The sequence below is a fragment of the Phaethon aethereus genome (genome assembly GCF_964289735.1).
Source record: "Phaethon aethereus genome assembly, chromosome: 21".
Taxonomy (NCBI): Eukaryota; Metazoa; Chordata; class Aves; order Phaethontiformes; family Phaethontidae; genus Phaethon; species Phaethon aethereus.
The window spans coordinates 1,404,098-1,472,566 of NC_138597.1; the positions used below are offsets into that span (position 1 = coordinate 1,404,098).

General features: G+C 55.5%; 4 protein-coding genes across 4 annotated transcripts in view; 3 read left to right on the top strand and 1 right to left on the bottom strand.

Moving 5' to 3' along the window:
* The window catches only part of USP48 (ubiquitin specific peptidase 48), a gene marked incomplete at its 5' end in the record, with an annotated part of 27,686 nt that extends 24,770 nt beyond the window's left edge, over positions 1-2,916 (top strand). The window contains 4 exon segments of the mRNA XM_082009208.1: positions 381-536; positions 762-887; positions 1,292-1,340; positions 1,592-2,916. Coding sequence (XP_081865334.1) covers positions 381-536; positions 762-887; positions 1,292-1,340; positions 1,592-1,671 — 411 coding nt within the window. The 3' untranslated portion in view covers positions 1,672-2,916.
* Positions 2,917-5,553: 2,637 nt separating this feature from the next.
* RAP1GAP (RAP1 GTPase activating protein) lies at positions 5,554-11,427 on the top strand (the record flags this gene model as incomplete). Its single annotated transcript, XM_082009209.1, has 18 exons — positions 5,554-5,592; positions 5,673-5,711; positions 5,810-5,995; positions 6,630-6,724; positions 6,804-6,882; positions 6,967-7,020; positions 7,101-7,184; positions 7,272-7,372; positions 7,456-7,585; positions 8,134-8,289; positions 8,373-8,444; positions 8,518-8,604; positions 9,131-9,268; positions 9,707-9,957; positions 10,037-10,111; positions 10,961-11,045; positions 11,126-11,207; positions 11,300-11,427. 18 exons carry the CDS (start codon positions 5,554-5,556, stop codon positions 11,425-11,427), a joined length of 1,881 nt encoding a protein of 626 aa, XP_081865335.1.
* Positions 11,428-13,945: 2,518 nt separating this feature from the next.
* Positions 13,946-21,254, bottom strand: ALPL (alkaline phosphatase, biomineralization associated). Its single transcript, XM_082009301.1, has 11 exons — positions 20,665-21,254; positions 20,463-20,582; positions 19,341-19,456; positions 18,538-18,712; positions 18,263-18,438; positions 16,363-16,506; positions 16,180-16,249; positions 15,320-15,454; positions 14,928-15,119; positions 14,702-14,821; positions 13,946-14,588 (listed from the first exon to the last, which is right to left on the bottom strand). Exons 1-11 carry the CDS (start codon positions 20,720-20,722, stop codon positions 14,338-14,340), a joined length of 1,557 nt encoding a protein of 518 aa, XP_081865427.1. The 5' UTR covers positions 20,723-21,254; the 3' UTR covers positions 13,946-14,337.
* Positions 21,255-27,692: 6,438 nt separating this feature from the next.
* ECE1 (endothelin converting enzyme 1) lies at positions 27,693-36,865 on the top strand (the record flags this gene model as incomplete). Its single annotated transcript, XM_082009377.1, has 17 exons — positions 27,693-27,779; positions 28,749-28,890; positions 29,278-29,490; positions 30,838-30,962; positions 31,266-31,478; positions 31,567-31,758; positions 32,300-32,442; positions 32,524-32,638; positions 32,868-32,978; positions 33,237-33,335; positions 33,454-33,531; positions 33,934-34,037; positions 34,246-34,356; positions 34,485-34,552; positions 34,633-34,823; positions 34,915-35,010; positions 35,281-36,865. 17 exons carry the CDS (start codon positions 27,693-27,695, stop codon positions 35,455-35,457), a joined length of 2,265 nt encoding a protein of 754 aa, XP_081865503.1. The 3' UTR covers positions 35,458-36,865.
* Between the last annotated feature and the right edge of the window lie 31,604 nt (positions 36,866-68,469).

Below are 68,469 nucleotides of genomic sequence, written 5' to 3' on the forward strand. Positions count from 1 at the left end.
TTGAGTCAGCATGATGGGATAGCCCTCCTCTTCTGTTTACCGCTAGCAGGCGAAAACAGCAGCATCCTAAATTGTCATTTTTTTGTGTGTTAATGGTCGTACCACACCATTGCTTTGTTTTTGGAGAGAGCAAATATTGGTGGGTAATCCACCCCGTGCTAGCGCTAGAAGCAGGAACCGAGGTTTCAAGGCAAGTCCTTTGGTCCTCTCGATACTTGCATGCGGCGGTTCGCTTTCAAAGGGGCTCTTCAGCGCTGCGTGCCTTCCCTCGCATGACCGACTCGCCCGAAACGCAGGCCGGGGTAAGGGGAGGTTGTGCCACGAATCCCAAACTTGGGCTCCTCATTTGTTTGGGTTTTTTTTTTGCCTCTTGTTTCCAGACCAACGGTGGCGCGAAGCGCCAGAAAATCTCGCACCAGAGCTACGTCACTTACCAAAAGCAAGGCATCAGGCGAAGCACCCGGCACCGGAAGGTCAGGGGGGAGAAAGCGCTGCTTGTTTCTGCTAATCAGACTCTGAAAGAGCTGAAAATACAGGTAAGGTGTTTTTCCTCTGAGGAATGAGTCATCTCGAGTAAGAAAACGCAAAATTCGGAGCGCGCGGCTGGGAGGGGATGGAGGGAAAGATCGTAAAATCCCCCATGGCGTCGAAAGGCGCGTGTCGCTCTTCTAGACGCGGTGGTTTTGGGTAGCTCAGAGGTATGGTTTTTTTTTTTTTTTCCCCTCCGCACAAAGTCAGCGTGTCTCATTGTGTTGGCACAGATCATGCATGCATTTTCAGTTGCTCCCTTCGACCAGAATTTGTCCATCGACGGGAAGATACTGAGCGATGACACCGCAACGCTCGGCAGCCTGGGAGTCATCCCCGAGTCCGTCATTTTATTAAAGGTAACGGTGAGAGAGCGTGGCCGCTAAAATAAAGTCAAACGAAGCGGAGAGTCGAACGGATTTTTGTACAACCAGAGAGAAACGCGTTGCGGTGCAGGTGAAAACGGCTGCGCGCTAGACATGGCCGCTCGGTAGCCTAATTTAACGAAATCCTCCTGGAGCTCCTTCTGGGATTAGGAAAACCCTCTATTTTTCTAAAGAGCATTTATTAGCCGGCCTTTGCTGCTGAGCTGTGCACGTGCCAGCCCAAAATCTACCTTAATTAGGGAGCGAGCCCTCCCCTCCTGTTCCCAAATGACCTGTTCCCCGCTCCCTGCCAGAGCAGCGCCCTGCACCGATTGGGGCTGTGAACTTCCAAACGAAGTTCCTTCCTCGTTAATCCCCTGCTCCGCTTTATTTTCCAGGCTGACGAACCGATTGCGGATTACGCGGCGATGGACGACGTTATGCAAGGTGAGGGGCAGGGGGGACGCCCGGAGAGTTTTGGGATTTGGGGAAAGCACCTCACCACCGTGATTTTGGGAGGATATCGGCGGCCAAGGACTGTGGTGGATTTGGGTTGGGAAGGTTGAAAATAAAAGACGTTGGCGCGGTCAACGGGAGGTTCCGCTAAAGGAAAATAAGGATAAAAGGACAGAAGATCCCTTTGGAGAAGGCTGTCAGGAGATTTCTAACGCCGTGCCTTTTTTTCTTTCCATCCCCAGTTTGTATGCCTGAAGAAGGATTTAAAGGTGAGTCTGGGGGCTTGGGGTTTTCCCTCTGCCTTTACCTAAGCCCACGCTAACTTCATCCCCATCCCGTAAACACCGTCATCTTTCGGGCTTGTGTGGTTTTTTTTATTTTCCTCCTCAGGGACTGGTTTACTTGGCCACTGATGGTTTTCCAAGCGTTGGCAACAGAGGAGTGACCAGAAGGGAAGAGGATTTTGACATGGTAGGGCATTAAAAGAAAACAAAAAAGGAAGAAAAAAAAAGAAAAAGAAAAAAAAAAAGAAAAAAAGGAAAAAAAAAAAAAAAAAGGAAAAGATACAGGACTGAACTCTTTGACTCTTCCAGAAGGCATTCTGAAACGACTGCCTCCCCCCCGAAAAAAATGCCTTATGTCAAAGCAGATTGCACTGAAGGACATCCTGCCTTCGAGAGAACGTTCCCGGTTTTATATTTAATAAAGCAAACAGGAAGGTTGGAAAGTTTAGCAGCAGTGAGAGCGTATCGTGTTTACAGGCGAGGGCGACGGAGGCGTTCCCGCGTGTTCCGACTCGACGCCGCGCCGCGCTCCTCTGTCCGACAGCGGTTTGTCATCCGGTAGATCAAAACCACCTCGATCTGCTCTCGAGTAACTCTTCGGCGTAACCTGCTCACAGATAATCCCGTCTTTGATCCGCTATTACTCTTTCAGTACAGCATGGAAGTAAAGAAATTGTTACTTGTGAGGAATGTCTAGCTCTTTCAGAAAAAAAAAAAAAACCCCACACAAATCACAAAACTTCGTCTATTTAACCCAAAATGTAAGCTGTGCTCTGCCTCCAAACGCCTTCCGTCGCGGAGGGGCCGGGGAGCCGCCGCCCTCGCCGGCTTTTCAGCCGCTCGCCTTCACTTCCAAACGTTTGATGATCTTTAAAACAACCACCTGGTCTTTGTGAACTGTGGCTTCTGTTGGGTTGTTTGGTTTGTTTTGTGTTTTTTTTTTTTAATTTTAAGAAAAGTGGGGTATTTTAATGACTTTTGATAACATCTTTTCCTCCGGTCCGCGACTGCCAGGAGCTCTTTCGCCCGAGACGGCGAAGGGCACGTGGGTGGGTGGCGTGTTTCCCATGGGAAGAGGTTTGGTTATTCTTTTTTTTTCCCCCCCTCTCCTCGTTTTTCAGGAATGCACTAATAATTATTATTATTTTTTTTTTACGTCAGCTCCTAGAAGGGATCTCTCCCCGTTGCCTATTAGTAGCAGGAAATAGCGTACCACTTCCAGACTTTTTTTTTTTTAAAGGGCACTGTCGAGGTATCTCCGTAATAAAGTTCGACGTTTCCTCTTCCTTCGCCGCCTTTTTCACTTGTTTCCGCGGCAAAACATGAGGCGGGGGGTCGCGTTCCTGCCGCAGCAGCTTTATTTTTTTAAAGGATTGCGGGAATTCGGGGCTGGGGGGGGAGCATATCCCATCCTGCAGCGTTGATGTGGAATATTGCCTTTTATCCAGAGAATTCCAGCATCCTCTCTGTCCCCTCCTTCCCTGCTGGGTTTTGGGGTGAAAAAGCCAGCGTTTGGGGGGGCCGTGGAGCTCTTCAACTTGTCCCAAACCCCCTTTTTTGACCCATGTCTTCCCAAGGTAAAGATGGCGGCAGGGATTCGGAGCGCCGAAGCCGCGCCGTCCTTCGGGAAGGGGCAGGTTTTCTCCCTGGAAATTCCTTTTTGTTGTTTTTTTTTCCCAATTTGCTGTGAAATTATTTTGCCTTTTATTTTTTCAAGTTACAAATAAAAAAAAAAAAATCTCTTCCCTGAGCCTCTAACGTAAAACTCGCGTCTCGCCGCAGCGGCGAGGAGCCAGCCGCGCGCTTCCCGGGAGCGAGCTACGGCCGCCGCGGCGCGCGGCGCAGCAAAGGCCCGGTGCCCGGTTTTGGCTGTTTTTCGCAAAAATTAGCGGCTTAAAACTGTGGGTTGAGCTGTGGAAGCGCCGGGAAAGCGCCCGCGTGCCGCCGCGCGTTTTTTAACGGCGCGCCTGCAGGATGGGGGTCAGGGATGGGAACGAGCGGGGACAGTGGGGCGTCCCCCCACCCGCGGGTGGGCGAGGGGCCGCGGCAGGGCCCGTGGGGGTCCCCAGGCGGGCGCCGGGGCTGAGCTCTTCCTCGAGGGTCCCAAAATGGCCCCTGGGGGGGAAATGGGTGCTGGGGGGGGGTGTCACTCGTGTCCTACGTCCTGGGGGGAATGTCACTTGTGTCCCAGGTGCTGGGGGGGGGGGTGTCACTCGTGTCCTGAGCACTGGGAGGGTGTGGGGAGGGGGTGTCACTCGTGTCCCGGGCACTGGGAGGGTGTGGGGAGGGGGTGTCACTCGTGTCCCGGGCGCCGGGGGGTGCGGGTCACTCGTGTCCCGGGGGGTGAGGGTGCTGGGGGTGCCCCGCGGGGGGGCTGCGGGTGGATGTAGACGGTTCCCCGGGGGCCGGGATTTGGGGCGGGGGGGGGGGGGGGGGAGGAGGGTGTCCCGGCCTGGGGGCGGGGCCGCTGCCGGGGCCGTTCCCGGTGCCGGTTCCCGGGGCCGGTCCCGGCCCCGCCCCGCCGCACGTGACGCGGCGCGGTGGCGGCGCGCGGCGGGTCCCGGCTCCGCTCCGCGCCCTCCCGGCCCCGCCGCCTCCGGTAAGTGCCGCGCCCCGGGGGGGCCGCCCCCCCCCGCCCCCCCGCGGCCCGGGGCCCTCCCCGACCTTCAGCCGGTACCGGCCGCGCGGGGGATGCTGCGGGCCCGGCCCCCCGCGCGCCCCATAACCTGCCCCCCCCCCCAAATCCTGCCCCCCCCTCCGGGCCCAGCCCAGACCGCGCCCTCTGCCCCCCACGCGCGCGTGTCTGCCCCCCAACCTTCCCCCCAGCCTGGCCCCACATTTGGGTCACCCCCCCCGGTGCTACCCCCCGCCCCCCCGTTGGTGCTGGTGGCGGGGGGGGGGGGGGAGCGATGGAGGAGACCACCCCCCGCCTCCAGCCTCCCAGCCCACGGGTGGACGCGGACGGGTCACGTTTGCACGAAGGTCCGTGTTTGCACGAGGACGGGTGACGTCGCGTTTGCAGCAGGGCCCCATTTCCACGCAGTCGTGTTTGCACCAGGGTCCCGCGTGCACCGGGGTCCCGCGTGCACCAGGGTCGCGTTTGGACACCCTCGTGTTTGCACCGGGGGGTGTTTGCACCGGGGGGGGGTGTTTGCACCGGGGGGGGGTGTTTGCACCGGGGGGGTGTTTGCACCGGGGGGTGTTTGCTCAGGGCCGGGTCACTTTCGCACGAGGGCCCCTCGTGCAGCGGGGCGCGCCTGCACGCCCTCGTTCCGCGCAGAGGGACGGGCCGCGTTTGCACGACGGCCGGTGCTTGCACGAGGGTGGCGCCCGCCGGGTGTGATTGCGGGGGGGCGGGGCGAGGGGGGGGACACGACCCGTTTGCACGAGGCCGCCTTGGCCGCGGGGCCGGTGCTCGGCGCTGCCGGTGCCCGGCGCTGTCCGTGGTGCTGCCCCGCGCGGCGCCGCCTCCCGCCCGCAGAGGGCGCCCTTCGTGTGTGTGGGGGGGGGGGGAGGGGGATGCGGTGTTAAGGGGGTGCGATGAGTTGGGGGGGCCTCAGCAGCCGGGCACCCCCCCATGTAGTGACTCGGCCCCCGCCGCTCCTGGCCCGCCGGCTCCCGGCAGGCAGCAAGGTGGCGCTTGGCTTGCTGCCATCAGTAGGCTTCAGGGGTAACGCTGCTGCCCGAGCGGCCGGGCCTCACAGCGAGGAGCTGTGGGGGAGCTCTCCTCTCCCCCAGGAAGCACCATGGACCCCCCTGGACCCCCCCGGGCCACCTAGACGTGTCCCCAGCTGGCACCCACCACCCCCTCGGCCACCCCACCCCGAGGTAAGCCACCACGGGTGCTCCCCACCCAAGGGTGCCCGTCCCCAGGTGGGGTGACGGGCACCCACAGCCCCCATCTCCCACAGGGCAGCAGGATGGCCCAGCAGCGCCACGCCATCCCCCCACCGCTTAAGGTAGGCATTGCTGGGGTGGAGGCGCCCAACCGGCACCCATGGGTGCCAGCATGGCCTTCACCCACCCCGTTGCCTTGCAGACGGAGGAGGACTACATCCCCTACCCCAGCGTGCACGAGGTAGAGCACCCACTCCGGAGATGGGTGCGAGGGCAGGCGAGCGGCTGGGTGGGCGCGTGGGTGGGCGGCCAGAGCACCCACCTCGGCTGTGGGTGCAGGTGCTGGGCCGGGAGGGGCCGTTCCCCCTCATCCTCCTGCCGCAGTTTGGGGGTTACTGGATCGAGGGCACCAACCACCAGCTGAGCGGGGCACCCGAGTCCCCCCCCACCCCGGCACCCGGCACCCGGGCAAGGTTTGAGGGCAACCACACGGCCAAGATCTACCGCAAGCACTTCCTGGGCAAGGTGAGGGCCCGTGGGTGCTCCAGGCGTGGGTGCTTTGGGGGAGGTGGGTGCCCCATGAGTACGGGTGTGCATGGGCACAGAGACCCCATAAACATGGGTGCCCATTGTGTATGGGTGCTCATGGTCATGGGTACCTATGGGCATGGGGGACCCATGGGGATGGGTGCTCATGGACGTGGGTGCCCCATAGTGGTGATATCTGTGAGCATGGGTGCTCATGGAGCTGGGTGCCCCATGGGCCTGGGTGCTTGGGGTTATGGGTGCTCGGGGACCTGGATGCCCCACGGCATGCGTGCTCATGGACATGAGTGTGGGTACCTGTGGGCATGGGAGATCCATGGGCATGGGTGCTTATGGAGCTGGGTGCCCCAGGGCATGGGTGCTCATGGACATGGGTGTGGGAACCTATGGGCATGGGAGACCTATGGGTGCTCCATAGGTGGTGGTATCTGTGAGGATGGGTGCTCATGGGGATGGGTGCCCCATAGGGATAGGTGCTCAGGGACCTGGATGCCCCATGGCATGGGTGCTCATCAATATTGGTGCTCACGGGCACGGGTGCCCCACGGCGTGGGTGCCTGCCAGCGTGAGCACCCGTGGGCACAGTCATGGGTGCTTGGCTCCCTCCCCACAGGAGCACTTCAACTACTACTCCCTGGACCCGGCGCTGGGCCATCTCGTCTTCTCCCTCAAGTATGACGAGCAGGAGCACCTCCACCTGCTGCTGCGGTGAGCAGGGTGCTGCGGGGCACCCATAGGTGCTGGCTGGGGATAGGGGCCCTACCCTGACCCCCGCCTCACTCTGCAGCACCCGCGCCCGCACCCTGCACGACGTGGTGCCCATCTCCTGCCTGGCCGAGTTCCCCAACGTGGTACAGATGGCCAAGGTGGGTGCAATGCCTCTGGCAGCACCCATGGGTGCCCTCCCCACTCCACGCCACCCGTCGCGTCACCCGTCATCCTTCCCGCAGCTGGTGTGCGAGGACGTCAACGTGGATCGCTTCTACCCCGTGCTCTACCCCAAGGTGAAACAGGGTGTATGTGGGGGGGAGCACCCATGGGTGGGGGGCACCCACCCAACCTCCACCCCCTCCCGACCCCGCAGGCGTCCCGCCTCATTCTCGCCTTCGACGAGCACGTGCTCAGCAACCACTTCAAATTTGGGGTCATCTATCAAAAACTGGGGCAGGTATGGGGTGGGGTGGGGTGGGTGGGGGTCGGGGCAGGGGGTGGGTGTCCCGGGTGGGTGCTGGCACCCATCCCCACCCCACCGCAGACCTCCGAGGAGGAGCTTTTCGGCACCACGGAGGAGAGCCCGGCGTTCGCCGAATTCCTCGACGTCCTGGGTCAACGGGTGCAGCTGCGGGACTTCAAGGGGTGCGTGCGTGCGGGGGGCGCCGGCTGGGCGGGGGGCACCCACGGAGCCCAGGTTCAGGGTGCCCGTCCCTGCTCGCACCCAGGTTTCGGGGGGGGCTGGACGTGACCCACGGGCAGACGGGCAGCGAGTCGGTGTACTGCCACTTCCGCGACAAGGAGATCATGTTCCACGTCTCCACCAAGCTGCCCTACACCGAGGGGGACGCTCAGCAGGTGGGGCACCCATGGGTGCTGGGTATGGGGGGGGGCCAAGGGTTGGGAGAGGAACACGTGGGTTCTTTGAAGGGATTGGGGGTGTAGGGGCTCCTGGGGCACCCCCGTGGGGCCCAAGGGCTAGTGGGGTACCTATGGGTGCTGGAGAGCATCTATGGGGTGCAAGGGTTTCTGCAGCACCCATGGGTGCTGGGGGGTGTCTGTGGGGTGCTGGGGGCTGGCAGACCACCCCTGGGTGCTGGCGCGGGGTGTTTATGGGATGTAAAAGCACCAGCGGATCCCCTAGGTGCTGGGGGACATCTATAGGGTGCCAACCTCCACAGGCACCCCTGGGATGCAAGGGGCTGGCAGAGCACCCGTGGGTGCTGGGCAGCATCTGTAGGGCACAAGGGCTAGCAGGGCACCCCATGGCTTGCAAAAGCTCCAGGGGCACCCACGGGTGCTGGGGGGTGTCTATGGGGGACAGGGTCTGCCATTCCCTTTGCTCCCCTCGGCGTGACCGTCCCCCCGTGTCCCCCCGTGTCCCCCCGTGTCCCCCGTCCCCACAGCTCCAGCGCAAGCGTCACATCGGCAACGACATCGTGGCCGTCGTCTTCCAGGACGAGAACACCCCCTTCGTCCCCGACATGATCGCCTCCAACTTCCTCCACGCCTTCGTGGTGGTGCAGCTGGAGCGGGGCGGCCCCCAGGGACCCCTCTACAAGGTACCCCCCCACCCCCGGCCTCAGCTTCCCCATCCCGGGGGGTGCTGGGTGCCCCCCTCATGCCCCCCCCCCCCCGCCGGCAGGTCTCCGTCACCGCCCGTGACGATGTGCCCTTCTTCGGCCCGCCGCTGCCCGACCCCGCCGTCTTCAGGAAGGTGAGCACCCATGGGTGCTGCTGGGGGATTCCCCGGGGGGGCACCCACCCAGGGCTGCCCCTCGCCCCCGCAGGGCCCCGAGTTCCAGGAGTTCCTGCTGACGAAGCTCATCAACGCCGAGTACGCCTGCTACAAGGCCGAGAAGTTCGCCAAGCTGGAGGTGGGCGCTGGGTGCCGCGCGCGGGGCGGTGGGTGTGCCGTGGGGCACGTGGGTGCTGTGCCTGCAGTGGGACTGCGGGTGCCGTGGGGCCCCCGGGTGCTGGGCACAGTGTGGGGGCTGTAGCTGTGGGTGCTGGGCTCGCCGTGGGGCTGCGGGTGCCGTGGAGCCCGTCGTGGGTGCTGGGCACAGCATGGGTGCTGTGGGGTGGTGCACGCTGTGGGGCCCGCGCCTGCGGTGGGTGCCGTGCCTGCAGCGGTGCCGCGGGTGCCGCGCGTGCCGTGGGGCTGTGCGCGTGGGAGCTGCGCGCGGCGGGGTGGGGGGGACGGGACGCGACCTGCCGCAGCGTCACGCGGGTGGGTGCTTGCGCACCCCGCGGGTGCTGCACCTGCAGGGCGTGCTGGGGGCGTGGGCGCCGTGCGTGCCGCGGGGCCCGTCGTGGGTGCCGGGGCACAACACGGGTGCCGTGCCGTGGGGCGGGTCGCGCGTGGGGCGGCGCGGAGCCGCCGGCAGCCGTGCGGGTGCGCAGGAGCGGACGCGGGCGGCGCTGCTGGAGACGCTGCACGCGGAGCTGCAGGCGCGCAGCCAGGCCGTGCTGGGGCTGGGCCCCGACGAGGAGCGCCCCGACAACGGCGCCGCCGCCCCGGGCTTCTTCGAGTCCTTCAAGGTGGGGCACGGGGGCGCCGGGGGGGGGGTCGTGGCCCGTCCCCCGCCCCTCACAGACACACCGGGGGCGGCTGAGGGGCCGCGGCCCCGCGCTGGGGGCCGCGGGGCTGGCTCCCCGCCGCGCCCCCCCCCCCGCCCCCCGCCAGCGCCGGACCCCCCGACGGCGCCCCGGGGGCCGCCCGCGGGATGCCCCGCCCGCGGACACGCCCCCCTCCCCGCCCTGGTCACGCCCCCCCGGTCAGCCGGCCTGCTGAGGCCGCGCCCACCGCCGGGAGGCCACGCCCCCGGCGCGCGCAAGCCGCGCCCCTAAAGCGCGCTAGCCCCGCCCTTCCCCCCTAGCCCCACACCCTCGCGAGCGTAAGCCCCGCCCATAAGCCCCGCCCCCCGTCGGGCCCCGCCCCTCCCGGTGCCCCGGGCGGGTGACGCGCTGCCCCCCCAGTCGCTGCTGGTGCCCGGGAGCCGGCGCGGACGCCGCGGCAGCGCCATCGGGCTGGGCTCGCTGGAGGAGGTGGGTACCCCGGCGCGGCCCCGGCGCCCCGCCCCGCCGCTCCCGCCCGCCGCGCTTAACGGCGTCCCGCAGGCGCTGCTGGTGCCCGGGAAGAGCCCGTCGCGGCGGCGGCCCGGCCCGCTCGGCTCCCGCCGCTCCAGCGCCATCGGGATCGAGAGCATCCAGGAGGCGCCGGCCGGCAGGTGAGCGCCGGGGACGCGGGGCCGGCGGCGCCCGGTGTCCCCTCCCGGTGCCAGCTCAGCGCCCGCCGCCTCCCCCCAGGGACGGCCCCGTCGCCGCCCCCGAGGGCGCCGGCTCCGCGCAGAGCTCCCCCGAGAGCCGCCGGCACCGCGACAGGTCCCGCATCCCGCACCGGCACGGGAGCGCTGGGGTGGGGGGACGGGGGCGGAGGGGCACCGGGAGGGGGTGACATCGGGGGGACACTGCGGCGGGAGGGCACTGGGATGGGGTGACATGGGGATGGGGTTACATGGGGATGGGGTGACATTGGGGTGACACGGGGACTGGAGGGCACTGGGATGGGACAGCACACGGATGGGGTGGCACCAAGATGAGCTGGCACTGGGATGGGGTGGCAATGGGGCCAGGGTGCCATCGGGGTGACATGGGGACTGGAGGGCACTGGGATAAGGCAGCACGTGAATGAGGTGGCACTGGGACAGGGTGACACTGGGATGGGGCAGCAAAGGGACAAGGTGGCACCAGGAGGGGTGGCACAGGGCAACATGGGGACAGGGTCACCCAGGCACCTGGTGGCACAGGGACAAGGTCACAGTGGGGACAAGGTCACAGTGGGGACAAAGTCACAGTGGGGTGGGGTGGCACCGGGAGCGGGTGACATGGGGATGGGGTGACACCAGGGCTGGAGGGTGCTGGGATGGGGCAGCACAAGGACTGTCTGGCACTGAGACAAGGTGGCACCGGGATGGGGCAGTACCGGGATGGGGCGACACCGGGATAAGGTGACATGGGGACAGGGTGACATCGGGGTGACACGGGGACTGGAGGGCACTGGGATGGGGCAGCACACGGGCGGGGGGAGAGGCTCGGGGTTAGGGTGGCGCGGGGACGGGGTGAACGGGGGACACGGGGACGGGGGAGCGCGGGGACAGCGGGCGTCGTGGCGGGCGATGGCAGCAGCCACCCGGCGCGGTGCCAGCCCGCCCGCGGCCTGTCCCCCGGCAGGGCCGAGAAGCCGGAGCCACCGGATTTCTCCCGCTCGTCCTCCAGCGCCAGCAGCTTCGGCAGCGCCGCCGAGGAGCCGGGCAGGGTACCGGGGTGCCGGGGGGGTGCTGGGTGCTGGGCTGGGGGGCAGCACCCCGCTGACCCCCCCCCGCCCCGCACCCTTAGGAGAGCCGCTCGCCCTCGGGGACCCACTGCGACGCCTTTGCCGACACCCCCTGGCCGGACGACCCCGCCGGTACCCCCCCAGGTAGCCCCTCACCGGGGTATCAGGCCGCCGCGGGGCTGGGGGACCCCCCGGGGTGCTCATGCTCACACCCCACACCCCCCATTTTCCCCCAGGCCTCCCCGATCCCCTCTGCCCCGAGATCAAAATCCAGCTGCAGCGGCCCCCCCCCAGCGCGGTGAGGCTGTGCCCCCCCCCCAGCGCACCCCCCTGCGGGGCGCCCGCGGCGGGGGGCACCCGCTGACGTCCCTCCGCGCAGGGTCCGTAGTCACCCCCGTCCGCCGCCCCCGAGCCAGGAGCCGAAGCCATCATCCCCAGGGCAGGATTTGGGGGAGAACCCCCCCAAAAATGGGGGTGTCCATCCCCACCCTCCAGACAATCTCCGTCACCCCAAATACCCCTTGGGGGGGGTGACGGGCCACGCGGGGGCCCCCCCCCGTGACCCCAATGCCACATGGGGGGCCCCCCCCAAATGAAGAGCGGGTCCAACCCGAGCATCACCCCCGCAAAAAAAAAAGGGAGGGGAGGCTCAAATCCAGAGCAAACCCAAAGCGGGGCTCCCCGTGCCCCCCCCTTCATTTTAAGGGAAAAAAGCTCCGGAACGGGCCGGATGCTGGAATTGGGGGGGGGGGTGTTTATTTTTTTCCAAGCCCCCCCCAAATCGTGTTCGTGTTTCCCACGAGTCCTGTACAAAATAAAGGTTTATTTATCGCTACAGCTGCGGGATGCCGGGAGGGGGTCCCCGATATCGGAGAGGGGGGGTCCCTCAAAACCCCAAGCATCGGCAGGGGCAGCTGCTCCGCGTGGTCTTAAAAACACCCCAAAATCCCTCTGTTTTGGGGTCATTTACCCAAATTTGGGGGCTTTCACAGCAGCCGGGCTGAGCAAAGCCTTGCTTTGATTTACCCCGGGTTTGGGGTGCTGCGGGGCCAGCCATGCCCCCACCCCCCCCAAAAAAACCCCAACACCCCCCCAGCCCCCCGCATACAAACCCTCTTTTTCGGCTCCGGTGGCCAACTCGGCGTCGGGAGCGGCGTTTGGCCGGCGGCCCCGGTGGCCACCGGCTTCGTGCCAAATCCCCGGCCAAGAAAAAGCGGTTCCCCCCCCCCCGAACCCCCCAAAACCACCAAGCACCCCGGGACCGGTTAAACATAGCTCGGTGCCGCCCGGTTTCTGGGAAGCGCCGGGGCTTGGGGCGCGGTCGGCGACGCGAAGTGGGGGTGTCGCAGGCCTCCCTCCCCAAATCCGGCGCCGCTCGGGTCGCCGCCGTCGCCCGCTCCAAAGTTCGCCGGTTAATAACGAAACCGGAGCGGCGAAGTCTTTATAAAGCTGGTAAATAAATAAAAAAGGGGCGGGAGGGGGATTGGAGGGGCCCGGGGGGCGGTTTGGGGGTGCTCCGGGGGGCGGGGGGGGGGGGTGCGTGTGTGCAATTGCACCACGCAGCCGCGCTTGCACGCGCGCGCGGTGACGCCTGCACGCTCAGAGCACCCTTTGCATACTCAGAGCACCCTTTGCACGCTCAGAGCACCCTTTGTACACCCAGAGCACCCTTTGCACGCTCAGAGCACCCTTTGCACGTGCACAGGGACGCCTGCACGCTCGGAGCACCCTTTGCACACTCAGAGCACCCTTTGCACGCTCAGAGCACCCTTTGCACAAGCACAGTGACAGTTGCACGCTCAGAGCACCCCTTGCATGCTCAGAGCACCCTTTGTACACCCAAGGCACCCTTTGCACACTCAGAGCACCCTTTGCACGTGCACAGGGACGCCTGCACGCTCGGAGCACCCTTTGCACACTCAGAGCATCATTTGCACACCCAAGGCACCCTTTGCACATGCACAGTGACACTTGCATGCTCAGAGCACCCTTTGCACACCCAAGACACCCTTTGCACGCTCAGGACACCCTTTGCATGCTCAGAGCACCCTTTGCACACCCAAGACACCCTTTGCAAGCTCGGAGCACCCTTTGCACACCCAAGACACCCTTTGCATGCTCAGGACACCCTTTGCACGCTCAGGACACCCTTTGCACGTGCACAGGGACGCCTGCACGCTCAGAGCACCCTTTGCACACCCAAGACACCCTTTGCACACTCGGAGCACCCTCTGCACACCCGGAGCACCCTTTGCACACCCAAGACACCCTTTGCACACTCGGAGCACCCTTTGCACACCCAAGACACCCTTTGCAAGCTCAGAGCACCCTCTGCACACTCGGAGCACCCTTTGCACACCCAAGACACCCTTTGCACACCCAGAGCACCCTTTGCACACCCAAGACACCCTTTGCACACCCAAGACACCCTCTGCACACTCGGAGCACCCTTTGCACACCCAAGACACCCTCTGCACACCCAAGACACCCTTTGCAAGCTCAGAGCACCCTCTGCACACTCAGAGCACCCTTTGCGTGTGCACGGTGACACTGGCACACTCGGAGCACCCTTTGCACGCACCCAGGGCCCCCCCTCCTCCCAGGCCTCAAGCCCCCCCCCAGCACCCTGCAAGCTGCAACCCGCCCCTCCTTAATTGCCCCCCTGCCTAATTGCCCCCCTCCCTAACGAAGGCGCGTGCCCCAGCGGGTGCCACCCTTAAGCCCCCGGCCTGAGAGCACCCCCGACCCCTCCCCGGCAGCAACCGGCCTTAAACCGAAGGATTTTACAGTAAAACGAAATCACCCGGGGACAGATTAACCCGGTGAGTTAATTATTTGGGTGGGTTTTTTTTTTCCCTCTCCCTCCTCATCTTCATGTGGGTTCCGGCTGCCCACACGTGTGACGAGTTGGGCACCGGGGTCAGTCCTCAGCCGAGGGCCCGGCAGGCCTTTTGGGACCCAGCCCCATCGCGTCTCGCTCCGGGAGGGGGTTTTACCCGCCGAGGCTCCGGCTCCCATCCCAAATCCCGCGGTGGGTTCGGGATGGGGCGGGCAACGACGCTAATTACAGGGGAAGGAACCGTGTATTTACAGAGGCAGCTCCCAGCGCGAAACCGCCGGCGGCTGCTTTTGCTCCGCTGAGTCTTTCTTTTTTCTCCCCTTTCTGGGCTCTCCGCGTTTTAAAAAAAAAAAAAAAAAAAAAATTAAAATAAAATAAAAAAAAGGGGGGGAGGAATTAAAAATAAATCCCCCTCCAGGGTTTGCAAGCGGCGCCTTAGCAGAGGAGGAAGAGGAGGGCGAGGAAGGGCAGGAGGACGCTGGCGGCGGGGCGGCCGGCGGCGTTGCAGTGGGCTCGGTTGGAGCCGATGCAAGCGGCGTAAGCCATGGCGTGGGGGATGTAATTTTGCTCGTGGACCCCGTGGAGGAGATGGGCCATGGGGCCGCGGGCGAAGACGGCCACGTCCTCGCCGCCGTGGGTCTCCTGCCGCAGCGGCACGGCCGATTGCGCCTGGTAGTTGGCGTGCGCTGGGGCGGAACGAACAAGAAAAAAGCCGAAAATAAGAATAATTTTTGCTTAAAAGCGCTAATTTTAGCCATGTAACAATTTCGGGGAGGGGCCGCCCCCAAAATGCGCTCACCGAAATCCACGGCGGAGACGTTTTCTCGCTCCCCCGCCACGATTTTGTAGCCGGGGCCGTTGCCGTAGAGGATGGAGGTGAAGGGCTTGCGGTCCACGTCGCTCTGCATCGGGGCCAGACCTGGCGGCGGCGGCACCGGCACCGTCAGCGGGACCGGGACGTCCCCGAGGCGTCCCCGAGGCGTCCCCGAGGCGTCCCCGAGGGCCGCGGCCTGGCAGGCGCTCACCGAAAATGGGGTTCCCGCGGGGGGTGTAGCCGCCGAAGGTGAAGACGTGCGAGTGGTCGGCGGTGACGACGCTGAGGGTGTCCTGGGGCGAGGTGAGGCGAGCCGCCAGCCCGACGGCGCGGTCCAGCTCCACCGCCTCGTGCAGCGCCTGCTTCGCCTTCCCCTCGTGGTGCCCGTGGTCGATGCGGCCGCCTGGGGTCCCCGGCACCGCTCGGCATCGCCCGCCGCCCCCCCGGCCCCCCCATCGCCCCCCCCGCTCTTGCCCCTTTGCGCCCCCACCACCCTCCTTAACCCCCTTTTTTGCGTCCCCCGTCGCCCTCCTCCCCCCCATCACCCCCTCCCCACCCTCCCCGCTCCTCCTTCGCACCCCTTCCCCCCCGCCCCCCCCCCACCTTCAACCAGGAGGAAAAAACCCCGGGGGTTTTTCTGGAGCATCCTGATGGCCACGGCCACCATCTCGCTGAGGGACGGGTCCGTCTCGTTGTTCCGATCCAGCTCGTACACCATGTCGCCCGGCTCGAAGAGGCCTTGGGGACAGGGACGCTGCTGGGGATGGCCTTTCCCCACCAAAAAACACCCCCAAAAAATCCTAATAAAAGGGGCCAAATCCGGCCCCACCACTTCTGCTGGCGCAAACGTTTCCACCGGCCACCGGATCCGGGGCGATTAGATAGGAGCCGCGGGATGCTCCCAGCCCTTCCTTCCTCCGGCCCGGCCGAATCTCCTGCGCCTCGGCCGGAGAGCTGCGGCACGGGCCAAAAAAACCCCACCCCCCTGTATCCCCAGGGAGTGAAAATTGCATCCTTGGGGGGGTACCAGCATCCCTGGGGGGTACCAGCATCCCCAGGGTGGGCAGCAGCATCCCCGGGGTGGGGTACCAGCACCCCCACAGGGGTACCAGCATCCTTGGGGGGTACCAGCATCCCCAGGGTGGGCAGCAGCATCCCCGGGGTGGGGTACCAGCACCCCCACAGGGGTACCAGCATCCCTGGGGGGTACCAGCATCCCCAGGGTGGGCAGCAGCATCTTTGGGGTGGGGTATCAGGATCCCTTGGGGGGAACCAGCATCCCCAGGGCGGGCAGCAGCATCCCCACGGGGGTACCAGCATCCTTGGGGTGGGGTACCAGCATCCCTCAGGGGGGTACCAGCATCCCCAGGGGGTAACTGATGATTCCAGCTGCCCCGAGACAGGCCAGGGGTCCCCCAAAGCACCCGGTTGAAGCCGGGGCACCCTTGGGTGCCAGGACTCACCCAGGAGGAAGTCGACGCGGCTGAGGTTGAGCGCCAGCAGGTCCCGCCGGTGCCACACATACTTGGCGACCTGGGGACAGGCAGGTTGTCACCTCCCCACCGCCTCCTCCAACCCCAGGGCTGCTTTATGCCTCCCCCCCCCTTCCCCTCCCCAAAATATTCCCAAAAACCCGCCCCCGTCACCTTGCCGGGGGGCTTGGCTTCGTGCCACGCCTGGACGAGGTCCCTGCGGTCCAGGCGGGTACCCCGGTGCTTGTCCTCGTGGGGATACTCCACGTCGCTGGCGTTTTTGGGGAACATATATTTCCGCCCGCCACCCAAGATCACCTGCGAAGGGGGGGAAAAAAAAAAAAGTATTTTAAAAATAATTGTGACTGATTTTTAATTTTTTTCCTCTCAATTTGGGTTTAATGGGGGGAAAACCCTGACGAGGCGGAGCGGGATGTCCAGGGAAAACCCTGGCGTCGCACAAACGCCCGAGGAATTTCACCCCGCTCGAAATAACCCTGAATCTCTTCCTATTAATTAAAACCCAAGACAAAAATAACCGTTTCCAGTAGCAAATTTGGCTTTTTAATTCCCCCCCACCCCTCCATCTGTGGGAGGGATGATCCACATCGGGGTCCCCGCGTGAACCCGGCGGGATGGAGCCCCGTCCCGCGGCTCCCGCTGTTTGCTTTGGAGCCCGATTTATTTGGCCTCCGTTATTTATAACCGAGCAGTGATTTTTTTTTTTTTTTACCCCCCCCCCCCGCCCCTTTCTCCGCGCAGAAGGTGAATTATAAAGCTGCAAAACACCACGGCCAAAATTATTAAGCCAAAAAAAAAAAAAAGGGGCTCCAAAAAAAAAAAAGAAAAAAAGTCTTTTCCCCGCTATATAATTATTTCCAGCCTGGGACGGAGTTAAAATTATATTAAAGGGAAAAAAAACAGAAGAAGAGGCTATTAAAGAGCTAAATCACAGGCTGAAATGTTTTGCTTTGGGGCTATTTTGAAGGACAGAAGAGTATTTATTTACAGGGCTGAATTTCTGCGTAAATCCGCAGCAAGGGGCAGAATCGGGGGGAAAATGGAGGGTTTTGGGTCTGGGAAGGATGAGAAAGGAGGGGGCTGCCGTGGACGCGGCTGCGGGGGGGGCGAAGCGGGATTTGGGGTCCGGTCCTGTACGTGCTCGTGGCCCCGGTCCTGCGTCCGACGGGGACTCTGGTCCCGCATCCACCCAACAGTCCTGGTGCCCACCCACGGGTGGTCCTGGCCCCATATCTGCTGGGGGTCCTGGTTCTGCACCCATGGGTGGTCCTGGCCCCGTATCTGCTGGGTGGTCCTGGTTCTGCACCCATGGGTGGTCCTGGCCCCACATCTGCTGGGGGTTCTCTCTCTGCACCCACGGGTGGTCCTGGCCCCATATCTGCTGGGTGGTCCTGGCTCTGCATCCATGGGTGGTCCTGGCCCCACATCTGCTGGGGGTTCTCTCTCTGCACCCACGGGTGGTCCTGGCCCCATATCTACTGAGGGTCCTGGCTCTGCACCCATGGGTGGTCCTGGCCCCATATCTGCTGGGTGGTCCTGGTTCTGCACCCATGGGTGGTCCTGGCCCTGTATCTGCTGGGGTTCTCTCTCTGCACCCACGGGTGGTCCTGGCCCCATATCTGCTGGGTGGTCCTGGCTCTGCATCCATGGGTGGTCCTGGCCCCACATCTGCTGGGGGTTCTCTCTCTGCACCCACGGGTGGTCCTGGCCCCATATCTACTGAGGGTCCTGGCTCTGCACCCATGGGTGGTCCTGGCCCCACATCTGCTGGGGGTTCTCTCTCTGCATCCATGGGTGGTCCTGGCCTCGTATCTGCTGGGGTTCTCTCTCTGCACCCACGGGCGGTCCTGGCCCCATATCTGCTGGGGGTCCTGGTTCTGCACCCATGGGTGGTCCTGGCCCCATCTCATCTCCCCACAGTCCTGGTCCCAGCCCCACTGGTGGCCGCAGCCCAACACCTCCCGGGGGGCCCACCCCTTCACCCACGGGTGGTCCTGGCGCCCTCGACCCATGGCCCTGTCCTCACACCCGGCGGCCCCGTGCCCAGCCCCACCTCGATGTCGGGGATGTTCTCCACCAGCTGCCGGGCGATGTCCTTGCAGCCGCCCTCCAGCGCGTCCGGGGGCATCTCGCCGTCCGAGTACCAGTCGCGGTTGGCGGAGTGGGCGTAGGCGGCGCTGGGCGTCGCGTGGGTCACCCGCGTGGTGGTGACGATGCCCACCGCCTTGCCTGCGCCACGGATTCGGGGGGCGGCGGTGGGAGCGCCCCCCAAAAAAGCCACCGTATTACTCCCCCCCGCCCCGCCGCCGCCGCGCGCCGGCCCCTCACCTTCATCCTTGGCCCAGCGGAGGATGGAGGTCACCTCCCGGCCCTTGGTGGTGTTGCAGCGGTCGCGGGTGACGCCGGCGCTGACGCCCACCGTCCCCTCGTTGGCTTTGACGCCGCAGAGGTAAGCGGTGGCCGTGCCCGCGCTGTCGGGCACCTGCGCGTTGGTGTTGTAGGTCTGGGGGCGGGGGAACAAATCGCCACGATCACCATCGTCACCATCATCATCCTCACCCTGGAGCTCCCCTCCCCATGCCGCTTGGGGAGCATCCCGCCTGGGTGCCCCCTCTTTGGGCCCTTGCCCCCCCCTCCCATTTTGCCCCCCCCCCCCCGCGTGGTTGCTCATCACCCGCTCGCTGCGCTTTGACGCTTTTAGCCTTTTTTCAGCCCGTTTTCAGGCAGGGAAGAGAGAGAAGCCGCCGCCGCCAGCATCCCCGGCGGGCGAAGGGAGGCGGCGGGGAGCGGCCGGGACGCCCAATTTCATAATTAAAAAATTAAAAAAGCCAAACCAAAAAAAGCGCCTTTTGTGCAGCAAAGAGACCCCAGGAGAAGCCGGGGGGGGGGGGGTCCCGCGGCTTCCCACGGCCGGGCGGCCTCATCCTGCCCCCCCCCGCCCCGTTCCCACGGGCCGGGGCCCTGGCACGGCGGGGCGGGCACGGGCGCCAGCTCCCTTCGCCCTCCCCTGACCTAATTCCGACTCCCGGTCGACGCCGGCCGACCGTGACCTTGCGGTCGGGTGTCGGGTCCCCCGCGGGGGGTCCTCGGGGAGCTCAGGATCGGGCCCCGCCGCCTGCCCGGGCGCTCACCTTGGCCAAGGCCACGTAGGGGAACTTGTCCATCTCCAGCAGGCTCTCCTCGCCCTTGCGGTTCTGCAGCTGCCCCTTGAGGATGCGGGCGGCCGTGACGGTGGAGACGCCCATGCCTGCCCCGGGGCACCCGTCAGCTGAGGACGGGCCAGCTCGCCGCACGGGTGGCGCCCCCGCGTCCGGCTCGGCGCACGCCCGCGCCCACGTCACCGCGAACTGAGCTCGTCGCGGCACCCGCCTCATCGCGGCGCCCGGTTTTTTGCAAACCCGGTTTATCGCGGCACCCGATTTATTGCAGCACCCACTTTACCAGTTTATCCCAGCACCCAGTTTGTTGCAAACCCAGTTTATCCCGGCACCCAGCTTATCCCGGCATCCAATGCATTGCGAACCCAGCACATCCCAGCACCCACTTATTGCAAACCCGGTTTATCACAGCACCCAACTTATTGCAGCACCCAATTTCTTGCAAACCCAGTTTATCCCAGCATCCAATTCATTGCAAACCCACTTTATTGCAAACCCAGTTTATCCCAGCACCCAGTTTATCCCGGCACCCAAATCATTGCAAACCCAGTTCATGGCAGCACCCACTTGATTGCAAACCCGGTTTGTCCCAGCACCCAATTTATTGCAAACCCAGTTTATCCCAGCACCCAGTTTATCCCAGCACCCGATTTATTGCAAACCCAGTTTATCCCAGCACCTGGTTTATTCCCGGCACCCAGTTTATCCCAGCACCTGGTTTATTCCCGGCACCCAGTTTATCCCAGCACCCAAATCATTGCAAACCCAGTTCATGGCAGCACCCACTTGACTGCAAACCCAGTTTATCCCAGCACCCGATTTATTTATTGTAAACCCAGTTTATCCCAGCACCCAGTTTATACCAGCACCCGATTTATTGCAAACCCAGTTTATCCCAGCACCCAGTTTATCCCAGCACCCAACTTACTTCGAACCCACTCGATCGCAAGCCCGGTTTACGGCAGCACCCAGTTTCCCGCGAGCGCAGTTTCTGGCAGCCCCCGATTTATCGCGGCCCCCCATTTCCCACGGCACCCGCTCGGCCGCCGGCGGCAGCCCCGCGCCCCCGCGCCGGGGTGGGTGCCCCCGTCTCACCGTCGCCCAGGAAGAGGATGAGGTTCTTGGCCACGTTCTGGTTGAGGCGCTGGAGCCGCAGGGCGGCCCGCAGGGTCTCCTGCGCCTGCCCCCGCCAGTACTCGGGGTCCTTCTCCCTCTCTGCGGGGGGGAACAGGGCTCCGTAGCACCCATCGGCACCCGCTTTCGGGGTGCCGCCCCCCCCTCCCCTCCCCTCACCTACCGGGGACCAGCGATGCCGAGCAGAGCTGGGCGAGGAGGATGAGGAGGAGAGCCTTCATCCTGCGGCGCTGAGCGGGCGCTGGGTAGGAGAGAGCTGCGGGGAGGGGGTGGGCACCCGCTCCGTGCCTCAGTTTCCCCACCGAGACCTTCGCCCCGGGGCTCGGCCAAGCGCGGACGGGAGGGAAACGTCCCCTCCCCGCGTGGTCACCGCTGTGACCCCTGGGGACGCGCCAGCCCCCCCCCCCGCAGGGCGCCGGGGGACAGGGCCACGGCCCCCACGCGTGCGTGGCTCAGCGGGCTGCCCGTCACGTGGCGGGGTCCCCGTCGCGTGTCCCTGTCCCCGTCGCACCCCCGTGTCCCATCACACGCCCCTGTCCCTGTGGCACACGCGTGGGCCATCACATGCGTGTCCCCACCATGTGCCCAGGTCCCCGTCGCATGTCTGAATCCCCACTGTGTGCCCGTGTCCCCACTGCGTGCCCGTGTCCCCATCGCACGCCCATGTCCTCATTGTGTGCCCGTGTCCCCATCGCGTGCCCGTGTCCCCACTGCGTGCCCGTGTCCCCATCACATGTCCATGTCCCCATCGCACACCCGTGTCCCCATCGCGTGCCCGTGTCCCCACTGCGTGTCCGTGTCCCCATCACGTGCTCAGGTCCCCGTCGCGTGTCTGCATCCCCACTGCGTGCCCGTGTCCCCACTGTGTGCCCGTGTCCCCATCGCACACCTGTGTCCCTATCGCACACCCGTGTCCCCACTGCGTGCCCATGTCCCCATCACACACCCATGTCCCCACTGCGTGTCCATGTCCCCATCATGTGCCTGTGTCCCCACTGCGTGCCCACGTCCCCATCGCACACCCGTGTCCCCATCGCACACCCGCGTTCCCACTGCGTGTCCGTGTCCCCATCGCACACCCGTGTCCCCACTGCATGTCCGTGTCCCCATCACACACCCGTGTCCCCATCGCACACCCGTGTCCCCATCGCACACCCGTGTCCCCGCTGCGTGTCCGTGTCCCCCATCGCACACCCGTGTCCCCATCGCACACCCGTGTCCCCACTGCATGTCCGCGTCCCCATCACACACCCGTGTCCCCACTGTGTGTCCGTGTCCCCCATTGCACATCCGTGTCCCCATCGCACACCCATGTCCCCGCTGCGTGTCCGTGTCCCCATCACACACCCGTGTCCCCATTGCACACCCGTGTCCCCACTGCGTGCCCGTGTCCCCATCACACACCCATGTCCCCACTGCGTGTCCATGTCCCCATCATGTGCCTGTGTCCCCACTGCGTGCCCACGTCCCCATCGCACACCCGTGTCCCCATCGCACACCCGCGTTCCCACTGCGTGTCCGTGTCCCCATCGCACACCCGTGTCCCCACTGCATGTCCGTGTCCCCATCACACACCCGTGTCCCCATCGCACACCCGTGTCCCCATCGCACACCCGTGTCCCCGCTGCGTGTCCGTGTCCCCCATCGCACACCCGTGTCCCCATCGCACACCCGTGTCCCCACTGCATGTCCGCGTCCCCATCACACACCCGTGTCCCCACTGTGTGTCCGTGTCCCCCATTGCACATCCGTGTCCCCATCGCACACCCATGTCCCCGCTGCGTGTCCGTGTCCCCATCACACACCCGTGTCCCCATTGCACACCCGTGTCCCCACTGCGTGTCCGTGTCCCCACCACACACCCATATCCTCATTGCACACCCATGTCCCCATCACATGCCTGTGGCGTGTTGCACACCCGTGTCCCTGTTGCACGCCCGTGTCCCCACCACGCACCCGTGTCCCCATCGCACCCCCACATCCCCATCGCACCCCCACATCCCTTTGCACACCCATGTCCCCATCGCACCCGTGTCCCCACCATGCACCCGTGTCCCCATCGCACCCCCACGTCCCCCTTGCACCCCCATGTTCCTGTTGCACCCCCGTGTCCCCACCACACCCCCACGTCCCCCTTGCACCCCCGTGTCCCCATCGCACCCCCACGTCCCTTTGCACACCCGCGTTCCCACCGCACCCCCATCCCCACCCGGCACCCCCCCCTCCCCAGGGACCTCCCCCGGGGCACCCCCCTCCCCCCACGCCCACCCCCCCACGTACCCGCACGAACTTGGGTGCCGACACCCACGTCCCTCCCGGGCGGCGGGCGGAGGCCGGCCCGGGGGGACAGCGGGCCCTTAAATCCCCCGCACCCGGCCTTCGCCTCCTCCTCCTCCTCCCCTTCCTCCACCCTCTCCCCGCGGCCAGCACGAGGCGGGGGGGTGAGAAAAGGCAACAAACTGGGCTTACTGGTGCCCTCTGCCGGGTTTTACTGGGAGGACTGGGGTGCACCCAAGCGCGGGTTGGGGGTGCTGACCACCCCCACCCCTCCCCACGCGGCGAGGAGGGAAGGTGGGGTGCACCCCCGGGGAGGGGAGGTAGGTGTGAGTTTTGCCGGATTTTGCATTCTTTTCCCCCAAAACGTGCCAGCGACGCGAGCGTGGGGTTCGGGGGGTCACGGGGAAGGGGGAGGGGGGGTGTCCCTGCCTCAGTTTCCCCGCCGTGGGGGACCGTGGGGGCTCCGCGGCCCGTGGAGCCGTGGGTGCCTTTCCCAGAAGGGGGCGGTCTCAGCCCAAAAATCCGCACGCGGGAAACTTCGGGGGGGGGGCCGGCAAGGGCGCCCCGACGCCTCGGGGATGGGCACAGCCCCCGCAACCCCCCCCGGGCTCCCCCCGCCCCTCGCCTCCCCCGCCTAGCGCCTTCCCAGCCCAGCAAAGGGATTTGGAGCTTCCACGCGTGAGACGAGCGCGTCAGTGCTCAGCCCGCCGGCGTGGCGCGGGCGTCCGGGGTGGCGGCACCGTGTCCCCCCCACCCCTGTCACCCCACGTGCGTCGCAGCCGTGGGTGCCTGCCGGCGATGAAAAGCTAATGAAAATGTTCGTTAGCCGGATGCACGGGGAGCCGTGACCCGGGGAGCTCCTCGCCGCGAGGCCGCGTGCGCAAACCCGGCCAGGCTGGAACCCCAAAACCCTACGGGGGGCTGTTAAACGCGGGGGGGGGGCACGGCTGCGGCCCGAGGAGCACGTTTGCACGCTCACAAGCTTGCACAGTTGCCCCCTTTGCAAAACTGCAGGCTTGCACGACCGGGTGCGTGCACGCTTGCACGATCGCGTGTTTGTATGCGTGCACACAACCGCAGGCTTGCAAGCTTGCACGCGCTTGTGCGCTCGCACGCTCGCGCAGTCACCTGTGCACGTGCTTGCAAAATGGCACGTGCGCCCTCTCGCACAAGCGCGTGCTCGGCTGTCTGTGAAACCGCTTGCTCGCACAAGCGTGTGCTTGCACGGGTGCACGCTTGCGTGTTTGCCCGACCGCCTGCTTGCACGCATGCACAACCACGTGCTTGCAGAATTGGGCGCTTGCAACATGGTCCGCTTGCACGCTTGCAAACTGCACGCTTGCACGCTTGCACAATCGCCCGCTCGCAGGATCGCACGCTTGCACGCTCCCGGGGGGAAACGCCCCAGCCCTTTGCGGGCGAGCGAGCTGCCGTGATTTATCGGGGGTGGGGGGGTGCTTTGGGCAGCTGGGGGGGACGTGGGGACCCCCAAAACGGGGGCTGGGGCCCCCCGAAAGAGTTAAAGGAGGCGAGCGAAGAAGCCCGTCCCTCCCGTCGGCCCCATTGGTTTTCCCATCCCAGGTACATCCTTTGCTCGTCACCCTTCGTCACCCTCGGTAGGCCGCGGCGGCGTAACGAGCTGCGCCGGGGCTCAGGCGGGCGCTCGCCCCAACGGGGGCCGAGGCCGGCGGGAGCGGGGTGGCAGCCATGGTGAGTGGGGGCCCCACCCGACACCCCAAATCCGGAGGTGGTGGGCTTTGGGTCACTTGGCCGAACAGGGATGCGGGGCGATGCGTCGCCCGTGGGATGCTCGTTGCACCCCCGGGGGGGTCCCCCACGGCACCCCAAGGGACCCCCATGGGACCCCCCATCGCACCCCCAAGGGCCCCCCATGCACCCCCAAGGGATCCCCCATTGCTCCCCCACGGGACCCCCATGCAGCCCCAAGGGATCCCTCTGCACCCCCCAAGAGACCCCCATTGCACCCCACAGCACCCCCGGGTGCCCTCCCCGCCCCATCGACACCCCCAGCCGGGTTTCCTTTGTGGCTGGCGGGTCCCCCGGGTATGTGTGTGGGGACACCCCAAGATGGGTGCCCCCCCCTCAATCCCCCTGTCCCCCAGCACCCAGCCCTTGACCCAAACCCCCAGGGATTTGCACTGGGTTACCCTCTGCAAGGAGAGGGGTGCAGGGGTGCCCCCCGCCCAGCAGCACCCAATTTTGGGGGGGGCTGTTTGCAAACAACCCCAAACTGGGCTGGTGTGTGTCCCCCCCCCTTATATTTTTTTTGTAAACTTTAACCCTTTTTTGCTCCTTTTTAAGCTTTTTTATAAATCTGCCAGGGCTCCCTGCAAAACTGGGTGCTCACCCAAACCCCCTTCCCGGCACCCCTAATTAACACCAGAGCCCCTAATTAACACCAGGGGTTGCTAATTACTCCCTGGGCATCCTAATTGAAACGCTGAGCCCTGCTGGGTGCTGGACTCCAGGCTGTGGAGGTGCAGGGGGCACCCATGGGTGCTGGGGCGGGGGGGAGGGGGGGGACAAGGAGCACGCCGCTCAGGTAGGTGTAGGTTTGGGGGTGCGGGGGTGATTTGGGGGGGGGCTCGGGATGAAATTGGGGGGATGATGGGTCAGGGGGAGGCAAGAGAAACGCCATCGCCCGCGATAGCGGCGCTGGTTGCTCCGAAATGGCGCCCGGGCGGGAATTGAAAGCAGCCGGTGACGGCTCGGGGCGCCCCGATACCGGGGTGAGGGGCTCCCCACGGGGGTGGTGGGTGAGCGGGGCGGTGGGTGCCCTCCCCCCGGAACCCTCCTCGGGGCGTGCGGGCTCGAAGCACGTGGGGTTTCTTGTTTCTAAGGCGAAGGGGTGATTTGGGGGAAAAACAGGCGATTTAAGGCCCTGCTACGACTTTTATAAGTTATAAAGAAGTGAAAGTCCCTTGACTGGGGGGGGTTAAAGTGTGGGTGCCTCCCCTGCACCCTTGGGTGCCCTCACCCCGTTGGAGCTGGGGGAATGAGTTTTTCTTGTGATTTAAGCAAACAACGGGGGGAGGGGGGGCAGGGGGAGAAACAAAAACCACCCTGTTTTGACCCAAAAAAGGGGTGTTCCGGCTTCGCAAGCTGGGGAGCAGCGAGGGGTGGGGAGCACCTATGGGTGCTGCTGTGCCCTGATGCTCCCAATTTGGGGGAAGGGGGGGAAGTATAGATGTTAAAAATACCTCCTGGACCCAATTTTGCCCAAATTAACAATGCTGGGGGTCCGTCCCGGTGTCCCTTGGGGTTTTTTTGGGGGGAGGGGGGGGGAATTCAAGCTCAACTTGGATTCTCTGATGTCTAATACGGCGTTGAGCCAGCACGTCCCCAGCGAAAGGAGGAAAAAAGTGAGGTTTGGGGTTTTTTTTTGTCTTTTTCCCTTTTTCCTGCTGTTTTCAGCCTGGGGCAGGCAGGCAGGGTGGGGGATTGCTGAAAAAAACCTCATTTCCTCAGGAAATGGAGTGAAAACCTTGGCTGAAAGCTGGGACTCCAGGAATTTGGTGCTTTGGAGCCGTGGGGGCTTCATGGACCAGCTCCCCCCGCTATGTGAGCAGGGATTTGTGCCCGGGCTTGTGCCATGTGCAAAGTGCAAAAAAAAGAGGAAAAAGTGAAAAGGGATGGAAAAAAGAAATATAATATAAACCCAGATTTGAGCAGCGATAAAATTTTGCAGTTAAAGCTTTTTTGCCATGCGGTTTGCAGGCGCCAGGAGGGCACCCGGGGGAGAATTTGGGGCTGGAAACGGAGCTTTTGGTACAACCGAGGAGGGAAAGTGCCTTTTTCTTTTAACCTTTTTTCCTCCCCAGGTGGGTTTTGTGGCTAATTAAACCCGGGCTGCGATTCAGGATGTGGAGGGAGGATGGGATTCGTTATTCATCGTGCAAGGGGAGGTTTGGGAAGGGCCGTTATGGGCTTGAGAACTGGCGCTTTCATTGCACGTGCCTTCCTGCCAGGGGAAACTGAGGCACAGCTGTGCCGGGTTCGGATGAACTTGGTGTCCCTTCAGGGACGATGGCAGCGGGATGGGGACATTTGGATGGGAGCAAATCCCTGCCCTGTGTTGCATCGGGGGCAAAGGGATGTGACCGGTGCTGCTCGGCCCATCGGTGGCAGGGGTGAGGGCGGATTTTGGGGTGCTCACCTCCTTGGTGGAGGGTTGTTTTTCCCTGGTGGGAGACAATCTGGCTGGGTGGTAGGGCCGTGCCAGGGGGGAAGGAAACGGCGGCGGCAGCAGCACGATAAGGGCCGGCTGCCAACCCGTGAGGTTTCCCCTTGTTTTTCTGCTGGGGGGGTGAGATAAGAGCTGGGCACCGGCACACGATAACACCCGGGGGTCCGGGGAGCCAGGAGAGAGCCCGTCGGCTGCCTAAATTCACGGTACCGTCGCCTTTGGGTGCTTGGAGGGACCCCACGGGGTGTTTCGGGGTGCACACGGTTCGCAGATGGGGCGTGGAGCGCGAGCGAGCCGGTAGTTTCGGGCTGAAAAGCTATTTTCTCTGCTACCAGCCTTTCTTAGGTCCCCGGCACACCGGGGGGGCCCCGGCACAGCGGGGGGTCCCTCACCCCGCTTGAGGCCGGGAGCCGGCGGAGGAGGATCCGGCTCTATTCCAGGCTGAAGGGGAGGTTGCACAACCCGGCCCCGGGGGAAAGCAAGGCGGGTTCGGGCTTCGCTCAGCTTTTGGCTCCGGCTTCGTTGCTTTCCATAACCTTCCTCCGGCGTTTGTTTAGCGCTTTACTGCCCCGGAGCCATTCGGGATTTAGCTCCCCGGAGGAGGAGGCGGCTTTAGAGGGTGCGTATTCCTTCCTCGCCCTCCTTCCTCCTCCTCTTCCTCAACCCTGAGCCACTGAGCACCTCCGTTTGCTGATCTCGCCGTGCAGATGTCGACCTACAAGCGGGCGACGCTGGATGACGAAGACCCCCTGGACTCCATCGGCGAAGGCGATGGGTACCCCAACGGCTTCCAGGTAGGGCTTCACGTGTGTTTTGGGGGAAAACAGGGGGGTTTTAGGTCCTGGCAAGCAGCAGGGTGGGGTTGCAAGAGAGTTTTCCACGCGGGGCCAGCCTTCCCATGGGGCAAAGTCCGGCGTGGGCAGAGCTGCGTTGGCTCCCAGAGCCGCTGCCCTTTGCTCCTCTCCCGGCACCGGGAGCCGGCGACAGGGGAGCCTGCGGGGCCGCATCCTGGCTCGGTGCTTTGCAACACCCCAGCACCCAGTTTTTCCACGGACTGAACCCCTTCCTGGTGTGGCCGGGTTGAGCAATTATCGTGGCGGTGGGAGCTTTGTCCCCACACAAAAGGGGATTAGGTTAATTCCTCCCTGAGCAGCCGGAAAGCGGCTTAAGGGCCACGGGTGGCAAGAAAAAAAACCAAACAAACCCGCCACGGCTGCCAGCGTCCAGCCTCGCCGGGAAAGATTTGGGGTCGGAGCGATGCTCTTGGTGCTGGTCCCACTCCCAGCCCCATCGGTCTCTGCCCAGAATGGTGTTTTCCTCCCCAAAAATCAGGGCTCCGCTGCATTTTTGCTTTCCCCGGTAGGGCCACCTCCGCTTGCCATTGCATCGGGATGTTTCCTGGGGATGTTTTTTGGCTGAGCAGGAGTATCCTGTTACAGTACTTCCCGCCGCGGCCCCCACCCTGTGCCACACCGCGGTGGGCACGGGGACCACCTGGGGGGCTGTGGCTATGCTTGAGGAGGGGTTTGGGGTGGCATGGGGTAGCAGGTGAGCCTGCCGAAACGCTCGTCCCGCTCCCTTTCCTGCCATTGTGCCGCCCTTCCTGGCTGGTTTCTGGAAGGCAGCTGCCGCCTTTCCCAGCCTGAACCACGCCGGATCCTTCGCCGGGGACCAAATTTGCGCCGTGAGCTGTAGGAAGCAAAATGGGGGACGTGTCGGTGGGTTTTTCCGCCGGTGGGGAAACTGCGCTGCTTTTCCCACAGGTGAACTTCCGCGGCTCGAGGAGCAGCCCGGGGTGCTGGGCTGAGCGGACGCGCGCCGAGAAGCAGCTCGTGGTGCTGGTGGGGGTGCTGGCCGCCGTGCTGGCGGCGTGTCTGCTGGGCCTCATCTTCCAGTACAGAGCCCGTAAGTCCTCGCACAGCGCGGGGATCCCCGCTCCCTTGAGCGGGGCAGGTTGCTGGGGGGTTCCCTGGGACGGGATGCTCCCCTGCATCCCTTGCCGTGGGGCAGGATGCTCAGGCACGGGATAGGAAGCTCGGGCAGTGGGCAGGATGCTCGGGCGTGGGATGGGATGCTTGCCTGCGTCCCTCACCCTGGGAGGGGATGCTCGGGCATGGGACGGGACGCTGGTCCGTATCGCTTGCCCTGCAGCAGGATGTTAAGGTACGGGGTGGGATGCTCAGGCACCAGATGGGATATTGGCCCACATCCTTCGTTGTGGGGCAGGACGCTCCCCGGTGCGGCTCACCGTGCCGTGGTGGAAGAGCTGAACCCGTCACTTCCCACCCCCAGGGCCGCCCGCCGTGTGTCTGTCGGAAGCCTGCATCTCCGTCACCAGCTCCATCCTCAGCTCGCTGGACCGGGCGGTAAATCCCTGCGAGGACTTTTTTGGCTACGCCTGCGGGGGCTGGATCAAGGCCAATCCCCTCCCCGACGGCCACTCGCGCTGGGGCACCTTCAACAACCTCTGGGAGCACAACCAGGCCATCATGAAGCATCTGCTGGGTGAGTACAGCGGGGCGGCGGGACCCCGCGGTGCCGAGGAGCCCCGTTATATCCGGGGGATGCCGAAAACATGCCCATGGGGATGTAAGGGTGGATTTAAATCCCAGCGTCGAATCAGTGACGTGCGCACTGTGAGGACATTGGGAAGCAGATCTGGGCTGTGTTTGCTCTCCTGGATACCCCTGGGATTTTTGACTGTGGTGTTGCAGCTCTTTGGTGCCGAGTAGGGGAAGGGTCCTGGCCTTGGCTCTCCAAACCCCGTGGCTGCATTCCCAGGAGGTCTGAAATTCAGGATTTGCACCCCAGGCTGCACCCAGAGGCTGCAGCACGCCAGTATCAACCCAAGGACATGGGTTTTTTCCTCCCGCTACAGCTTCCAGCCTTTGCAAGCAGCTTTTTGGGGGGCTGGAAGCCAATCCGGCCCTTTTGGGGGGCCAAAACTTCCCCAGCGGAGGGAGGGTCCTGGGCTCAGCCTCTGCGTGCGAACACCAAAGCGTGGTGGCTTATCCGAGCAACCGGCGGGGATGGTTTGTTCAAGCTTTGAGCAAACAACTGGCTCCTTATCAGCACTTTCCACTGCGCCGGGGCTGATTATCTGAAAAGAGAAGGTTTGGGAAGAGTGTTGTCTTTTGGGAGAAGGGGGGCGGCGCGGGAATGGCTTCGTCCCTGGCTCTTCCCAAAGAAATCTGGTGCTGGTTTTACTGGGAGAAGGGACCAGGCCTCCAGCCAAGCAGTCGCGCTTGGCATTTCCTTGAATTCCTTGGAGCCAAGGGACCTTTAGTTAATAAAACCACACAGCTGGGAAGCCAAAGGTGCAAGCTGTGTCATGAGGAAAATAATAATAATAAAAAACCCTCTGGGGAAGCAGAATTTGAGAGGGGGGGGCGGAAATAAAAGGATGGTTTTGGAGGCAGAGGAGAAAAATGGGTTTATTGTTCCTTCTTGCAGGAATAAATAATAGAGGGCTAGGGAGCACCAGCACGGGGGCAAGGGCAGCACAGGAGGCTGGATGATGCTGGGAACAGCAGGGCTGCTAGAAAAATGCTTTTTGTTTTTCCTTTCTTTATCTTTCTGCTCCAAAGAGCTGGAGCAGTCGCTGCGGGTGGGAGAGGAGATGGGGGCAGGAGACCAGGAAGGGCTGGGGACCGTGGGATGCTCTTGGGGGCACGGACACGACTGGCGGGGCAATCCTCCGGCGCCTTTTTGGAGCCTGGCTTTGCCCAAAACGGGGCTGAATATTTCTCCGGTGGAAGGGTGGGAGCTACGGTGTGCATTGGCAGCCCCCGCAGGGGGACGGCTGCCCGTCCCCGGGGACACCCTGCGAGCCCCCCTGGGTACCTCCCACAGAAAACACGACGGCCAACGTGTCAAGCGAGGCGGAGCGCAAGGCGCAGCGTTATTACCAAGCGTGCATGAACGAGAGCAAGATCGAGGAGCTGCGTGCCGCCCCGCTCGTGGAGCTCATCCAAAAGGTTTGTCCCCTTCCTTGAGGAAAAAAGGTCTTCTCTCTGCAAAATGGGGGGAAAAAAGCTCATTTATGGGCAGCTCCAGCACCTTCCAGACCCTAATCCCGGTGCTTCCTGGGGCAGAGCATCCCCCAGGGCAGGCGGGCAGAGAGAGGCCAGCATTTATAGGATTTATAGGTGGGTCTTGCATCTCCTGGGCTTTGTAGCCCTATTGCAAGATGTTTCCCCCCAGGATGGGTATTGGGGGGATACTTAAGCAATTCCAGGTGGTTATTCCTTACCCGAAAGCCGGTTGCTGTCTGTCCCCAGCTGGGCGGCTGGAACATCACGGGTCCATGGGCTGGTGACAACTTCAACGCGACGTTGCGGGAGGTGACGGCGCATTACCGCACCTCGCCCTTCTTCTCCGTCTACGTCAGCGCCGACTCCAAAAACTCTAACAGCAACGTCATCCAGGTGGATCAGTCGGGGTTAGGCCTGCCGTCGCGGGATTACTACCTGAACAAGACAGAGAATGAGAAGGTGAAGGTGTCTGGGGAAGTTTGGCTTTGCTGGGGAGGTGACGCGGGTGGCACCCACCATGCTCATCTCCCCCCATCCTACCATGTAGGTGCTCGCCGGGTACCTGAACTACATGGTGCAGCTGGGGATGTTCCTGGGCGGCACCGATGAGGAGTTGACGCGGCAGCAGATGCAGCAGATCTTGGACTTCGAGACGGCGTTGGCCAACATCACCATCCCACAGGAGAAGCACCGGGATGAGGAGGTCATCTACCATAAAATGACGGCTGGAGACCTAAAGGTAGAGATGGAGTTGGCAAGCCTGCCCACTCCGATGTGGTTTGGGAAAAGCGGGGCGGATGGGTGGAGGTGACGCAGCTCCTCCGAGGAAGCCCAATGCCAGCTGACACCGCCTGGGATGCTCTTGTGCAATAGCTTGGCCTGTGTCCTCCTTGGGGAAATCCCACCCTGACCTGCTCCTCCCAGCCTCCGGACCACCCCCGGGGCCGGCAGCCGTCCTGCCGCGGCACTAACGCCCTCCTGGCACTGCTGCCTGCAGTCCAGCTGCCGATGTCAGCCCAGTCACCTCCCCTTGTCCCCAAAGGGGCCCTAATGGTTTGTGTCAACATTTTTGACACCCGCCCCACTTTCTTTTCCTCTGCGGGAGGAAATTGTTTACTCCCCTCCGACCTTTGGAGGATGCTGCTGTTATGGGAACTGGCCTCTGCAAAATCAGCTGAATCCCTCAAACAGGAGGTGATGCGGCACCTTCCAGCTTGGGAGGCGGCTGCCACCTCCCTCCGATGGTTTTTGGATCCATAGCAGCAGCATGGCTCTTGCAGGAGCTGGCGCCGGCTGTGGACTGGATGCCCTTCCTTGCCACCGTCTTCTACCCCGTGGAGCTCAACGAGTCGGAGCCCGTCGTGGTCTACGCCAAGGAGTACCTGGAGCAGGTCTCCGACCTCATCCTGGCCACGGACAAATGGTGAGAGCCCCCAGCCCGCGCAGAGGGGTGCCTGGGGTGGGCAGGCACGTCCTGCTGCCCGCTCACCGCCTCTCACCGCAGCCTCCTCAACAACTACATGATCTGGAACCTGGTGCGGAAAACCAGTCCCTTCCTCGACCAGCGCTTCCAGGATGCCGAGGAAAAATTCATGGAAGTGATGTATGGGACTAAGAAGGTGAGGGGGGAGCCCCTGATGCCCCCAAATCACTAATAAAATGGTGACAGCTTTTTAAGCCAAGTCCCCATCATGTTGCATCCAAAAAAGAGAGATGTGGGGCAGGTTTTGGGGTCACAGCACCAGGGCAGGAGATGGATGTGGACCCCCATGTCCCAGCAGGGGAATGGGGTGGGAAGGTGGGGGCTCTGGCATGCCACTGGTGATGACCACCTCTTGTCCCATGCAGACCTGCCTCCCGCGTTGGAAATTTTGCATCAGCGACACGGACAACAACCTGGGCTTCGCCCTGGGGGCCATGTTCGTCAAGGCCACCTTCGCCGAGGACAGCAAGCAGGTGGTACGTCCCCGAGCGACCAGCGTGCGAGTCCCAGTGCTGGGAATGCCACCGCGATGGTGGAACCGTTGGGACAGCCGATGTTTCTCTGTCCACTTTATTTTGTTCACCATGCATCTCCATTCACCGTGGTTTTCACCGGTCCACGTGCCATCTCGGCATCCTGGCCTCTTCCTCCCCACCGGCACAAAGGGTCCTTGAACTCTCCAGGGTGGGAAGCCGGCTCTCCGGGCTGACGCTGCACCGCATTGTTTTGTCTAGGCAGAGGAAATGATCGCGGAGATTAAAACGGCCTTCGAGGAAAGCCTGGAGACCCTGCAGTGGATGGACGAAGAGACGAGGAAATCAGCCAAGGAGAAGGTGAGGCACTGGCAGCAGCGCTGGGGAGGAGAGCGTGATGGTGGAGGGTGGTGGAGCTGGGCGAGCCCATCCTTCCACCTCTGGGACCAAAAGCACTTTGGTCCTTGTCATCCCCCAGGCAGATGCCATCTACAACATGATTGGCTACCCCAAGTTCATCATGGACCCCAAGGAGCTGGATAAAGTCTTTAATGATGTGAGTTGGTCAGATACATCTCTTGGGTCTCCTATTCCCCCCTCTGCTAGCATGTGCAGGGCATGTGCCAATTGCCATGGCCTCGGGGCAGCCTTGAGCCCTAGGTTTCCTCCAGAAGGGTCTCACCGGTGTCCTTGGCCCTTCTCTGGCGACTTCCCAGAGACCTGCGGGACAGTTCTGGGGTGGCTGGGGCTCTTGGGATCCCTGCCCGGGATGAGGAGGAGCTGGTTTCCGTAACAGTGATTCATTGCCCTCCCGAGACTCAACAGACGTTGGAGAGAAGGAGAAACAAGAGCGGCTGTAACTCAGCTGCCTGCCAGCTCCGGAGGCTCAAACGTGACCACGGAGGAGGCGTGGGGCTGGGCCATCACCGCACGCCGCTCACGCCTTGCTCTTTTGCAGTACGAGGCCGTCTCTGACCTCTACTTCGAAAACGTCATGCAGTTTTACAACTTCTCAGCCCGGGTCACTGCTGACCAGCTCCGGAAACCGCCAAACCGGGACCAGTAAGTCCTCCGCTCCACTTCCCCGTTGCGCTCAGCGGGAATACCACAGTATCTGGAGCGCTGCAGTTTGGTGTCCACCAGACCATGCTGGTTTTGAGGAGTTAGAATTTGGGCCGACGAGCTTTGCACCATGATGAGCAGATGGTGTCAGAGCAAACATTGGCGATGGGTTTGTGCTGCCACGTTGGTCGTGTCCGTGTCCCCGCAGGTGGAGCATGACGCCTCCGACGGTCAATGCATACTACTCTCCCACCAAGAACGAGATTGTCTTCCCCGCTGGCATCCTCCAGGCCCCTTTTTACACCCGTGCGTCTCCCAAGTAAGAGCCTAGGCAAAATGGGGAAGGCAGGATTCCCAAATTTTCTCCTGTCCCAAAATTTGAGGCCACATTTCATGGCTGCAGGGAGCAGTGGCTGCTCTCTAAATCTCAGCATCACCCTCCTGCAGGTCGCTGAATTTTGGTGGGATCGGCGTGGTGGTAGGCCATGAATTGACACATGCCTTTGATGACCAAGGTACAGCCAAGAGCCAGGGAGGTGGGCTGCCGGTGGGGTGGCCGTTGAGGTGACGAAGGACCCGTCTGTGTTTTTGTCAGGCCGGGAATACGACAAGGACGGCAACCTGCGTCCCTGGTGGAAGAACTCCTCGGTGGAGGCCTTTAAGCGTCAGACAGCATGCATGGTGGAGCAGTATGGCAACTACACCGTCAACGGTGAGGCCGTCAATGGCAAGCACACCCTTGGGGAGAACATCGCCGACAACGGGGGCCTCAAGGCTGCCTACCGGGTAAGGCCATGGGGCTGGGGACATGTGGTGGCTGGCACGGCATGGTGGGATCGGTGTTGTCCCTGAGCCTGCGGTGGTCCCTGGTCTCCAGGCATATCAAAACTGGCTGAAAAAGAACGGGGATGAGGAAACCCTTCCGACCCTCGGCCTCACCAACCACCAGCTCTTCTTTGTTGGCTTTGCCCAGGTAGGTCACTTGGATGGATGCACAGGTTTTTGCGGGGTGGAGGTATGCCCAGATGGTGTTGGGAGGGTGTGACGGCAAAACCGAGGTCTCCAGAGATGCTACGTAGCAGGTGGAGAAGCAGGTTGGGGCGGTACCAGTTAAAAAACAAGACAAAGCTGGAGCTCAAGCTGTGTTGGTGCCCATCAAGCAAGCGGGAAGGTCCGATTTGGCGCCGAGCGGGCCCTACAGTTGCGCACGCCGGCACTCGTGCCTCTTGCCGTCTACTTGCAGGTGTGGTGTTCGGTTCGCACGCCGGAGAGCTCGCACGAAGGACTCATCACTGACCCCCACAGCCCCTCGCGTTTCCGCGTCATTGGCACCGTCTCCAACTCCCGGGAGTTTGCGGAGCATTTCAGCTGCCCCGTTGGCTCCCCCATGAATCCCCCCAAGAAGTGCGAAGTCTGGTGATGAGTGACCGCCTGAGGGAACCAGCTGCCGGTTGCTTCGTCCTCCGCCGATGGCTGAACTTCCCTGGTCCTTTTGAGGCTCAAACCACTTCTCTGTGCAACGAACTGCCCAGCTCTCAGCCGGGGCGGCGCCCCGCGTCCCCGGTATCATCCGAGGTTCGATCCACTGTGAAAACTCTTCATCCCCTCGCTCGTTTGTGAAATGACTTCATTTTGGGGGTCTTTTCTTTTTCACCACGACCGGGCCACGTGCCGAGGCACGTGCGTCCATGGGCACTACCCCGTATTTACACACGCAGCGCTCCAGCCTGACCCGCCGCCCCGGCAAAAGCTTCTTCGGAGGCGATAAAGGGAACGCTGCGGTGCCAGCAGGCTTGGCTGCATGTCTAAATACACCCGACGTACCTTCCTCTCTCCAAAGATGCGCACATGAGGATGGAAAATATTTTAAGATATATTTTTTGGGGGAGAAATATATATATTTTTTTTCATGCATTGTGGAATACACTGGAAATTTTCAGGGAAAATGCATTTTAAAGCCTTTTTTTTTTTTTAGTCAAAGATTAGTATATTTATTAATTTTTTTTACTCAGTGCAGCTGTAGGTGCAGCACCCTGTAGTGACAGTCCCTTGGCCAGGGAAGCTGGATGGGGCTGCCTGGGCTGCGGATGCAACCAGCTGGCCCCAGATCCCGGGTTTCTCCGGGAAGGACAGTCCTCGGAGGATGCTGATGGGGAAATTGGGGACAGCGGGCCTGGGGATGGGGCTGGAGGATGCTGCGGGTTGCAGAAAGGCTCTGCCAGGATGCTGCGGCTCCTGGGATTAGCTTTAATGTCCGAGTGCAAAGGGAAAAGTTGATGTGCCAAAGACGTAACCAAGGTGGTGACGGTGTGGATGAAGCACCCCGTTCTCCCTTCCTGTCCCCTCTGAAGCGAGGTCAGACACAATTTCCCGTCCCAAAGCTTCCCTGGACAAGCGCAGGCAGTTCCTGCCGCTGCTTCGCTCGCCGCCGTGCCCGGCCTCTATGCCCGGGAAACTGCAAGCCCCGAAATCACCGTGTGGCCCCAAACCTCTATCCCTCCGCAGCCGGTTTGGCACTGGTGTGAGATCTGGACGGGATGGGGGCGAGAGGCTTTTTTAAGGGTGTTTTTTAATACTCCTTTTGCAGTTCTGAGAGGAAACCACTGATGGTAGCTCAGGTGCTGTGTGTTGTCTCATAGGGCACCTTCTTGCTCTAGACAGAAAGCAAAGATGTAGAGGGATTTTTAATATTTATATGTAAAAGGAGGGACAGGGGGGGATTTTTTTGTAACTATTTTTTCACCCTATGCGTGGGGCTTATCGTAACTGAAATAAATACTTTTTACTGGGTCTGGAGCTGCTCACGACTTGTTTTTTCCAATAGCGGGGAAGTTTTGCATCTCTTTGTCTGCATTTTTCTCCCCGTCCATACCCATAAGACCATCCTGTGCTGACGAAACTGAGCCGAGGAGGCTTCTTCCAGCCTGTGCTTGGCATCTGCCGCCTCTCTCGGAGGCTAAAGCCAGGCTTTTGTGCCCAAAAACCTCACTCTCGCTGCGGGTGGTTGTTTGCTTTCCACCTCCATGGCACGGCCCCACACATCTCCCCGGCAGGGAGGTCTTTCCCGGATGCTTTTCCTTCCTCCTGGGTGAGTTTTTGGCTGGCTGGGCTGTGCTCGGATCCAGCGGGATGGGCCCTGCACAGGTTGCTCTCCAAGTGGCCTTATTTATAGCTCTGCGATGCCGGCTGGGTGCTGCCAGCTCAGTAACGCAGGCCAACGTTCGCTCCCGAGCGGATGCTCCGCGGCTTCGTCAGGCTTGCCCAAAAACTGCAAGGCAGGACCCGGGTTGCAAGCTCCCCGTCGAGCCTCACCCCAGCACCTGGGAGGGCTGATGGCCATAAAACAAGCGATGTGCTGGGGGTGCTCCTTTGCTATTTTAGCTATTTAGTATTGAGTTTTTGGAAATAAAGAGCATTTTCACTGCTGGGATGGGCCGGACTGAGCCAGCGGCGTGCCAGAGAAGTGAGTGCTGCATAAATAAAACGGTAAAATTGCCCTCTTGCTGTTTTTATTGTGTTTGCTCTCCCAGATTGAAGCGAAAGGGAGCAAGAGCGCTCGCCTTTGCTCGCACGACTTGGTGCAAGGCCCTCGGTTTCCTGCAGAGCTGGGAGACCGGCCACGGCCGATGTTTTCCCCGGGATCTGGCTGGAAATGGTGGCCCAAACCCGCAGAGGGCGGTGGAGCCGAGAAAATCGCTGCCTGTGCTCTTCGTTCCTGGGCTGGCAGCAGTGAGCGACGCTACTGGCGTGGTATTTTGGCCTGGATGTGGCCCTGCGTGTTTAAAATGCGGTGAAACGTCTGCGTTCTCGGGAAAAGAGAGGAGCAGCGTGGGTGTAAGGCAAAGAGGAATTAAGTGGGGAGAGCAAAGCTGGGGTGAGAGGGTGTTTTCCCAGCTGCGAGAAGCAGGGAGGGGAGCGCAGCCTGTCGCAGAGAGGAGCGGGATGCTGGTAGAGGCGGTTTAACCATCCAAAAGGGAAATATTTTGGATCTCCAGGGCTTACCTGCAGCGAGAGGTTGGGCAGGCGGCATCTTGGCCACCGCAGAGGCGACAGCCCCAGCGCAGGAAGGATTTCAAGGGCGAGCATCAGCTTGTGTCGGGGCAGGGGGACGCCAACGGTCAAGGCTTCCTGTGCTGGGCTTGGAGCCGGCGATGGATGTTTGCCCGTCTGGAAGCTGCCTGCTGCAGGCAGAGCAGGCAGGAGGTGACTCATCCTGCTCGTGTGCCAGTGCCTGGCATGGGCTTGCCTGATCCTGGGTGGTATTTGCTTTCTTTTGCGCTCAGCCATGCGCCCAAGGGTGAAGGTGTTTGCTGAGGGCTAAGCCTGGGCAGGAGGAGGAACGGGGGAAGCTCCAAGCAGGGCTGGGTTTGGGGTTTTTTTGCCTGGAGGGTGTTGGAAGGAGATCAGTGGGGGGAAAAGCAGGAGAAGCCCAAAGAGGGAGGCGCTGCCGTGCTGTGCTGGGTTGAAAGCGGGTGCCTGGAGCATGCTGGAGCCTCCAAAATGAGCTGGAAATGGTGGCTGTTCACAGGTTTGGTGGGGCTGAGACAGCCTCTGAGGTGCGAGAGGCTGAGCCCAACCCTCTGAACTGCTCTTCTTCCCAGCTTGGCCCCTCCAAGCAGGATCTGACCCCCAACACATCACGACAGAGCTGGGGTCACCTACTGGGACCATCAGATTTTAGGGCAGTGAACAGGCCAAAAGCTTCCTCAAATGATTCCTGCAGGAAGACAGCCCTTTTCCAGTGATACCCCCAGTCCTTTGCTCTCTTTTCCTAAGTTCACCAACAGCTCTGGTGCTCCTACTCCACTCTTCGCTGCGTGGCTGTGAGCACTTCTGCTGTGCCAGGTATGTGAGAGACTGGTGGGACTAGAACAAGGGTTGGTGATGCTCTGAAACAAAAGCTCAGCACCGTAAACTCAAGCTGTCCGCGATGATACAGCAGCTCCCAGGTGCTAATAAAGCTAGCAGGAAAAATAGGAGGAAAAATTAAATGGAGAGGAAGCAGAGGCCGTAGGATGGGCGTGAATCCAGCTGGCACTCGCTCAGGCTTGCCAAATCTGCCGGGTTTGTTGGCCAGATTGCCCTGTGTGGGGTAGTATGGAAGAGAGACCTGCCTGCTTTTTCTTCTTAGGAAAAAAAAAATGGTAAAAAGATGGCTGGGCAGAAGCATAGATTCTAGAGGAGCTTTCAGGCAGAGCCGGGAGCCTGGCTCCTTTGCATGGCTAGCACACCTCAGCAGACAATATGGTGAAAATACTGGGTTTTCTTCCTTTCTAAATGGGTAAAAAGAAGTGATATATCTAAAGATACTCGAGCCAGGAGGCTCTTTCGCAGCTGTGTTTACAGGCAGCTATTTTGGTAGAACAGAGGGAGCCATAGATGTCAGTTTGCTTTTGGTACGAATTTCCTTCCACATGAAGGGGTGTACCAGGAGAAGTGCCACGCTTGGGGGGCGGTCGATGGAATGGCACTGACCCCCCCCAGACCACACAGCTTTACTTGCACCCTCAAAATGATTACAGCAAAGTCTTTAGGAGCTGTGGTGGAGGATCTGTCTTCCCAGTAGGCTGCAGAGAGGAGAGATGTGCTGTGAGTGCAGCAGCTTTCCAGGACGTCTGGAGATCTGTCAGTCTTTGGGCAAACCCCCTACCATGATAAAAGTTCTTCCTTTGTTCTCCCACTTTTGGGGAGTGGGGGAGTACTTGGCCTTTCTCGGAGGTCATTCTCATTTCTCGCTTCAGTCTTTAGTTTTCCTGGTGGGGAATCGGCAGTCGATCTGGCAGGTGGTAGGCTGCAGAAGAAAACTGGCTTGGAAAAAAGATACCCCAAGCCCCCTCTAAATATTTGTTCCTGGCTGTAGGTGGAAATAGTCCTCATTCAGGACTTCCTTACATGCTGGCAAAGGCTTAGGTGAGCTTTTTTCCTCCAAAAATCTCATAGTTTTCCATTTCACCCCATTTCCCACAGGCAGTTTAAGGTAGGTGTGAGCTCACCTCATCCCAGGCATTTCCCTTACCCCAGTGAGGAACAAAAAGCACAGAAAGGGAAATTAAATAGCATGCTAGTCATCTTCCCTCCGCCACCGGCTCTACTAATAACTTCTGGCACCGTGCGGTGTGCTCGTTTGGTGTGGCTGTACCCTGTAGATAGCACCTTAGTAAGTAAGAAACTATTCCAGTCACAGAGCTACTCTTACTGAGGCCAGTGTGGCAGCTTAAGCAGCACAACAGCTCACAGGAACTTCTCTTCTGAGATCACACCTCAGAGGACAGCGAGCTTTGGGGTACACTGTAGTCCTTGTGTGTCCTCACAGTTGGGTGTCGCGTCCTAAACCTGATCTGCACAAACCGAATTGTTTAATAATTCACAGTCTAGCTCAAAAGGGAAAATGTACTCAAGACCCTTCTACTATTTCTTTGGCCACTGGGTGCTGTGCCGAGCCCAGATTCTCCCCCTTCAGATTTATATTTTAAAACTCATGGTCACTTTTCTCGATACAAATGGGGCTGTTGTGGAGACGTGGGTAGATGTGACTTGCTGGGTAGGTTGTCTTTAGTGCACAAGACCCCATCTATCTTGTGTCAGCCTCCAGTTGCCGCACCAGCTACTTGCAAACTGCCTGAATACACCACCGAGCGAGCTGTTTGCTTGAATAAAAGAAGCTTTTCACATTTAAAAGTTTATTTGTGATTGCTTTAAAGTATTAACTTCCTCCTAAGCTTGCAGCTACCCAGAGGAAGCAGCAGACGGGCCGCAAATGAACTATGGAAAACTTTCCTAAAGTAGCTCACGTACCCCAGGTTGGGTGAAACTGGGTGGCAATACCTGCCGGTGCAGCAAAGGCGCTAGGAGCGTTTCCCTGGGACGTGCGGCGTGGCAGGAACGTCGGTAGGTGCCAGCCGGCTGGAATGAGCCCTCAGGAGCCAGCAGCGGCGCAGGACAAGTCAGGACAATCCAGTGGCTGCTTGAATCTGCTCCGAGGTCCTTTTTATCTACCCAAGACAGCACAAACCGCCTTCGCCCCTGCCAAGCTCAGCCCGGCGGTGGTCGCAGGTCGCAGGGTGCTGCAGCCTGGCTGTGAAATGCTGAAGATGGCGGCGGCGCAGTGACCATTGAGGGCCAAAGGCAGTGGCGCAGGGGCGCGAGGAAGACACCTGCTGCCCCCGGGGCAACCCCAGAGGGCCCTTCCCATGCCAGTAGCCATTGCCAGTAGCCATTGCCAGAGGTGGCCTCCCTCAGGGGCTGCCTGGCCTCCCTCATCCACCATGTCACCCTCAGGGCTGCCGGCCCCCGCACCGCCTCACGAGGGGCTGCAGGGCTGCCCCTGCCAGCCGCCCCAGGAGCCTGGGATGTGGCTGGGGGCTGTAGGGCTGGCAACGGGGCTGGGAGGAGTGAGGTTTAGGGTCGGGGGAAAACCTTTAGGCTCGCAGTGGCGCGGAGGCTGCGAGGGCCGGGGGACCCCTCGCAGCCGAGGGCCGCTCCGTCACAGCCGAGCGTTGCCGAAGTCTCTCCGGGCCAAGCCGAAAGCGCCCGAAGCTGCGCCCTCGCCGCTGCCGAGAGGCGCCGAAGAGCCCCGAGCGCCTCCCGCCTGGGCGGGAGTCTTTCCTCCGAGCCTGTCCGAAGCTTCCCGAACTCCCTCACGCCCTCGGTCACCGGAAAGAGCCGAAGTTTCCCGAGCGCGGGGGTCACGGGAGGTGCCGGGCTGAGCGGGGAAGGAGGGGGAAACACGGGGAGGAGGACGCGTGCGCCCGCGAAGGTCTCCGGAAGAAGCCGAGGTTTCCCGAACGCTGCTCGCTAGCGAGCGGCTCCGGAAAGAGCCGAAGGTTGCCGAGCGCCGGTGGGCCGAGCGGCTCCGGAGCGGCCCGAAGGCGCCCGAGCGTCCGTCCTGCCGGACTGCTGGAGGCGGCCGCAGCGCCATGTTTGATGCTCCGCTACTTCAGTGAGGAAAATCCGCCGGCATCGTCCGAGAGCCGCCACCGCGAAGGGCTCCGCTGCCCCCGGGGAGGGGGACCGAGACCCCCCGCCGCCGGCGGCTCATGAGCAGCGCGGCCTGAGCCGCCTCCCCCCCTCCCCTCCCCGCCGGCCCCTCTCCCGTCCCCTCCCCGCGCCGAGCCCTCCGGGAGGCGCGTTGTCACGGAGACCGGCGCCGGTGCCGGCCCGCCGCGCTGCCCCGGCCGCCGCACCGGCCCCCGGCCCGCTCACCGGCTCCCCCCCGGCCCCGGCCCTGCTCCCCGCCGGGGGGTGGTGGCTCCGCTTGGCGATGAGTTTACCGCAGAAGGCGGCTTTGAAACCCGGCGCGGCGGCGGCGGCGGCAGCGGCGGGGACCGGCCCCGGGAGCGGGGCGGCGGCGGCGGCAGCGGCGGCAGCGGGGCCGCCTCCACCCCCGGCTCCCCCTCACCCGGCGGCGGCTCCGGCGCCTCACCCCAACATCAGGGCCTTGCCGCCCCAGCCGCCCCAGCAGTATCCTTTGCCCCGGGGGGGGGGGCGAGCCCCCTTCCCCACAGCGAGCGGGGCCCGGGGGGGGGTGCGGGGCCGCGGGGGCCCCCTCAGCCCCGGGGGGGGCGTGGGGGTGTGTGTGGGGAGTGGGCGTCCCGCGTGGGGTGGCGGTTGGGGGCTCCCCGTTCCTTTCTCTGTGTGTGTGTGTGTGTGTGTGTGTGCCCCCCCCGTGCAAAGTGGGGGCTGCACCTGCTGGGGCGGTGTGGGGGAAGGGGGTACCTCGCCCCCTCCCCTCTCTGCCAGTGGGTCGCTTTGGGGGTTCACCTCCTTCGCCTGGGGAAGGCAGAGGGTTCCCCAGCCTCCTTCTCCCCCCCCCCCAGCAGCGGTGACCCCCAAGGGTAAACTTTTAATTAGAAATCGCTCCTTAGTTTTGCCTCCGGTCCTGCCCAGGTAAGTGCTTTGGTTTTGTTGTTTTTTCCAGGCGAATTTAAACCCAGGTTTTTCCAGCCGGGGGCCGATTTTCATGTGATTTATTTATTTTTATTGTTTTGGTTTGTTTTGTGTTTTTGGTTTTTGGTTTTTTTTCCTTCGTATTTGGTTGGTGGAAATAAATCTCAGGTGGAATGTCGCGCCGAGCAGTTTTTTCTCTGCGAGGCCACGCGTGATGGGGAGGAGAAGGCTCCCACTCAAAAATCCCACCGCCAAAACGGTCGCTGCTACAAAGAGAGGCCGGCGGTTGCTGCGAATGTTTTTTAAAGGTCTTCGGTTCTCTGCTGCGACTAGGCCCCAAGTCAGGAGGTAAATACTGCAGGGATCAGCAGGAAAGTGGGGTGGCCAGCCCGCCTGCCTGGGTGAGGTTTTGTTTCCAGTGTCCGACAGCATCGCCTGGCAAACTGGCTTCTCCCCCCGACACCCCACTGAAGTTTTTTGGGGGAGCGTGAAGTGAAAAACATACTTGGTGAAATATTACCTTGCTGTGTTATCCGGGCATGGTGCGGCGTGCTGTACAGGGGACAGGCAGGAGTGTGTTTTTGCTATTTATTGGTGTCAGTGACATAGGTTCTAATGTGGAAGTGCAGGGTGGTTTTTCTTTTTTTGCTGGGGGCTGTTTCAGCTGTGTGATGATGCCTGTGCTCTTCAAGAAATGTGTTCCCTGTGTATAAGCGTTTTACTGCTCTCACTTTCATTTTTGAGGTGGGAAAACTGAGCCCTTTTATAATCAGTTTAGGTCCATTGTTTTCTTGAGCTTCCGGCAAGAATGATTCTTGCTGTGACCACAAATACGTTGCTTAAATCATGAGACTGTTGACGTTACAGATTTGTTTGGGTCAAGTGAAAAAAACCTCTGAAGATTTCAGAGTGTGCTGTGGAGAGCCGTACTCTCCGCTGGGTGTTTTTGGCTAGCTTGCGCTATTCTGTAATTCCAGCGTGTGCTCTATTTAGGAAAAAAAGTGCGAAGGTGCTGTCATTACAAAGTCAGCGCGGCGATGCTAAGTAAAACTGTTGCTCAGGCGAAATTTTGTCTCCGTTTTGAGTGATGTGCCAAGTGTTACGGTGGGAACGCTGGCCGGCGTGCGCATACGGAATCCATGCTCTGCTGGTCTTTTCCAGCAAGGTGCTGGTTTGTTTGGAAAGAGGTTTTTTTTTTTTTATGGGAAACATGATGCTTGACAGTTGAAGGGATGAAGTTTGCCTGGGTCTGGGATCAGAAGTGCACTGGACTTTCCAAAGCGCTTTATTTTCAAGTAATCATTAAAAGCACCGTGGAGGGACTTGAGTGACTTCTCCAGCGTCGTTGAGGGCGAGCTTGGTGGTGGTTTGCAAGAGCGGCTGTGCCGTCGTAGCAAAGACAGGAGGACGCCGTTGCTTTTGGTGAGTGTTGTCACGAAATGCCTTGCACGTGCGAGGGGTGAAGCTTGGGCTTACCTCTGAGTGCAGCCTCAAAAATAAAAAGCCTTGGAAGGAATGGGCAAGACCCGAAAGGAGCCGGAGGTGGTGTGGCAGCGTGTCCCATCGTGGCAACCCGACTGGACGCCCAGAGCAAGAGGTGTAGAGGAACAGAGAAACATGAGGTAGATGTGACAAGTTGATGTTTTAAAGGTGGGGAGGTTAAAATGATAGAGTCTGATTTTTATTAATAGCCATGCCTGTTTTGAAAATATGTGTTTGACTGATACCGCTCCTTAACTTTTAAACTCATAATCTGTCCTTGTAATATATGTGAACACCGTGTTCATGGTACCTTTTGGGTGATCTGTATTCAGGTGTCCTAGCTATTTTTTTTCCTCCACTGAAACTTGTGCATGCTTCCAGGTAGTAAACAAAAACTGTTACCTTTTCTAAGCGCTGCTGCGAAAATGAAGCTTGGGGAGCATAGTTCATCTGTGATTTACTGGAGTGCAGGGGGTCATCTGAGTTCAGCCTTATTTTTAGCTCTGTTTGGTTTCTTTTTTTTTTTTTTTCTGTTTTGATACAACTATTGAGACAGCGTTACCCTACGCAAGATAAAGTGTAGTTGCTGGTTTCTTCTGGCAACTTGGAGTGAGCAGAGCAAGGTCTTTCTCACGGCAGTGCAAGGGTTTATTTGTTCATGTGAAGGATTATTTTATGTAAATAGGTAGACTGAAGCTCTGACTTGTGCTTTTTAAACTAGAACAGCTTCTGCGTGGTGAACTTTGTCTTTGGAAATACGTGTAGTTTTAGTACTTACTACGTCATGAAATTAAATGGTTACCTGTATAATTGAAAAAAGAAGAATTGGGCAAGAGAATGGTGAAGTAAGCAGCTCTTTTTCCTGTACGTGTGTGCGGTAGAAAGACATTAGCAAGAGAAAAGAAAAATACAGGGGGAAGAAGGAATTAAAAAAATTATTTCTTGAAGGAAAGCAAAGCAGGAGAGCGATAGACATGAACAGAAATGTTTTGATGGGAGTTTCATTCTGTTACGTACTGAATGGGAAGTTACTGGAGCTGCTGTAATACAAGGCAGAGCTTTGAGAAATTTCCTTAACGCAGTGGCTTCAAGAAGTTAAATTTTCTGTGTAATAGTAAGTTGGGATAATTTTGTGGCTCTGGTAGTGCTGAGTATTCAATCAAACCCTTTTTCAGACAGAAATTGTGCTCAAAAGTTGTCAGAATGGACAAATCCTGCAGTTCGATTCTGACCCGTATTTGGGGGGGCCGGACAATGGAGGGTGTAACTGTGTTGCTGTGAAATGACACACAGAGGGATATTGCCAAAAATAAACCCTGACCTGCCCACCTTTGCTTTGGCTTTCAGACTGCTTCTCAGGAATAAGCTCCAGGTGAAGTCTGTTGTTCTGTAGTGAGACTTTTTCCATAAAAATGTCAAATAATGAAGGTACGCTCCAGGCTGCAAGCATACTGTAGACCTTTGTGCTTTTAACTTGATGGTACTTCTGATGCATGTTAAAGTACGCTGTGTTTCTTACTATCCCTCACGCTCCCACTTAAGAGTATTTTTCATGTGTGTTATAATAAGCCGCTTTTTAAAAAGTCCCCATGCTGTGAATAAATTTTGTGGATCAATATAATTAGGTCACCGGTTTCTTCACAGCCCCAGCCCAGACATGGGCGAACATTGCACTATAAAGGACAAACAGATTGATTTATGTTGAACTCGGGTAATGTTGCATGTCTGCTGGCTCTTCAGGGTTAATTTAACGCCATACCTTGGAGCCAAATTAGAGCCATCCTGGGCTCTGGGCTAGTGTCAGTAGGTTTTTGTTTTCTTTTCCAAACTTCCTTGCATTTGGAGGGAGTTCAGCTTCCTGGTTTTTGATGGTCTTTGTGCAGGCACCAGTAAACTTGACCTTAATATATCACAGTAGTTGTTTCAGTGTGGGATTGGGTATCTCTGGGCCACGGGTGTTTTTCAGGTTATTGCAGCAGGGCAATTGTGGCAGGTTCAGGATGGGTTTTAACAGACGGACATTTAAAATCTTCCTTCCCCCCACTTTAATTCCGTTTCTGAGAAGTGGAGAGGAAGGGTCAGCTTTTGGGGAGATTTCTGTGTGAAGTACATCATTGCTGTGCCTGGAAATGTGGGATTTGCTAATGTTATCTCAGTAATCGAGTGTCTGCTTTAGTTTTTCCGGGTTACTTTAGCGAACTGCTGTAGTCCCTTTCAGAAAGCGGTGTGCTGGTTCCTGCTCTCTTGGGTGGCATCTTCTGGATGCAAGCGGCTTCCTAAAAGCCCAGGAGGACAGCAAGAAATACAAGAACGCTTTCAGGAATGTAAGAGACTGAGTGTGAAGTTGGGGTGAGGTTCTGGCAGTGCTTTACCCAGTGTTCGGGCGCGGGCCAGCTTGTGCCGTTGGAGTAGGCCTGCATTGGTAATCTTCTAGTTAAATTAAGACCGTTGAGGAGGATTTGGGTGTGTGGGGTTTTCTGTCTTCTCTTAGTGAGCAAAGAGTTGAGCTCGAGGGGGAAAGTGCCCAAGAATTTCTCAGAGGAGAACATCTTCAGCGTGTGCTGAAGGATCAGGGTCTCCGGGCTGCTGTGATACCCTCTGGGAGTTTGGAGCCAACACCGTCTTCCCTCGCTGCTTACTTCCATTACGAGAGGCTTTTTTCCAGAGTGTGTGATGCAGTCTCTCTGTGCTCCCTGGGGTTTATCTATTGATGACTTTGAAGGTGAGGACCCAGGGATTAGGAAGCTGTTTGGGCATCGAAGTCAGCTTGAAGAGCGTGATCGTGGCTTTTGTGCAAAGCGCCGTGCCTCCCTGTGCCTCGGGCGGATCAGCTCTGGCTTCTGGGCGGCTTTGACGTTGAACTGGAGCTAAAGTGGGAGCGCGGTTGGGAGTCCTCTTCCAGATGCCGGTGGCAGCCGCGCGCGAGGAAGGGTGTTCGGAGCGTTACGGTCATGAAAGGGAAGGAGTGGTGAGAGGTGGGAAGGAGGGGAGGAACTGGACTGAGATCAGAGGTGTTCCTTGCTCTCCCTTTTGAGTTCAGGAGTGAATTTTCTGAAGTCATGGCCGGATGAAGGGAAAGAAGGGGCAGTGGTGTTGCCTGAGAAGCGTTTCCATGTTAGAAGTGTCTGGACCCGTGGAGATCAGACATCTTGAGAGAGCATGAGGCAGGAGAGAAGCTTTGAAAACACAGAGACTTTCCGTGCTGCTCCATAGTAGTGACTCTTCTGCAGGGGAGGAATGGGCACAGATTTGTGAGCATATTGCCAAAAAATTAAGTGCTTTTAGACCTCTCTGCCATCTTCCCTGATGATCTTCCCCAGTTCTGGCCCATCTCAGTGTTCTTTCAAGCAGAAATAGCTTTAATTTATTTAATGACAAAAGCTAATCATGTTATAGCTCAGATATGTCACTTTACCAGCTTTGTAAGATTTTTGTGGTGAAATGCTTTGGAGAAAACCTTTCTTCCAAAAATGTGATTTCAGAGAGCTTATTTTCGTCATGTATCTGAGGACACGATTGTGTATGTTCTCTGGCAGAAGTCTGTGGGAGAAGGTTACTTTTGCCATTTAAATATATATATGTGTTTAATGTGCAGTCCTGATTTTGGAACACAGTTTGTGTTTTTATGGTATGTAGGAAGTCAGTGAGAGAGTAATATTAGATTTAGAACAAATAACTTCCTTTTATACGTTGGGAAGTAGAAGGATTTTCGTCTGTGTGTATGGGTTTTGTCTGTCATCTTACAGCTGAAAGGCTCTTTCATGTTGTTAGCAAATGTTGGGATGTGTTGAGCTGGTGTATTTGCTCCATTTTTGTTTTGTAGTGAGAGTTAGCAGTGGAGATCTCTCTTTAGAAGTTGTAGGTAACCTATATTCTTTTTCTCCCTAATCCAGCAATTTCAGGGCTAGTCAACTGTCAAGTTTAGTTGTGTGTAAATCTACTAATGTGATTAGAGTTGCTGGAATTTTTACTCTGGGGAATTATAGATGGGTAGTATCACTATTTTACAGGCATTTCTTAGTAGGAAACTTTATCTGTGACTTGAATATGTCTGTTAGCAATTGCAAAGGCTTTTCTGGAATGGATGGGGAAGAGAAAACGGGTGTTTGTTACAGGGCATGAAGACGGGGGTGGAGGAGTCGTGTGCCCCATTGTCTGGAGGAACTGGGGGAACTAATTTTTCTTTTTTTTTTTTTAAGGGAGCATAGTTGATATGACTTCTCCAAGTGCTATGCTTTACACTTGGTAATTCCAAGAACTTCTCCTGTGTACGGCTTTCCTTTCCAAATTGTGTGCTTGGTTTTGCCTCCTGAATAGGAAATGATGATGTGGAACAGCTGGAAGAAGAAAATAGAATGGGTTCTTAAAAAAGAAAAGGATCAAGGGGAGGAGAGCAAAATAAGCTTTTAGGCTAGCAAAATTTTCTAGTACATGTTAATCTTGCGTTTTATTATATATGTTTGGAAAATGTCCCAGAACATGCTCTCTCTTTTCGTAGTAGGTGATGGCATGCTGTTGCTGATGGGACTTGAGTCAAATTGCTGCTGGGCATGTAACTAGGTTAATGGGACAGTATTTTTTTTTTTTTTTTCTGCTTTCCTGAAAGGTAAATTGCATGCTCCCTGTTCTGGTTGTACTTTAAGAATTGTTTTTGCTTTGTTTGCTGTGTAGTTAACGGAGGTGGAGAGAGAAGGACAAGTTTCCCCACACCGAGATTGTATCAGATTGAAATCAATTCTGCTAACAAAAATAATACGTTTCTGCTGTTGGTTGTGTAACACCTTTGTGTATCCTTTATCTGGATGAGAGTTAAACTATGGCCAGAGCTTTAAATATGCCTGAAAAAAGGCAAAGTGGCTTCTAAAATGTGCATCTTGAAAGAAAAACATACCCAGTCCTTGATCGATACCAGTAGTGTTCTCTAAAACCAACAGTGAAGTGCTGAAATGGGTTAGGACTTGTTGAGATGCACGGAGCAGCTGCTCCTTTCCAAGTGGTTGAACTCAGCAGGAATGAGACTCTTGTGCTCTGGAGTAAGAGTATCTGCACGGGAATAACTCTGTAAAAGTTGCAAACACGAAGATCATCCCCGCTCTTACCAGGGGAGTGGACTTCACATGATACGTCCTCAGGGTGGTAGGAAAAGAAATCTTGCTGCCAATCTTTGACTTTGCTCTTGATGCTGTGAAAACACCGTGCAAGGAAGAGTTAATGCAGTTAAAGATCTTAAGTAACACAGATTTTCCCGAGTTTGGAAAGTCTTTGGGAGGTAGAAACTAATGAACATTGCACCAATTCTCTCTTTCTGCGGCTGCCAGATGGTGGTTGTGTATTTGTTTGTGTTTTGGTTTGATTTACATGTGAGAGTGACTGTGTGCAAGTTACTGAATTACTAAGAGTAGTCTGATTTAAATGTCTGCCTTGCTGATGGCTTTTGAAAATCCGTTTGAACTAATGCTATGACTATGGTTAATGGTGGTCTGAAAAAGAGATTTCTGTCTCTTATGCGTTACTAAGAAGTCATGGAAGTTACTGTGCCTTGAAACCAGCATTTTTCCGGGCTTATTTTGTTCTTTCGCCGAAAAGCAAAAATGACAGAAGTCTTTGGTCTTTTCAAACTAAGCAGGAGACTTCCTATAAGCATCAAAGGGAAAGATTTTTTTTAGTGATATGACTTACATCTTTGGTTTTTAGTCAGCCACAGACTTTGAAAGGCTCCTAACATCATGAAGAAAGGACCTGTGAATAAAAAAAAAAAAAAAAAAGTGTTTCCACTAAGCAGTGAGACGTAGCCCTTCTGTCCTTGGACTACCATGAAATCTTCTGCAGAACCGTCAAGTCTGATCTGAAATTCAGAACGAAATCTGGTCTGAAAACTTTCTCGAAGTCTTGATTTCTTGTTTGTGGTGATGTACAGGGTGCTTTAGGCTTCATGCCAGATTTTTGCAGCATGCAGCTGATGAATTGGACAGACTCAATATCTGGTTTATATTTGAAAGGGAACTCTGCAGGGTACTATAGCTGAAGGTAGATAATCTATACGTCTTATTTGGGGGAGGAAGTCAAGAACTGAAATCACAAAGCATTTAAAGCATGTTTGTTGTGACTTAATGTGAAATTTGTGGAGCATCTCAAACTCTGCAGTATGATGGGAAAGGGATTTCAGCAGCGGGTGATCCCTGCCCGGTTTTAGCTGATGAAGTTTGTGTAGAAGGCTCTTTTGGAGGTACTGTGTGTTGAACTGGTGAGGCATCTTCTGAGTTTGTGGCACCCTTTCTTACCAGTGCTTACACAGATATAGATACCAGTTACTGGATGGTCTCTCTTCAAATACTTTACTCATCTGGGCTTTGTGTTTTGTATTCTAGATTTGCGAAATGCTATCAACCTGTCTGTGCAACTTGGGTTTTGTGTTTTCCTTCAGTGTTGTGCTTTAAAGTGGATTTCAGAGTGCTTTTATGTCTGTCTCTTCAAAAGAAAAAAGATCTAGTTTTTATTGATACGCAAACATCACAAAGCGTAATTTTCGATGGGCTTAAGCTGTTCAGCTTAATTGTACCGACTGCATTTCCAAAACACTTTTTTAATTCAAGAAAAGGTTCATCTGCACAAATAAATGACTTTACGTTTAAACATTTGGTTCTGAGGTTGGGTACCAAATTTGACTTGAAATGATTCCCATTCTCCCCCCGCAAAAACTTAACGTTTTGTTGCACCGTCTGTGGCAGCGGTACCTGGTATTGCAGACACTCACCAAAACAATTGTTGCCAGCACTTGGCACGGTCCCCATCGCTGCTTGCTGAAGCCAAAGCACACTTTATCCACTCAGGCTGACATTAAGATCATTAAATAAATGAATGAATTGTACTGTCACCAAATTCCCATTCTGGCAGCTGAAGAACATGTGAATTTTATAGCTGGGACCTCTGTCCAGAATGTTTTATTGAATTGCCTGGGTGTCAGGAGTGGGAGCAGTCAGCAAAAAGCTTTCTAGTAAAATGTGTGTCTTAATGAGAATTACGGTGTAGAGTGGTGTAAAAGCCCGAGTTGCTACACATCTGGTCATTCAAGATGAGTATTAATCAGCCTGTGAAGGGCGTGTAGAAAGAAACTGGACCACAGCAATAAAACAAGGGAGTGCGAGAGAACCAAAGAGGGCTGGAGAGCTGCTTCTCTATTGGCAATGCAGGTCGGCCTTGCTGTTTGAAAGGAGTTTGTTGGGGGAAGAATGCAGCCAAGCTGGGAAGTGTTGAAAGCAGGGATAACTCTTGGTCTCCATCAGGGAGTTTGAGGTCTTGCTGGTTGAGCTAAAATGCTAAAAGGTCACTCAGGGTTTGGAAGATCTTGGGAGAAGTCTGCTGACCGTCCACCTCTGGGAGGAGAAGGTTGAAAATACTTTCTCAAAGGAGGAGAGTTCACTCGTCAGGCTCAGGTTGCTTTTTCTTGTGGTCTAGCTCCATCCATGTTTTTATTATGTAGTGCTTCAGGTGGTGTTTTTACTTAGGAATAAGGGACGTAAAAGATCTGTAGCAGCCACACTTGCTGCAGGTGGGTCAAGAATGTCTCTGAATTGCAAAGGGAAAAGTGGAAGTGTGTTTTGACCAGACAATTTGGTGAACCGTGTAATTGCCTATCTGCAGGCTGCTTGCACTGCAGCCCCAAATAATACCAGAGATGCTCTGCACTCGGGAGAACTTAAAATGTTTGGTTCGGTCCATTCCTGTTCTGAAGTGTAGCGAGATGTCAGCGTTTTAAGACCAAATTCAGTGCTTTCATGGTGGAGGAAATCGTTTTCTTAGTCTTCTCTTCCTCCCCTCCCGATACCTTAGCGTTTGTCTTGATTCCGGTTAATCTGATAAAAGGCTGCTAAACTCGTACTGGTAACCACTGTGGTCCTTCTTCATGTTTTAACAGGTGATGTCATGGTGATGATGAAAGCCAAGTGGTTGGGTCATGCTCGTAGGTGCTTGTTCAGAAGTTCATAATCTTTGAAGACCTGCTGCGAATGCAGTGATACTGCAGTTTCTGTGCAGTCTGAAATCAGCAAAATTGGGGGTTTATGCTAACCAGAAGAGGAGCAGTCCTGCCTGCTGCCGTGCTCAGAGTGTCCTGCTGATGCACAGCCCTGAGCAAGCAGAAGGCAGGGACAGGTCCTGAAATTCCCCTTTCGTTCCCATCAAGATAGCACATCAGGTACATCTTCACTGACTTCTACCTGCATGTTGGTTCAGCTGTGTACTATTGCTTTGGAGGCCACTTTGTGAGAGATGTGTGCTTGGAAGTCTTCCTCGATGGTCATGTGCACTGGATGCAGCCTTTCTTCTGTGTTTTACCTCTGCGTTTGTGGCCCGAATGCAACAGGCAGGGCTAATGGAAGTCATTCTTTAAGTGAGAAATGCTCTGAGACTTAATTTACTGCTCATCTTCAGACTCAGCTGGGATAAATATATTGTTGCTATTACTTTTTCTTCAAACAGCCTGTGGAGGTGTGTGTAAAGTATGCAACTGAGAGTCCTTATGAGGAAAAATGGAATGTGTGGAGGATTGGACCGAGGAGACCTAGAGCTTCTGTCCAACCTACATCCCTCTATGAACTGTGGGTTTTCTGCAGCAGTGTAAGATGCATCATGCTGTCTTCCCTAGATGCCTGCTTTTTCAGGATTTCATTTTGTATGATATGGTATTTTAACTTGAGAGAAGTCATAAGCCCTGCATGTGGCAAGAGGATACTTACGATTTCATTTCATTTTGATAAACTGCTGAAATAAAGATTATGGGGGGAAATCACAAGGCGTTACAAAACTGGGAGTCAAAATGAGCATTAATGCTCTCGAGAAGCATCTGTCTAGAATTTGTTGCCCGGCTGACGGAAGGACCATCAGTCTGGGTGACAACACTCCTGTCACCACGATGCTTCTTGACAGATTGACCAGCAGAGCATTACATTTTCCCATGAAGTCACAGCATGAAGTATTAGAGACACGGTAGGAAACGTAGCCGAGTGAATGAAACAGTAAACTACTAGGCTGTTTGATATTCAGGCTTATCATACCGATAGTCTGGCTTGGAAATACATGGTTGCTGCTGTAGGGTCCTGAACCCCAGGAACGCAAGCAGCAGCCGTCCCTGTAGAGAAGAGGGGTGTGTGGGTTGTAGCCTTGTAAGCTATAGTTAGCTTATTTGTGGTTTTAGCGTACAAGGTTTGAGGTAAATGGACTGGGGGAGTTCTGTGTTAATGGCATGCATAGGAAGATAAAAATAAGTAAGCGGTGTTTTAATACATTACAGAAATTTAGACTCCCGGGTGAAAATTGCCACAAATGAGCACTGTAGTACTTGTGTCTGTATTGGGAACTTTTTTTTTCCAGTCATGTAACAACATGCCCCAAGATGCTGGTGCTGAAGCGAAGCTGGAGATGTAAGGCTTTACTTTGTGAACTCAGTATGATGGAAGGTAGACTGTAATACCCATGAGGACGGTTGTTCTGGGCTGTAAGCTGAGTAAAGGCTGCGTAAAAGCTTGGTAACCTTTCTCTGCGATGAGATAGGTTTCCTCCTGGTCTGCCTTCCTCCGTGAGTCTTTTTAGTTATGTCATCCGGCCCTCTCCGCTTTCTCTGTTTGGGCTTTACTGTTCTTAACTGGTTATGTGTTTGCAGGATAAACTTCAGCGTAGAAATAACTCTCTGTGTGAGTTAAGTAACTGTCCTGAAGTTAAAAAAAAAAAAAACAACAAACCCACAAAGCAAACAATCCCAACCTTTGCTTGCTGGTGAGGCTGTTGGGAACAGATGAATTACTCCGCCAGCTCGGTGTATTGCCTGGTGTAAGCTGTCCTCCCCAGGCGCGCTGACAGCGGCTGCAGGCTTCACAAACCCAGACCCCGACGCCTGTTTATCACGTTACCTCAAAGCAGCACCCGAACAGTGGCTAAGCGGGTCAGAGCCTCTCTGTGAGCGTGTGTGCAGCTGGTATCGGGCCAGAAACTGCTGTTTCAGCTGCTAATCAGGGGACAGAGTATGCTAAATTGGGGGATATTTGTTTCCTTTGAAGTGTGATTCAGTTTGTGCGAGATACTGTGTGTTTTGGATACTATGGTGTGAACTGTTTTAAGCTCAATGATTGAAATACAGAAATATTTTACAATAAACGTTACGTCACAAGTTGCATTACAGAACGTGAAGGGTAGAAGATGGGTATGGCTTTAGCTCTGCTGTCTTACCTGTGGCATTCTTTAAAAAAAATACTGTTTTTTCTGCCAAACTAGATGTATGGAGGCATCTGCAACCAAAGGTCTGGAGGACAGCCGAAGAACCGTACCTGTTGGTTTTGGAATAGACCAAAAGCTAAAGTAACTCCAGAAAGGAGTGGGCTGGTATGTGTCCCTTGGCCAAATAGGAGATCAAAACCTTGTTCCCCCGTAGCTGTCTCCTGATGCCTCCTTGTGAGCTCCATCAAGCCAGCTTGCTTGCAGCCTTGCTTTGTATATTTTTACAGCATTTACCAAGACATTTGCTTAGTCTTAGTCTCGTATAGCAGCTGTTCAGTGTAAGACTACTACTATTTTTTTTCCTCCTTCAAAATCAAAATGTGATAAAGGAAAACATGGCGATCGTCCCAAGTTCTGGCTCTGATGTTGCCTTGCGTCAGATTTGCCTGTGTCACTGCAGCTCGGGACTTTTGTGGCTGTGATGTTTCTCTTTGACTGCTTACGTCCTGTTAAAGATTCCTGGTTTTTCCTCCCTTCCATCTTACTTTCTTGAACGATACAGTTTCTTCACGCTGAAGACTCCTCCACGTTCACTGGGAGCGATGTACCCGACCAGCTCCAAACTGGAGCCCATCTGGGATGAGCATGTTCTGTCTTCCCTGGTGATGGTTGCAATTCATTTGCTTGGTGGCCTCGCTTGATAAAGTGACCCAGGAAACTTTCCCTGCCCTTCTTTTCTTCTCCCAACCCTTGCATTTCCTTCCATCTTTAAATGTTTTAAGCGAGGATCACTTTCCCAGAGCAGGTTAGGGAGGAATTAGATGGTTTTTAAACAGACAAAGCTGGGGGGGTGTGGTTAGATTTGACTGTGGTGGTGGTTATCAGCTGGGGCAGAAATGTCTTCAGCGAACAGCAGCTGGAGCATTTTTTTGGCAGCGTCTTTGTGTTCGTCCTCTCTGGAGGGAGGTTTGCAGTCTGCGGAGTTGCCTCTAATGCGCGTGCTTGGGGTGGCCTTGGGAGCTAGCATACCATTTCCCTGCTGAACTGTTTCTTACATAAATATGTTTTTTTAACGTACCAAATGCTTGGTAGCCAGAGGCTGGTGTAGAAGAACTTTGTAGAAGCAAGCCATGCTAAGATATCTCTCTCTTTCAGGTAATAGATTCCCCCCCCCGCCTTCTGTTGTATTTAATTGCAAAAATAAATGCGGTTAACAGTATCCAAAGGGCTCTTTTCTTGCTGCACCATACTGAGAAATGCCTTGTTCAAGATGCTTTCTTCCCTCTGAGCTTGGTTCATTTTTAGATGCTGAAGGGCATTTTGAGATTTTGTTTTAACTTCATTTGACATCACGTTTATGTGAAACAGACAAAAAAAATGCAGTGCTTTGCCAAATATTTTTGGAAAGTACAGGCTTTGTGGATAGTCATTTTCATGTTCTACCTGCTCCTTGGTGTGTTAAGGCTGTAGAAGAATCTCCTCTACCTTGAAAACAGGCTTTGAGAGATTAGCCTTCAAGTAGTCACTTGAGGCAGGTTGATTAAGACATATACTCAACATTAGATTTAATCAAGGTTTGAATCATGGAGTTAGAATTGACTCTCACTCCTGTAATCCAGTTATTTTTAGATCAGGATCGGCATGTGCCACTCCCCAAGTTGTCTGTACCATTGCTCTGAAGGCAGACTGATCGAAATGCCGTTTGACAGAGTGGATCTTCTCCAGTTTTGTACTTGCTGCTTCACTCCGTTAACACATCCCGTATTAAACGCGTTGTGCCAAAACTTGGCAATTTGGAGCAAAAGAATTCCAGCTGCTACCCAAAATACAGCTCAACTATGCAAGTAGAAACATCGTGGTGGTATTGATGGCGGGACTTCAGCTCCTTTTGGATTCAAGAAACATTTGGTGAAGAACTAAACATCTAATCACCTTTTAGCTCTTGGATGTCTTGGAGGAAAAAGGCACAGGTATGAAATGCCTCAGGCTGTGGATGAGATGTGCCTAAGTGGGTGCTTTAGCTATTGCAGTGTCAGCTGAGCTCACCGAGCATCAGCGTACCGTAGGCACTGCCCTCCGCCGCCGGTATCGTAGCGTGAGGTCCTGAGCTTTTTACATGTGCTAGCTTCAGCTGAGTGCCTCAAGGGGAACGTTCTTTGTGCAAATTGAGACCTCAGCTCTCACTGCTGGGCGCTGGAAAGCCATCCTTTGCCGTCTTGCAAGGGATGTGTGTTGTGGCTGGTGTTTGGCTGTGTGTTTTCTCTTCCCTAAAGGCGAGAACAAAACTGTTTCTTTGTGGTAGCTTTCTGTCTTCAGCTCAGGTAAATAGTAGGTTTTATCTGGATGAAAGCCTAAGCAATAGCCGTGGACTGGGAGGAATTACGAGATGCAGAAACTACGCTTAATTTGGGGGCCCTGAATCCTGGCACCTTTTGAATGAGTCTGGTGTTGAATTACCAAGAAATCAACAGTTTTAAGATCAGCAGCATGAAGGCTTTCTCCAAGTTAACCGTATGCTCAGGGGTTCTTCTGGGGCAGCAGTGCAGTTTTTATATTGCTGAGGCTGTCTGCTGTTCAGTGTTGTCCAGGAGAAACCTCGTTGCAAAGAGATCAAGTGGAGGAAAGTGGGGTCGCTTGCATGGGAGGTGGATGAATCTGGATTGTTTAAAAGGAGCTTCCTTACTTTGTTGACATGTCCTGACTCTGCAGAGAGAATCAGAGCATGTGATTTGCTAAATTCCCCTTAAGAACAAGGGAATTGAAACAAAATAGTCTTTCCAGGGACTGAGAAGTGAGTGACCAAAAAATAAAAATGAGCAGTACCCATGCCTGGCAGGCACTCTGCAATATTGTCATTTTGGTTGTGTCTAGTAATAATATCAGCTTCCCCGTAGAAACCTTTAGTGTCGCTGCGGGCAGAAAAAGGCCAAAGCTTGCATGGAGTTCATCTCACAGTGCCTTCAAGCAAGGAGTTATTTAACCGTAAACTGAAACTGTGACTATTTTGCGTGTTATTCCCAGGCAGGGCTTGTCTTTGCTGCGTCCAGGATGCCCACTCATAGGTTTTGGTTTTGGTTTCTGGGCTGTTAACCAGCGTAACCACAGCTTAGGAGCAGTCGCTGATGTGAAGTTGCCCATGAGGGACAACCCACAGCAAGAAGCCTCAAGCGCCAGGTGTTGTAAGCTTTAGAAGCAGGTAGGATCAGAGGGCAGGCTCCCATTTCCCCATCTATGGGAAGAGTATTTGCAAGGTCTTTTTGCTGATGCCAGGGGACAGAACAATATTTTAAGAGCATCCCAATCTCAGAACCAACTCAGGCAGCTATGAAATGTGATTGAAATGAAATCGGTGAACTGATTACAATCTCTATAGCGAAAGCGTACGTCATCCCCTTTGCAGTTTACAGCTCGGTAAAGGCAAGGAACATAAAAACAGGAAGCCTCTACCGACAGTACTTTGAAGAGGCTCGTTTGGTTGACACATCTTTCGGTCGCGTTGTTTGTCCCTTAAAGCCTGTTTACAGGCTGCGGTGTTGGGGCCGCATGCAGAACATGCTGTCTTGTGTGTTCGTCCTGAAAGTAGCGGAGAGCCCAGCAGTTGTGACTTAAATCTACCTGGTCTGTGGCAGCTACGCTTGGAGCTCCTTTACTGACCTTAATAAATGTAGTGAGGTTCTTTGGCGTTTCTTAGGTCTTAATTTTTTTTTTCCACGTGAATATTCAGGTATAAGTGGCATCGTGTAGCTCTCATGCAGCTTGTAATAGTGTATGTAAGAACTTCTGCTTTTTTTTTTTCCTTAGTTGTTTTATTGAGTAACTTTTATTATAGATTGTTTGATTTCTAAATGCTAGCATTTTATAATTGCCTGTCAAAATACGTGTTATCTTTGATCAGTCCTTCTGGACTGCACAAAGCAGAATTAAGTAGAACAAGTATTTACATCTTGTTTTACCTGAAAACAGAGTGTACGTTCATGAAGGCGTGGCTGATGTTCTCCTGTCTATGGTGGTAACATTAAAGCTTTGGAGTAAAGAGTTTTTATTTAAGTTGCTGCTTGATGAATGCTGTGTATAGGAATATAAATAAATAGCACTTACCCTGCTAGGTTTTGTTCTTAATCATCAGCGCAGCAGTCTTTTTCACTTACAGTTAAGAGAATTTCCTATCAATATACCATCTCTGTAATGCCAGAGTTGCAGCTTGAAGCCCAAGTCACTGCCGATCAGTTGCTTCAGATAGGTGGTTTATGGACCGTGTTTCTTTGTTTCTTCTATATTTCCATATTTCTTTAGACTTTGGTTTCAAGCTTGCATATTGTAGCAGCTGCTGCCTTTGCTAGAGTTTCAAGCGCACAAAGAATTACCTGAATTTATGCCGGATAACTTTCTTTTGTTGCTCTTTCTGCTTTTTTGTTCTTTTTCACCCTCTTTGAGGTTGTTTCGGTAATTGGACAGTTGGCCCTGAGAGCTTGTGGCATCCTGGCATTAAAAAAAAAAGGGGGGGGGTGGAAAAAGAGGTGATACAAAAGCATGCTGTAAAATCCCACTTCTGCAGCGGCCACAGATACTTTGCTGTTTGCAGTGCAAAGGGGTTTTGTTTTTTAAGTTCCTCTTCCCCGCTTTACGAGCCACCCGCTTGACGTCGCCGTTCCCCACCTGCGAAGAAACAAAGGAGGCAAAAATATTCCTGCAGTCGAGGAGGGGAGGGCGGCGGGAGCGTGCGTGTGTGTTTCAAATGCCTCTTTGTGCTGCGAGGTGTACGTTCGGCTACGGCTCTGGGTGCCGTGGGCTGCGTGCTTGGTTCGTTCGAGTGGATTCTCCCTCTGGAGGCATGTGGGATGCCTGAAGAGCAGTAACTTTTTGCACAGAGGGCTATTTTTAATGAGATCTTCCACCATTTTCCAATGAAGCAACAGATCGGCACTTCTAAAAAGATCTTTATCTTAACAGTTAAGGACGAGAGTCCTTTTCTGTATTGAGAAACCTGAAAGAAAATAGCATCCTGTGTGAACTGTGGCTTTGTGCATACTTATGTAACGGGCTATCAATCAAATTTAATTAAAACTGTGGTAATGGTGGAGTTTTACTCCTTTTTAGTTCAACTACGGCACAGGGGTAAAAAACTTTTTATCTTTACAAGCTCTTCTTGTAGAAGTTTTATTGCTGTGATTGCAATTAAGAAGCCTTTGTCTTTAAGGCAAATAAACTAGTTTGCTTCTTTTTATAAGGAAATTTCTTGCCCCATGGCCAACTCCAGAAATAGATGTGGAGTCCCCCAAAGTGCATGTGCATAAACGCAGCAGTATAGGTTAGCTTGTTTGGTGGTGCAAAAAGAATGGATTTTACCAATTTTTCCTTTCGTGTGGTTATCTAAAGCAAGGCTGCTGTAGGAGAATGGAGCCTGCACTCTTTGCAGCAGTCCTGCCAGCATCAAAATCTTGGCTCTGCAGTGGTGAAGACTTCAGAAGCAGGGAGAGTTCAAACCTTGCTCCTTGGCCGGAGGCTCCAGCATGCAACGAGTGCCCTGTTTGGGAGAGAGGAGGAGCAAGCCTAGACGTACGTGCCATCCTTGGTTTTTACAGTATTTCTGTTCCTTGGGACATGCGGTTTGCAAGAAGGTACATGATGGCCACGTCTTAAACTGCATGGAGAGTCCAGCCTCATGGACACGTGAGAATACACTCCTGGTGCTTGCGCGTACCTGTACTTCAACGTCTGGGAGAAGAAATGTCCGCCAGCAAGTGTCAATTCTGTTGAGACAGTGCTCGCCTTCATCGCTCTGCGTTTCAAACTGGTGGTCGTGTGTGTCCATGTTAAAAGGCACGCCAGTATCAACTGGGACCCTCCTCCTTGACCTTTTCTAGGTATTTTGGTTAGCTACTGAGCTCTGAGTTTTTATGGTAATCTGAGGAAGGAGATGTTGGTTTTGCTTGATGAAATCAATATTAAATTTATTTTCTCTTGAACTGTGAAGGGCTTGCATGCTTTGTAGCACGTTGGGTAATGATCTTGAAATGCGGAGCAGGTCTCTAAATGTAAAGGACCCAGAGAAGGAACACAAACATTTCCTCAGTACCAGGACCGGAACAATAGCTCATTGTTGGGAGGAAGGGATTGCAGAAAAGCCAGCAGACTTTCAGAAATAGGGGGTTTATTTTCTATAGCTTACTATTTATATTGCACTTGGAGGCTCTTTGGGGACTAGATGTCCAGTTCCTGGAATGTGTGTCCCTTGGTCGAGGAAGGTTGAGCGCGAGCAGAGCATGTCCTTTCAGTCGGTGTTTGTTAATAGACAATGCCTGGGTGACCGGCCGCTTGGAAAGCGGCTCTGTGTTCATGCGAGAGTCCCCTCTCTCCCTGCCTCGCAGCTTGGCAGCTGAGGAGACGTCCCCTAAAGAGACAGGACTCTTCTTCCTCCCACCCTCACTTTCTTTCTGCTATATATCGGGCCGTTGAATAGGCTTGCATTGACCAGAAGGACAAAGAAGTCTTTCAGGCTCTAGCTTTAGCCACAGCCAGTGTGCTGTGGGCTTTTGTTAATACTTTCAGTCCCCCCTTTCTCTTTCAGCAGCCCTCACTCTCATTGTTAATACATTTCAGGAGCAGCACTGATATTTCTGAATTCATTTTGTTTGCTCAGCTCGCAGGAAAAGTTGCAAAAAGCCGGGGAGCGAACGCGTTGCCTCTTACGCTCTCTGCAGAGTATTCTCTTTCATGCCTTTAGCCGGGAAAAGCAGATCATGTAAACAGACCCTGGCAAATCCACGCATGAGCGGAACGTGGTTGTGGAGCGTTAACGCCTGTGCAGGCTGTGTGCACGCGGAGACTAAATGGCTTGTTCCAGTGCTTGGGAATACTAAATGTCTTTCCCCTGCCCCAGTTGGATTAGTTTCCATGTTGTCCTGTTTAATTTTGTTATTGCATTAGCCAGCTAAAGATATAAGCTCTTATTAAAACAGCTGTTTCTGCTAAGTGGCAGTATAGAGTTGGAAAATATTGTTGAACAGTTGTAAACATGTTCAGCATCATCCTAAACTGACTTCATTTTACGAATGGATGTGCAAGGGGGTTTCCTCCTACCGATGAGTAGAGACGACCGAAAGGAAAGTTACTTTTCCAATTCCATGTTAGCAAATCTGAAAGCTACTGGTAGGTGCTCTCTCTAATCGTAATGAAACATCAGTATGGGAATTAATTCTTGGAAATAAAACGTTAGGAAGCAGCTGATGGAGAGTGCGCTGCATAGCAGGCATGCAAAAAGAAATATAAATGCAAAAATAAATATAAATGCTGCTAGGAGTAAGGATCGGGGTAGAACGATTGATTGTTTCTTATCGTGAAGCACAGACAGACATTTTGGGGGGGTGTGCACCCCAAAATCAAATGTACTGTTGGGTGAAACAAACTGGGAGAACGAGACAGCGATGAATTTGGTTGTGCGGATGAGATAGCATCAGCAATACTGTCACAGTCGAGAGATGACCACAGAGACTGCCTCAGGCATCGAAGCACCTCAGTGCACCTCTTTTTTGAGAAATAGTTGGCTTTTCGGTACTCAAGCCTGATTTTTAATAGCATGTAAAGCTGCGTTGTCTTCAGCTAGCATCTCCTTGACTAGAGCGTAAATTGTGGAGCTCAGACAAAAAAGTGAGACTGTATTTCTGCACCTTTTAGGGGATAACGTAACACTCTGTAGTGAATATGTGACAAGCGGGGAGAAAAATGGCATTCAGACCCATGGAGGGGCTTGAGCAAGTGGCAGGAGAAATACTTGTCACCAAAGCACGACTTATTTTTTCCCCTAATGGAGGATGACTTAAACTTTTTAATAGATGGATGCTGAGCACACAGTTACAAGCTGGAAAAAATAGCCCCAGACATGACTGTTCATCACTCCCCACCAGCCACCTTGTGCCTTGCAGTTGGGAAAGAGCGATTGCCTAACTTTCCCGATGAGAAAGTACCCACGTATGTGTACGCCTCTTTTTTTTTTTTTTTTTTTTTAAGGACTCAAAGACTTTAAGGTCCATAGTCTTTCAATAAATTAAGCCAACTTCAGATAGATACAGCAATACAGAGATGTAAGATAGCAGAATGTGCCTAGGTCGGCGTTTCTTCGCCACCTATCTGCAGGGGCACAGATTTGTCTGGTTGCAGTATACTTGATAATTTTAAGCATATATTTTTTTCAGTGATGCTTTTCTATGACTTTTTTGTAGTGTTTTCTAAGTCAGTGTATGCCTACACATGCAAAATAGGAATTGGTGCTTCTCCTCTCGTCTCCTACCTCTTGACACGACCCCATTAAATGGGATAAAACAGGTTTTGAAATACTTGGAGACCACCCAGTAAAACATGGATCTGGTTCATGTTGTTGCTCTTCGGGAGGAAGCTCTCCATCATCTCAAATTTAGTGTCATGTTTCAAGGCTTCCTTTACTGTGTGACAAAAAAAAAAAAGCAATATTTCATTAATTACTCAGAAGGGGTTACTTTAGCCAAGGAAAACTTCACAGCTGGTCGACCACACAATGCAAACACTCCTGGCACCTTGGTAAGCGTTGTCTTAATTCTGTTGTTCTTGTTGGAGGGTCTGGTTCTAGTTTTCGGGGTGGGAGTTTTTTTTGCTTTGAAAGTAAATGCCTGGGGTAAAATCCCTGTGTGGCAGCGTAGCCCAATAGGGGGAGTCTGAACTTTAAATAAAGCCTTGCCTGAATTCCTTCCAATTTCCTGTACCAAGAGATGAGCCTTGCCGTGTGTCTAGAAGGCTAATAAATTTAGGTTCTTGTGGATCAAAAGGGAAATGAATTTGAAGGCCTAGAGGCCATCGCTTTACTTGAAAAGTATGGAATGTGTCCGTGAGACAACACTCAAATTGTCCCTTCTACTTTTTTTTTAATTTATGCCCAAACTTTCCCAACAAAGTAAAAATTAATTGGTAAAGTTAAGTTGTTTTTTTTTCACGTCTTCAACAAGTGGAATCGTGTAGCTGCCCTACCACCTCTTCTGTTGGTGGCAGAGGGTTTGGGCCTTGGGATCGGAACAAATTTGCTGTGTTTTTGCACACCTAGCCTTAATCGAAAGTGTGCTCTTCTAATCCCCTCTGCCCCCAAAGCTACCAAAACCATGTTGTGCTTCAGCATCACTTGCTGCAAAAGTCCACCCGATTACGGCAGCTGAAACAAAGTAGGTTTTCTCAGTTGTTAGGTTTTCTTTCTTTTGGGGAGGAGAATCTGCCATCTTCCTCTGCAAGTCTTTCTGGAAGATTTGTTGTAATAAAAGTCTTGGGTTTAAAAGCCCTGGCATACGTTTTGACCTTGGGTGCCCTTTTTACGGCTCTTCTTTTCCTGTCTTTGATGTCTGAGCGCTGCATATTTGTGGCGATTTCCACAGGCATGCGTTGTACTCAGCTCAGACGTGGCTGTGCTTCCGCACTTAAAACATCAGTGCTCAGACTCTGTTTTTATTAGTTTTGAGTAAAGAGAGATTTTTATGATGTATAACCATCAGCTTTGGACTCTCAAATCGGCTAATTAATTTTTGGGAGCGTTGTTGGAGCGTGGAGGTGGGAAGCAACTCTGGGGTGGCTGGAGGGGGATGGATGTAGGCAAGTTAAGAGGGGTCTTGACTAAACTCGTGTGATGTCTTGACCCTCTAAATTATACCAGGGACAGCTCCATCAGCCAAGGGAAGGGACAATCCCTGTTTGAGTCCCTTAAACCTTTCCTACTCCAAAAACATAAAATCCAATTGCATGCATGTTAATGCTGCCTTAGCTGAACTGGCAAAAGCACCCGTGGAGCGTGTCCCGAGCAGAAGAATCCAGTGTATTAAACGTGTGTATTTGACTTAATGTGGTGATAAAAAATGCCTGCAGCTGCTAAAGCTGGGTCAATAGTCACCTTCCTATTCGGGCTGATATTGGAGAAAGCTTTTCTGTTTCCCTGACATGGCTCAAGTACAGAATGCAAGAAATGAGTCAGAAAATGGCAAAACGAGCTGCTGCCTTTGATTTCTTAGGGAGCTTGTGCTAAGAGCGGCCGGATTTGCGCCCAGCTGCTGGGGTAGCTCCATGGGTTTTCAAATGTCTGAAAGAATTTGGTCGATTCTCCTTTTTTAGGTCCTTGCATCTTCTTCCTTAATTTCCCCTCCTATCTCTGTGTTTTCAGCTCCAGCTCTTCTGCCGGGATAAAAATACAAACTTGCTTGCTTTTTCACATCTTCTTACAAATTCTCATAGTACTGCTTTTCATGCAAACTCCTCTGTTCCAGGTGTCTGTCCTCTTGAGATCTGTATACGTTATTTTTTTTCCCCTTTGAAAATTTGAATCTGCTTGGAAATAGAGACATGGAGGTTCATTCTGTAGGGATATTAGATGGTTTGGCATGGCCCCATGCCAAAATTGGTGCAGGGAGTGGGGTAGGGGGGCTTTTGCCTTTCAGGCACTTGAAAACCTGGCATTGTCATTTGCTCCTTTTACTAAGGAGCTATTGGATTGCCACAGCTTTTTTGGGGATGAGAATCCCAAATTTCTCTTCTCTCTTCCCAGATGTCATAAATGCCCATTTCTTATGCTCCACCATCATCCACACGTCTCCAAAGAAAGAGCAAGTCAGTTGTCACTGCTCAAAGGAGTTATTGAAGCGCGTGAGTTCCGGAAGCCGTTGCAGGCTGTGTCATGAGGCGGTTAATTTGGTGATTGAGAGGCCCCAAAAATTTGAGAGGAAGGCAGGATCTTGGGCAGATGGCTCTTCTGAGCTCTTCCCCCTGGCTGGCGTGGATGAGCAGAGACGTTGTGAGTGGCTGCCTCGTTATTTATCGTGCGAAGCGTGTAAGCGCCGGGCTCAGAGCCCAATCTTTTAATTCGGGCAGCAAGGCATTGCAACACTCCACGTGGTTGCACCCAAATCCGTGTACATGCTTCACCCTTAGAGCCAGAGCAGTGTTAAAAAATTACTGTCCTCCAAAAGCGGTCAACGTGTCTTAGGGTAGAGTGTGAAGGCTGACCCAGGGATGCTCTGCTGCAGTATGGAGACGGTGGCTTGCCCGGTGGTGTTCAACCAAGCCTGTGTCGCTTGGTTCATGGCGAAGGAAGAGAAATGGTGGTACCTGAAACTTAAAAAGAACAAGCTTAGCTGCTCGCTCAGCGTGTCTTTCAAACCTTGTTTCTCGTGGCTCTTGCTGTGATGGTTTTAGGAAGTTAAGAAACGCTTTGTTCCTCCTGCTTTGTCTCTGGGAGGTTGTGGAGGAGATGTGCCTGCAGCTTGGCTGCGCTAGGAAAAAGGTAAAATAAGGTTGGGGGGCTGCTGTTGGTCGCTGTGCTTCAGGACTTGAGATAGAGGAGGAGATATCCTCCAGTCGTGTGCTGAAGCCCCAGGTGAGACCTCGGCTCTTGTGCGAATTGTCTGGGGCCAGAGACAGACACACGTAATAACTGTTATTCAGTCTGTTGTTCTGAGCACGTGAACGGGTTTCTATGCTCTTAAAAGATGTAATGAAATAGAAACTCTGTTCTAGAATCAAGTGCTCTTCTGATGACGTCCGCAGCGAAGGAGATTAACACCATTGGAGGAAAAAATGTGATTATTATTTTTAACTTTAAGGATTATAAGAGTCCCTCTCCTTCTGCAGCAAGAGTATGATAGACCCGATAGCAGTAAAACCAAAAGCTGATCATTCAGTATGTATTTTGGTGACTCCTTAAAATCTAGCAGATCAGGTAAATGCCAGGTAAAGTAATGTGAAATTAAAATGATCAAAGTGGAAATCGGAGTGTATCCATAATTAAATATTACTGCAAAGCATTAATTTTATGGAAACTGCATGGTGAAATGTTAATTTTTGCTTGAGCTCTGTTCTGTAGCCTTAACATTTCTTTTTCCTCTTGGCCAACAGCCCCGTTTCTGCGCCTGTTGTGCAGCAAATGGCCTCACTGTGCGTGTTTCCATTATTTCAGCACATCTCAAATTCCTGTCGCTGCTCGGAAGATCCTAAAGAGTGCTCATGTTTTTCTGTTTGAGGGTGCATGCCTCCCTGGACATCCCAAAGAGCTGTGCCGACTCCTTTCTTCCATTCACCGACTTTTTGGTTATGGAAATAGAAGAGGAGGGAGCCTCTCTTGGGGTTGTGTTTTGAGTGGGAGGAGGCTTTCCTCAGGTGGAGGGCTTTTTCCCCGTGGAAGCAGCAATACCAGTCAAAGCTTGACTACCCCAATCCCTTCAGTAAGGAAGATAAGTCCTAAGGGATTTTCCTTTTTCAGGGCTGTTTTCTATGCCATAACAGGGAATTTATTTTCTAGCAAGAGAGTAGAAAGTAACTCCCTCCTATCAGTAGGATCATCCATGGATTGCCTTGGGGATTTGCATTTGTGGCTCTCAGCCAGTTTTACACCTGTTGTCTTTACCTGAAGTGCCACAGCACCAGCTAACCCAACCTGTGACAAAGATGGTCCTTACAGTCGTGAAGTGATGCGGTTTTCCCGGCTGCTGTAGGGCTCTGCAGTGGCGAGATAGTGCGCAGCATTGCAGGCTTGCTGGAGGAGGCAACTCCTATTCGTATTACCCACCTTAGGTACACTAAGTGGTTACTACAAAAGAGTAACCACTTTTGCTTGGAAAACAGCCTTCTCTGTTCTTTATCTGTGCACAGATCCTCACTTCTCCTAGCGAAAGGTTTTTGGTTTCTCATATTTGTAAAAGGCCTTATATCCTTTCACCCTGATGCGTTAAGAAGCCTCTCTAAGCACGTTTGGTATAAGTCAACTCAAATGTACGTGTCCATTTAAACAACAAGAAGAAAAAGCCTTATTATGTAGACAAGGCCAAGTACTTTGGGCTATAGCAAGTTTGATTAAATGAATCAGAATTCAAGGTCCGGAGATCCTGTTGGGGATTTCCAGTTGGGTTTCCCCTTTGAGAGCGCTGCTGGTTGTGATCGGTGTACAGTAAAGATTAATAAGACGTGGTATGAAATGGAACAAAGGCGGTGTTGTATAAAAGTGAAGACAACTGATGAAATAGCTGACCTTGCAAAATACTTTCTCTTGGCAATATGCTCTTAAAACGTGGAGGAACACATCACAAAATGTATATACAATCACTTCTGATTATATTTAAAACATGAAAAGGCATCATGCTTAATATTTCACTTAATTGGAGAAGCAGCTTCTCCAGCAAACTCTGACCCAGGGCTGGGTGCCTAAGAAACCTTAGATAAATCCACAGGTAGTGTGCATGCTTTAGAAACGTTCGGACGTGGACATAATTAAGTAAATTTTGACATTGCATGTGTTTTTACTATAAATTCTTCTATCATTACATTTTCAATTAATCCATTTAGGGGTTGCATGTAAAAAGTTGTGAACGGCTTCACTCAGCTTTGACATCTGTAGGTTTTAATTAGCCAAGATGGTCTCTGAAGAGCTTTGTTGGTTATGCTGTACTTGAATGCTTTTGAATTTTGCAAAATCCATTGTCCCTTTCATCGTAAGAAAAACTCAGTTATCTCTGCAGAATCTTAAATTTTGCAAAACCCCTGTCTACACGTCCTTAAGAATTACTTTTTGAAACACAGACTTAACCAAAGTGCTTTAGATGAAATGTGAGATTCACCTGGCTTCAAGGTAGCTTGTTTTTTTCATTCTGATCATTTATTGCTAAAGATTGGGTATTTAATTTGGGTTGGGATGCATGGGGCTGTGGGTCTGGCTGTGCCCATCCTCGGTGCCGATCACAGAAAACAGCATCTGAGGTTAGAAAATGGGTACAGGATTGCATGTTAAACCAAGGTTATGGTTAGTAAAACTTGTGCTGGCAGAATTGGTACCCAAATGCTGCAGGTATTTGTGATTGACCCC

What these genes read in the sequence shown, in the direction of transcription:
- ALPL (XM_082009301.1), bottom strand. Translation starts at nt 20,722, where the DNA reads ATGAAGGCTCTCCTCCTCATCCTCCTCGCCCAGCTCTGCTCGGCATCG. An exon ending in CCTACGTGGCCTTGGCCAAG is followed by an intron (nt 18,713 to 19,340) that starts GTGAGCGCCCGG and finishes CCCCGCCCCCAG; the next exon opens with ACCTACAACACCAACGCGCA. An exon ending in CCGCGTCGACTTCCTCCTGG is followed by an intron (nt 15,455 to 16,179) that starts GTGAGTCCTGGC and finishes CCTGTCCCCAAG; the next exon opens with GCCTCTTCGAGCCGGGCGAC.